This window comes from Ananas comosus, linkage group 16 (assembly GCF_001540865.1).
Source record: "Ananas comosus cultivar F153 linkage group 16, ASM154086v1, whole genome shotgun sequence".
Classification (NCBI taxonomy): domain Eukaryota; kingdom Viridiplantae; phylum Streptophyta; class Magnoliopsida; order Poales; family Bromeliaceae; genus Ananas; species Ananas comosus.
The window spans coordinates 1228272-1282362 of NC_033636.1; the positions used below are offsets into that span (position 1 = coordinate 1228272).

Below are 54091 nucleotides of genomic sequence, written 5' to 3' on the forward strand. Positions count from 1 at the left end.
GGCTGCCGTCGCCGCCTCGGCCAGCTCGCGGCCGCCCCAGCCTACTCGGGCCGAGCTGACCCGCCTTCTCTCCTCTCGCACCGCCGCCGCCCGGAGCCACCCGTCCCGCCTCCCGCCGACCTCAGGCGACCTACCGCCGCCGCCCCATGGTGCACTGGCCGCCGTCGCTGCCGCCATTGCTCTGGAACCCGAGCTTCAACTCGTCCGAGCTTGTCTCTTTCCACCGTCGCCGCCGCCGCTCCTCGCCGCCAACTGAGGTGAGCACCACACTCCCTACCTCCCCCGCACCCATTCCTGGCCCGCACGCACCACGCCGTGCCGCCGAAAGCCGGCCGGAGCAAGCTTGCTCTGGCCAAGCCCAAAATAGGGCTATTCCTTGGCAGTTTGCTGTTCCGAGCTTCCCGAGCCTCCCTGATCTCTACGGAAGGGAGCACGGTGATCGTGGCAAATTTATGATCATCGTGCTCACCTTAGTTTTTGTCGTGGAGACTCTTTTCCGCTATTTCGGCGGTGTCGCTCTGTTAGAGCCTTTTTGGCTGCTGTTTCAGGATTATGCACATTTTTACGGCGATCCGAGGCTGTTCCGATGCCTTTGGAGGTGAGCACGGTGATCATGGATCAGTGCTGATCACAGTGCTCACCTTATTTTGGATCAGCGGATGTCGTATCATTCTGTTTGGTGCATTTTTCCCCGACTGCACGCTATTGGCAGAATTTTTGCGTTGCTCCCGCGCTTCCTACAGTGAGCTGTTGTGCTCCAGACCGTGAGCACGGCCTCCGGCATGTCGAGACCTGTCAGTACGCTTCTCGGCGGAACTTAGAAGTCCTCGGTTTGTGAGAACGAGTCATAGAAGTCGCCCGATTTACATAAAATGATGAATTTTATGTAAACATAGGGACTTTTATGCATTTGTACACCTTATGGCTACTGTGGGCAGTGCGTTGGTGTGTGTGGTGACCTTCAGACTGATTGTCCATGATCTGATAGCTTTTGCAGAAATCGAAAAGTCGATTTCGACGCGTTTTTCGGCGAAATTCGCCGAAAGAACGCGATTTTAGTTCGGATTTCTTCCGACGTGGTTTCGTTATCCTGTAAATTATTGCTGAGCCTTGTTGGCTTGTCACCATCATTATTTTGTGGGTTCGGTGATGATGGGTGAGCAACGGTGGGTTCCGATGTCGAAATAGACACTTTCGGGAACCAGGATTCGTACAATTACCTGGTGATAATTGTGTAGTGGTGTTATCTTGTGTTTACTGCCAAAACATACAAATCGGAGTGTTTTGGGGTAGCAGGTGACTCGTGACACGAGTCGGTGAGTTTCGGGACACTTAGTCGGTCCCGACGGCTTCCTGGTGTGGTTTTTGGGACTTTCGGTGAGTTACGGTGATCGATTTTGGAAAACCGATTACGGGGATCTTGTGTGGGGGGTTTGTGAATCTCGTGCTGGTTTGGATACTGACCTGGTGGATCTTCTTAGGTCCGGTAGACGCTGTGCGTACCCAGTGTTCCGACACAACAGTGACAGGTGGGTGCTTCGAGCTGGTAGTCGGTGAGATCGTTTCACCCTTCCTCTGTTCTTTCATATTAGTATCGTAGTCTCTACATGTCTTTGCTCTGATTATCATTCGTATATCTTACTTTGTTGGTTGCATTTTGTTAGTTGTTGATGGACATGTAGAGCAGGTTGCATATATATATATATATATATATATATATATACTGTATATCTGTGGACCTTGGGTCCCGGCAACACATCGACTTCTTTGTCGCGTGTTTCGATCTGGTTGATCGTGGTTCGGCGTTGTACACCCTTACACCTGGCTTCGGCCAAGGCACCGGTCTCTTTTTGTCGATTTTCGTTTTGAGTATATCAGCATGATTTAGTCACAGCACTGTGTATTCTAGACACCAGGTTTGTTTGGCCACCAACCAAGGGGTGTACGTATCCGGATAGGTCGTCGGTGACGCATGAGTAAGTTGGCAGTGTCTGCTCTGTGATAGGTAACGCTTGAGGTCTGCGGACTAATATAGCAGCATCAGATTGGGTTTGGTTTGGACTATTTACCCTTGAGGCATCCGATCAGTTGAGTTTTTTGTTACAGTAGTAGTTTCGTTCTTACTCAGTTATTATCCTGTTTCTATTACTACTGTAGTTGCTCTTATATCACATCATGCTCATATCTGTAGTTCTGTTTCATATCAGCATATATATTTGTTTATCTATCTTCTTTGGTTTCCGGTGATTACGGTTTGCCTTCATGGCTCTGTCGTACCGACTGGGAAACCATGGTTGCGATTTCTCACCCCCCATTCCCCCCAGGTGATATGGACGAGGAGTTAGATTTTGGGCTCGACGGGAGGACGATCTAGCTAGTCGGCAGTTGTGACCGTCACCCTGGTTATATTTCTTCCCGCATTTAGTAGTTGTTAATAATAAATAGTTTAGTTAGATGTTTGAATGTTTGTGATTTCCGTTATGCATGATTAGAGACGTTGTGGATCACTGGTTTTGGTTTTATGGATATTAAGTTCTCGGATTTGTGTATTTATACATATTTACGCATCGTGGTTTTCTACCCCTCGAGGTAGTCGGTTTTCAAAATAAAGTTTTCGTGTGGGAAACAGTTTTAAAAAGGTTTTCGAATGATTTGCATGAATGAATGAATTAGAGTTTAAAAACAAAAGCTTCCGTGTGGGGAGCACTTTTAAATAGGATGTTTGTTGTATTGTGCATTACATTATCCAGCGCCTAAGGAGTGCTTAGAGGCATGCATCATCTCTAAGGATCGTTAGTTATATGGAAATACATATCATGAATTGGTTGTTGATTGGTAAATGTAGGTTGTGGTTGAGATCCTGTTGTATAGTTGGTATGCCGTGCAAATACAAAGGAGACTCTGTCCGAGTGGATAGAGGAACTTTGTATTTGTGGCGGATCTGTACGTCACGTGGGCCAGGTTTAAAAAAAAAAAAAATTTGGCACATCTTCCGCAACTCTGTTTCAAAATGGTAATGAATTTTTAAAAAGGCTTTTAAAATCGGCCCCGGGGTGTGACAGATTAAGATGGTATCAGAGCGTGAAACAACTACAACTGCATTTACAAGTTTTCTAACTGAACCACTGGTTAGGTTGACCCATAGGAAGACCTAAGGTATATAGGCACGTGAGTGCGGTTTTGGGTTTGAGTCCCGGTGAGTTTGTATGTCGAGTCGTTTGGTTTGCTTGACGGTGTTTTCTGTTGCAGATGGCTCGTGGTAGGCCCCCTCGTCCGGGTCGTGGTGGTGGACGCGTCGGTGCGGAAACGCCCGGCAGTACTCGTGCTCCTCCGAGTGGGGGTGTTGGGGAGCAGTTGGGCGCGGAGCCGCTGAGTGGTACTCGGACTCAGCAGCTCGAGGCCCAGGTAGCTGATTTGAGGGGTCAGCTGGCGACCCTCTCTGGTTTGTTTCAGCAGTTCTTGCAGCAGCAGGCTGCGGCTACTGCTACCCCGGTCCCACCTTCGGCACAGGACACTCCGGTGAACGCGGATCCTCCCGCAACGCACGCGCCTGCCGTAGCTCCAGCCGTGACTACCACGACGACGACGGCCACCACGACAGTTTTCGCTGGGGGTACTGATACCCCTGCAACGGAAGGCGCCCGCATTAGGGCAAGGCTGGTGGAGTTTCGAAAGTTCGATCCGCTGAAGTTCGCAGAAAAGAGCGACGACGCCTGGGTGATCGAGCATTGGGTTACTCATATGGAGAAACTGTTTTGTGATCTACACATCGAGGAGCTGGATCGCGTCCCTCTAGCTGCTCACTGTCTTGAGAGGGATGCGTATTCGTGGTGGATCAGCTACTTCGAGCGCAAACTTGGGAGCATCTATCCAAGCTAGGAGGAGTTCCGGAGACTCCTTTACGAGCAGTACTTCAAGGATACCACTAAGCAGAATCTGGAGCGCGAGCTAGAGCGTCTCAAGCAAGGCAGTCGTACCGTAGCAGAGTATGAGTGAGACTTCTCTCGTATTATTGCACTGATTCCATTCGTAGTTCGTGATGAGTATCACAAGGCAAGGCTGTTCGCGAGAGGGCTAAGGCCCAGTATTCAACTTCTTATCGCGTCCCATGGCGCTTTGACGTTCGACGAGAGTCTGGATCGGGCACTAATGGTGCAGAACGATATGGATGAGGCTCAAATCAAACAAGATGCATTCGAGAAGACTGAGGATAGGAAGCAAGCACAGGAGAGTTTTGTTGGTGGTCAATCGAGCAATGGGCGACCACCCAAGCATCACAAAACGCAGTCCGGATTGAGCAGTTCCCCCGCTACATCTCAAAGGCAGAGCACCCCACCTTGTGTCTTCTATGGCAAGGCTCATAGAGTTTATGAGTGCCCAAAGCGCCACAATCGTTGTTACAAGTGTGGCCAACGCGGACATCTTAAGGCAGATTGCACCAATAGAGCAGGATCAGAGTCTGCAGCAGCGTCTACTCCAGCAGCTCTATGGCAGGATCGTGGCAGTACGGCGCACCCTTCGCCTGGACGTCTATCGTTATCCCGTCAAGTGAAGGAGGTACACCAGACAACTGACGGACGCGCTTACATGATGACACGTCAGGAAGATGATCAGTCGGCTGACGTGGTCGCAGGTATAATTTTGTTTATCGTAGTAAACAGCATGCTTTTCGTTTTAATGCATCTCCTCCTGGCATTGCATGCATGTATTGTTCTAGTTCGTTGTGTATAGCTAAACTTTCTTTAAGGGGGGGATGATGTAAGGACCGAGATTTTGGAAGTGTAGCTAAACTCTCTGTTGACGATGTTTTTGTGTGTAATTTAATTACAAAGCACTCGTCAAGTTTTGGGAGAAAACGAGTTAGAACGGAGATTCTACGCGATTTCCAAATTTCACTTAAAGTGAATAGTAACTTGTTTTTTCGGAGAGGTCAATGCGTAGAGGTGGCTTCTAGCTCGTACCGGACTCCGTTCATAGCAGTCCAATAGCTCGTTTCGACCGGTTTAGCTGTTCTGGAACTAATGGCGCTGACGAATTTTGAGTTTGACGCACGAATTTCGAGAAAATCCGAAAATACGTGTTTTATATGTATTTGTGCGTAGTTCTTCTGTTGGAGAGATGGATCGGATTTCGTCGTGAATCTGCGACGGATTGAGGCGAAACGAAATCGTAGCTTTATTGTCTCTATTGTGCTGATCGCACTGGTGTGATCCGTTTGCAAATCTGACGGGCGGATCTGCGGAGATTACGCGTTGATCGAGGAGAGGTCGGTGATGGCAAAACGGTATTTTTGCAAAAGTTGCGATATTTTATGTATCGTTTTGCGTGAAACCGGACGTGGAAGTGTGTTCGCGCATTTTACACACGCTGAGAAGGACTCAGTATTAAATACTAAGGATTGGGGGGCTAACTCGCAAAGTTGCACCTTGGTATATATATAGCTCCTAGGGTTTTTGATCCCCTAACCCTAACCCTAGCCCTAGCCGCACCTTGCCACCTTCTACTCCCTCTCTTGAGTGCACGGCGTGCGCCCCAGTCGCCGGCGCACGCTGCCGGTCGCCGGAGAAAGAGGTTCCATCTCCCTGTAGCTCCCTCTCCATCTCTCTCTCTCCATCTCTCTCTTTTCTTCTCGGTTTGGAGCCTTGGTCGAGGCTGCATTGCCTTCCTGCACCTTGCCGGCGTCGCCTCGACACCGTCAGTGTTTACCCCACCGGCCGCCGCCTCCCCCGAGCGCTACCGCCGTCGCCCCAGCACCCTGCTGCCAGCTAGGGCAGTTTTGGCCGAGCTGAACTCCATCTGCTAGCCACGCGCCGCCGCCGCCTGAGACCACCCCGGCCACCTTCCCCGGAGCTTAGGCGACCACCCCCGGCCGGTCGCCGCCGCCCCTGCAGGCTGCCGTCGCCGCCTCGGCCAGCTCGCGGCCGCCCCAGCCTACTCGGGCTTAGCGGACCCGCCTTCTCTCCTCTCGCGCCGTCGCCGCCCGGAGCCACCCATGCCGCCTCCCGCCGACCTCAGGCGACCCACCGCCGCCGCCCCGTGGTGCCCGGGCTGCTGCCGTGGCCACCATTGCTCTGGAACACGAGCTTCAACTCGTCCGCGCTTGTCTCTTTCCGCCATCGCCGCCGCCGCTCCTCGCCGCCAACTGAGGTGAGCACCACACTCCCTACCTCCCCCGCAGCCATTCCTGGCCCGCACGCACCACGCCGTGCCACCGGAAGCCGGCCGGAGCAAGCTTGCTCCGGCCAAGCCCGAAATAGGGCTATTCCTTGGCGGTTTGCTGTTCTGAGCTTCCCAAGCCTCCCTGATCTCTACAGAAGGGAGCATGGTGATCGTGGCAATTTTCTGATCATCGTGCTCACCTTAGTTTCTATCGGGGAGACTCCTTTCCGCTGTTTCGGCGGTGTCGCTCCATTAGAGCCTTTTTGGCTGCTATTTCAGGATTATGCACATTTTTACGGCGATCCGAGGCTGTTCCGATGCCTCTGCAGGTGAGCACGGTGATCATGGATCAGTGTTGATTTCGGTTCGGATTTCTTCCGAAATTCGCCGAAAGAACGCGGTTTCGGTTTGGATTTCTTCCGACGTGGTTTGGTTATCCTGTAAATTATCGCTGAGCCTTGTTGGCTGGTCGCCATCATTATTTTGTGGGTTCGGTGATGATGGGTGAGCGACGATCGGTTCCGGTGTCGAAATAGACACTTTCGGGAACCCGAATTCGTATATTATCCGGCAATAATTGTGTAGTGGTGTTATCTTGTGTTTGCTGCCAAAACATTCAAATCGGAGTGTTTTGGGGCAGCAGGTGACTCGTGACACGAATCGGTGAGTTTCGGGACACTTAGTGGGTCCCGATGGCATCCCGTTGTGTTTTTCGGGACTTCCGGTGAGTTACGGTGATCGGTTTTGGGAAACCGATTACGGGGATCTTGTGTGGGGGGTTTGTGAGTCTCGTGCTTTGGCTTAGTGATTTGGATACTGACCTGATGGATCTTCTTAGGTCCGGTAGACTCTGTGCGTACCCAGTGTTCCAACGCGACAGTGACAGGTGGGTGTTTCGAGCTGGTAGTCGGTGAGATCGTTTCACCCTTCCTCTATTCTTTCATATCAGTATCGTAGTCTCTACATGTCTTTGCTTTGATTATCATTTGTATATCTTACTTTGTTAGTTGCATTTTTTTAGTTGTTGATAGACATGTAGAGCAGGTTGCATATATATAAATATATATATATATATACTGTATATCTGTGGACCTTGGATCCAGGCAACACACTGACTCCTTTGTCGTGTGTTTCGATCTGGTTGATCGTGGTTCGACGTTGTACGCCCTTGCACCTGGCTTCGGCCAAGGCACCGGTCTCTTTTTGCCGGTTTTCGTTTTGATCATATCAGCATGATTTAGTCATAGCACTGTGTATTCTAGACACCTTGTTGGTTTGGCCACCAACCAAGGGGTGTACGTATCCGGATAGGTCGTCGGTGACGCATGAATAAGTTGGCAGTGTCTGCTCTGTGACAGGTAACGCTTGAGGTCTGCGGACCAATATGGCAGCATAAGATTGGGTTTGGTTTGGACTATTTACCCTTGAGGCATCCGATCAGTTGAGTTTTTTGTTCCAGTAGTAGTTTCGTTCTTGCTCAGTTATTATCCTGTTTCTATTACTACTGTAGTTGCTCTTATATCACATCATACTTATAACTGTAGTTCTGTTTTATATCAGCATATATATTTGTTTATCAATCTCCTTTGGTTTCCGGTGATTACGGTTTGCCTTCGTGGCTCTGTCGTACCCACTGAGAAACCATGGTTGCGGTTTCTCACCCCCCATTCCCCCCAGGTGACATGGACGAGGAGTTAGATTTTGGGCTCGACGGGAGGACGATCTAGCTAGTCGGCAGTAACGACCGTCACCCTGGTTATATTTCTTCCCGTATTTAGTAGTTGTTAATAATAAATAGTTCAGTTAGATGTTTGAATGTTTGTGATTTTTGTTATGCATGATTAGAGACTTTGTGGATCACTGATTTTGGTTTTATGGATATTCAGTTATCAGATTTGTGTATTTATACATATTTACGCATTGTGGTTTTCTGCCCCTCGAGGTAGTTGATTTTCAAAATAGAGTTTCCGTGTGGGAAACAGTTTTAAAAATATTTTCGAATGGTTTTCATGAATGAATGAATTAGAGTTTAAAAACAAAAGCTTCCGTGTGGGGAGCACTTTTAAATAGGATGTTTGTTGTATTGTGCATTGCATCATCCAGCGCCTAAGGAGTGCTTAGAGGTATGCATCATTTCTAAGGATCGTTAGCTGTATGAAAATGCATATTATGAATTGGTTGTTGATTGGTAAATGTAGGTTGTGGTTGAGATCCTGTTGTATAGTTGGTACGCCGTGCAAATACAAAGGAGACTCTGTCCGAGTGTATAGAGGAACTTTGTATTTGTGGCGGATCTGTACGTCACGTGGGCCAGATTGAAAAAAAAAAAAAATTTGGTACATCTTCCGTAACTCTGTTTCAAAATGGTAATGAATTTTAAAAAGACTTTTAAAATCGGCCCCGGGGCGTGACAGTACAAATTATAATTGACAATACTAGGGCTGAAAGAAGAATTATAGAGCAATAATTTTGTCATATATATATTTTTTTTGAGGAAAAGGTAGCACGCTAGCTACTTCATTCATTGGAACGGTGAATTAAACTACATGGGTGAGGCAGCAAGGCCTCAAAAGGGGCGAAAAAAATAAAAATAAACATAAAAAATTAAAAAAATTAAAAAAGTTAACCATAATTAACCAGAGGAGGACTGCTCCCACGAGTTTGTCAACAGCGTGATCTTATACACCACTAGGTTTGGATTCGGTGGGACCGTTCGAAAGATTACTCCATTCCGTGCTTCCCAAATGGCCCACCATCCCACAACTAGTGCAGATAGCCAGGTCCTCGTCGATTGTCCACCCGGCCTAGCCAACTGTCTGTTCCAGAGAGAATGGACGTCAATTGTCCACCTGGCCTAGATCTCATATTTTATACACAATTTAAATATTACTTTAAAAAATATTTGTACTATTAGGAACACGGAGATTTCCAACGTGTCACAAATGCGACGTGGAAGTGTCACGAACGCAACGCGGATGCTAATTTCCAACGCGTCACGAATGGGACGCGAAAGCGTCATGAACGCGACACGGACGCGGCTTGGACGCCACATCATAAAATTAATTAAAAAAATAAACAGAATAAAAAAAAAAAGAACATCATATTTTGGAAAAAAAATAATTAAAAAAATATTTAGCCCTAATAAAAAAAATTATCTATCTCATCTCTATGCTCATTTTTTCTCCAACAAAATATCTAAGAGGCCGTTTGATTAGATGTAATTACAAATACAGTGTAGTTAGAGATTGTTGATACCAAAATTGAGCCGACCTAACCCACGTATGAGCCAATAAGGACACGTGGTACACCAGGAGTCGGCAATAAAGCGCCTGAAGGACAAGAAGGCGGGAACGTTTGAAGCTTGGGGTGTAACTTCCATGAGGAGTTAGCATAACTTCCATGAGGAGTTAGTATAACTTCTACGATCATGATTACAACCACTCCCCCCAACTACTTTCAACCAACTAATAATGTGGGCTATAAATAGTAACTTTGAAGCCTGCAATAGGGGTCTTGGCCCCTGCACACAAAAGACCACATTTATTTTCCTACATCTTTCTTTTCTGCATTTACCGCTTTTTCATTAGGAGTAGTGTTCCCTGTAATTTAGCACACTCGGAGTCTGTCTGCCCTACGGGCATCACTCCCCTGTTCCTGTAATTCTCTGTCTTCCTTTTTAATAGAAAGCTGTTTTATCGGCCTTTCTTGTCGATCAGATCTCGAGTTGTTCAGTCGTTCGGTTCGTCTCTCAGCCGAGATACAGGCTTCCCCTCGATATTCGGCTCATCCTGCCGAAGCGAATTTACTGTAGAGGTTTTCGAACCCGGCTGATTCGATCCCTCATTGGCCGAATCGCTTGATCCGTCGTGGGCGCAAACTTCGAGGGTCAAATCAACGGCCGCGTATCATCCCGACGCCCTTCCCGAGGAGTGTATTCTGACCTAGTCAAGGGTTGTAGAATATACTTGGAGTCTGTCTGCCTTACGGGCATCACTCCCCTATTCTCATACTCGGAGTCTGTCTGCCTTGCGGGCATCACTCCCTTATTTGTGTACTTTTTCCCTGCGCATTTCAATAGAAAGTCATCTTCGGCTCTTCCTGCCGATCAGATCACAAGTTTGTTTGACCATTCGGCTCGTTTCTTAGTCGAATTCCGGGCTTCCCCTCTCCATTCGGCTCATTCTGTCGAAGCGAATTTACTGTAGAGGTTTTCGAACCCGGCTGATTCAATCCCTCATTGGCCGAATCGCTTGATCCGTCGTGGGCGCAAACTTCGAGGGTCAAAGCAACGGCCGCATATCATCCCGACGCCCTTCCTGAGGAGTGTATTCTGACCTAGTCAAGTGTCGGGACTTTCGGCCACCAACAAATTTTGGCACCCCCGGTGGGACCCATTTTTAGGTAAATTTATATTCTATATAAATTATGGCTGATGATAACGCCATGAATCTACGTAATAGGGTTGTTCCTAGAAATTCTGAAAGTGATAAACCTAGTGATTCAGACAATGCTGGCGAATGTCAAGCAGTTTTGCTAGTTGAAGGAGAAACTAGTGGACAGTCGGCTCATCAAGAGCCGAGTCTGACTCAGGCACTCTGCCAGATGAGCCGAGTCTTGCAAATTTTAGATCAAAATATCCATCAAAGTACCGCTCGACTAGACGCGGTGCTGGCCGCTATCACGGCCTATAATGAAAATATTGGTCGAATCAGACAATTATTTACCCGAAACGAGCAACTTTATGGGGGGCAACAAGGGCCCCTAAATGTGCTGGTGCAACAAAATCCCATCACGCCGGCGGTCTCACAGGCGCAACTGCAAATGGCACCTTTCCAGGTTGCTTACAGGCCGGCGAATATAAACGCCGGCCCTCAGTCAGAGATTCCATCGGGTTTACCTCCTTTACTAGCTTATCAGCCCCAAAATGTAGGGATTAGGGCTGGGGGGCAGGCCCATAATGATATGCAAGGAGCGAACCCTGCAATACAGAATTCTGGAGTTCCTCAAGGGCCAAATTCGGCTCAAGCACAAGCTCCGCTGTATGCTTAGATTGAGGAAGTCATTCGGAATACCTTCGGAGTAGGGGCCAGGCCGGCTATGCGGCCTGTTTTTCGATCCCCGTATCCAGCAAACATAGATACAGAGCATCCATATCCGGCAAACTGGAAAATGCCAAAGTTTGACAAGTTCTCGGGCGATGAGACCGAGAATACGGTCGAGCATATAGCTCGGTTCACGGCCCAATGTAGAGAAGCGGCCGCTGACTCATTTTTGAAACTTCGATTATTTAACACGTCGTTAACTAAAATGGCGTTTACTTGGTACACAAGTTTATCAGCCAATTCCGTCCAAGATTGGGACGAATTGGAAAGAAAATTTCATGAGCGATTCTATAGATCAGAGCCACAATTATCGGTCGCCGACTTGGCTTTATACCGACAAATGTCAGGTGAAACGGTCGAAGAGTATTTGGATCGTTTCAAAATAGCCAAAACCTGGTGTTTTATGAAAATGCCGGAATCAAAGTTCGCCAAAATGGCGTTAAATGGTCTGCATTTTAAGATAAAAGACCATTTTGAAGATAAGTATTTTTCTAACCTATTTGATCTAGGTGTTCGAGTTGCCCAATACGAGCAATTTTAGGACAATCGGCTGCAATGGAGCCGATATAAAAATCAAAGCAAAGGTAAGGAGAAATCCTTGCTAAAAGAACAGTCGGTTCATGAAGAGCCGAGCCAATAGAGTGAAAGTGAAGAATCGGCTGATGAAGCCGAGATATAGCCACTTTCTTTAAGAAGAATTTCTTGATAGGAAAACACTCGGTTCAAGAAGAGCCGAACTAATTGAATAAAAGTAAAGAATCGGCTGATGAAGCCGAGATGAATAAGCGTCGTTTTCCTAAAGCCGACCAAGACTAGCGAAACTAAAGCTTGGGTCTCGGCTGTGCTTTTGAACAGTCGATTTGGCACCAATAGTCATCCGAATGTTCATTCGAAAGACTATTGGGAGGGCATTGTTGATACCAAAATTAAGCCGACCTAACCCACGTATGAGCTAATAAGGACACGTGGTACACCAGGAGTCGGCAATAAGGCGCCTAAAGGACAAGAAGGCGGGAACGGTTGAAGCTTGGGGCGTAACTTCCATGAGGAGTTAGCATAACTTCCATGAGGAGTTAGTATAACTTCCACGATCATAGTTACAACCACTCCCCCCAACTACTTTCAACCAACTAATAATGTGGGCTATAAATAGTAACTTTGAAGCCTGCAATAGGGGTCTTCGCCCCTGCGCACAAAAGACCACCTTTATTTTCTCTGCATTTTATCGCTTTTCTAGGAGTAGTCTAAATGTAATCTTTTTCTTTTCCGCATTTATTGCTTTCTCTAGGAGTAGTTCCTGTAACTTAGATCTTTGGAGTCTGTCTGCCCTATGGGCATCACTCCTCTGTTCCTGTAATTCTCTGTCTTCTTTTTTAATAGAAAGTTGTTTTATCGGTCTTTCTTGCCGATCAGATCTCGAGTTGTTCAGTCGTTCGGCTCGTCTCTCAGCCGAGATACAGGCTTCCCCTCTATATTCAGCTCATCCTGCCGAAGCGAATTTACTGTAGAGGTTTTCGAACCCGGCTGATTCGATCCTTCATTGGCTGAATCGCTTGATCCGTCGTGGGCGCAAACTTCGAGGGTCAAATCAACGGCCGCGTATCATCCCGATGCCCTTCTCGAGGAGTGTATTCTGACCTAGTCAAGGGTCGGGACTTTCGGCCACCAACAGAGATGTATACAGTTAGAAATACAGCAGTTGCAACTACATGCATCCTGTTTGGTTGGTTGTAGTAGAAAGTAGTGCAACTACAAATAATTTGTTTGGTTGCATGTAGTCCAGAAATGATTTTGAAAATTGTATCATTTTAGGCACGGCGTTTACTTGGCTCTCTGTTATTTCTCTCGCTGAAGCTTCCTTCTCTCTGCCTTGCGACTATTCTGTTTTCAACAAGTGGTCAGTTAGGATAAATACAGATCCAGTCCACGCAGTACTGTGGGTTAGGATAAATTTAGATCGAGTCCCACAAAGAATTTGGTGGAATGCAAATATGGATATGAAAATTTAGCATTCAATATATATTCGTATCCGAATTCATAATAGAAAAAAAATATATAAATATGGATACACCCTATGAAATAAGAATCAATGTTTGTTATCTCCATCAATTCTAAATTCTACCAACAAATAAATGTTAGATGACAATGTGGACTATTTTGGTATATTTATAAAACTTTAGGGACATTTAAAAGGCAAGATACATAGTAAAATATTTGAAATTATTTAACATGATGAAAATATTTTCTTATTTGAATATGTTGATCAATAGAGGAATTCTGATTAATTAAATGACTTACACAGGTTTCATATTTAGATCTAAATCATTATATTAAAAACTTATAATTTTTAAATTTGAGCCAAACAAGTTTGACATGAAATTTTTAAATTTGAAGGGCATTTATAAAAATTATAACATGTCAGTGACCCTTGAAATTTTTAGGGGCAATTGCCTATATACCCCTGAAAAGTTTCCGATTTTCTTATATACCTCTTTTAGAAGGCTAATATTGAAAATACCCTTCTTTTGTTCCAAGTCTTTCTAATATACCCCTGGAGTTAAGCTCCGTTAGTGAGCTGCCGTTATCTCTGTAAAATTACCATTTTGCCCATTCTAATATACTCTTCTACCGTAACTAACTTTTCTTATATACCCTTTATATAGTAAATATTTTTCTTATTTGCCCTTCAAATATAAATTAATTAATTAAACACATAGAGATCGATCGCAGTTAAACCAACCTTGGTAGCTGGAGGCATAGTTAGTTAATTCGGATTTGGCAAAAATTCGGTACGGATATAATTCGGATAAAATTCGTCTTTTAATTTTTAAATTCGTTGAAAAATACGGCTAAAAAACGGATTCGGCAGTTATTCGGATACGTGATTTATACGGGTATTATACGTTCACCAATTAAAAATTCGGGATCAAATATAATTTTTATATATAATTTTTAAAAATTCGGTATTATACTATATATATTATTTTTATAATATTTAATAATAGATTAAATATATTTAAAATTATAATAAACTTATATTAATAATATATAAGAGTTATATATTTAAAAATATTAATAAATAATTACAAATTTATAAATAAAATATTATATAATAATATTTCTATATAAAAATAAAATACTATATGAATAAATCTATTAGTTATTATTATTATTATTATCATCAGAAAACACGACAGTTAATTTACAGGAACATAGTTATTAAATAATTAAGCGCTAATTACTTAATAATTGTCATTAGTGACAGGGTGATATGTACGGCTAATAGGGGTGGTTTAGACTTTAGATCGAGCACCTGGGGGACGACAACGTGGCGCACGTGCGAGGAGACCTAGCCCTCGTCCCCGTCCTCGTGCGCGTGGCCGTGGGCGTGGCTGTGGTGGTGGTGGCTGTGGCCGTGCGCCGCCGTGTGCCCGCGCATCCTGACGATGTGCACCGCGTCGCCGCCCTAGGCGGAGCCCTCGTCCTCGTCCTCGTCCACAGGTGGCTCCGGCGCCGCCGTGGTGATGGAGGGCCCCTCGTCGTCCTCTGCCGTGACGTCGGTCTCGGCGGAGGCGGCGGCGCGGTGCTTGTGCTCGCAGAACTGGGTGGCGAGGAAGTCGAGGACGAGGGTGGCGAGGGCGGCGGCCATGGCGACGAAGCCGGAGAAGGGGAAGCGGCGCCAGGGGAATCGCCACGCCCACCATCCCCGCCACTAGGATCGCCGCCATCGCCGCCAGCTTCAGCCGCCGCGTCGTCGCGGCACCCCTCCTCCTCCTCCGCCGCGCCGCCGCAGCTCCGTGCCCGTGGTTTGGGAGGTGGCGTGCGTCATCCTCGCCCGTGGTCTGGGAGGAGATGAGGTGAGGTAGAGGCGGAGGAGCCGGCGAGATGGAGGCGGAGGAGCCGGCGATCAAGTTGGGACTTGGGAGAGAAAGAGGATAATTTAAGGAATTAGCATAATAAGTTAGGGGTAAAATAGGTATTTTATATAGGTTTTAACTCTAGTATACATTTAATCCATATTTAACCCGAGTTAAGCTAACAGGGGATAACTGCTGGGGTATTTTGAAATAACGGTGGAACATATGAGGGGCATTTTAGAAAGAAAAAAAAAAGTAGGGGGTAGATCGGATATTTCCAGACGCATGAGAGCTATATAGGCAATTATCCCAAATTTTTATAAGGGCAATTGTGATAAGGATAAAACTTGTATATAATTTGTTAGTTAAAATTTTAATGGAAAAGTATTTTAAATGTTATTTTTGAAAATTTTTCATACATAGAGCAAGTAAACAAGATGCACAGTAAATGTTACCTTATCATGCTCCTTTTTCCATATTGCTAAAGGCTGATCTATTAACTTAATCCTTTTTCTTTTGGAAATTACATTTGGCCTCTCTCTTCTATAAATGCAAGTAAACAAAATAGAATCAAAAGCTATATAATTTAAGAATTTTATTTACTGCCCAAGAAATAAAGAAAATTCTGAACTTAAAGACTTAAAAATTATTTAATTATGACCATCAGCATATATTGCTAAAATACTAATAGCCATAAAGTGACAGATATCGAAAATGAATTCTTCATTTAAGGAATAATAACATATCCACGCACAAATTAATGCATGCGACTAATATGTCCTGATTCCATTAGGAAACTTAATTGCGTGCATAAACTCGTTCATTGCTTAGGGAAGATGACATATGTGAATCCCTACCACTCTCTTTTGGTCAGTTGATAAACTTAGGACATGTAATTTTGAATATGATGTCGGTTAGAAGCGTGATTTGCTCTAATACCACTTGTTGGAAGGAGAGAAGTGTTGCAGCGAATTAAACTAAAAATTTTATTAAATATTATAGGACGAAATTTCGGTGGTGGATTTAGATTGGTTTATTCAACCTAGTTTACCAAAGTTCCATGGAAGAAACTTTAAACGATAAAAAATCGTCATTCGATATTTTTTAGAATGTCGAGATTTATGGAATGTTGTGGAGAATAAAAATTATAAAAAAAAAAATTGATAAAGAAATTTTAGAATGACAGACAAGGAAGTTCTATTACAACGTCAATCTAACGAATAATTGAATTGAGAAATAAAGGTAATGTGAAACAACCGTTGTACTCTAAAAGCTTAAGCTGTTAGAGAACGGTGTTTAAACATTTTTATATTTAACACTCCCCTTCACGTCTGGGCTCGAGACTTTTTAATCGGCCCATGACGTGGGCTTGAATTAAATGGGAGGAAATTAATATGCTAGGAGCCTGGCATGACTCGAACTCAGGACCTCCTGCTCTGATACCATGTGAAACAACCGTTGTACTCTAAAAACTTAAGCTGTTAGAGAACGGTGTTTAAACATTTTTATATTTAACATAAATAAAAGTCTACTTTTCACTGAGCTTGAGACAGAGGCTCTTACATTGTATATACAAGAAAAATTAAGCATGAATAGGTTCAAGGTAATAGTAGTGACCAGAAAGTGGCTAAAATCACATACAGCAGCACTCCAGACAGTATCGAACTATAGTGTAAATGATTCATTTTCTTTCACACAGAAAGGACGAAGTTCTGGTATATACATAAAAATTTATTCGGGTGGCACTTATAAATAGTAGTAACTTTTAAAAGGAGGTTGCAAACTCAAATCAAAGATAATGGTCTGGAATATATGCTCTCGACTTCAAAATCAAAGGAGGTTGAATTCTTTTCTATGAACTTCATGAAACTTTGTCCTTCACTTGCGTCTCTTTCATTGCTAGTTGTCGTTGAATATTATGTAGCTATATCCATATCCATATCCATGTATGTTTAACTAATAATTTCCTCCTAGTTACGGATCATTCCTAGAGCAATTGGGCTGAAAATTGTCACAAGGAAAATTAATCTTCTTTGAAATTAATGAGAAACGAAATGAAATCCTCTCAAATCAAATAAATATAATATAATAGGAATCAGTTGTTCTAATTCCAGATGAGCATGAAAATCTTACATATTTTCCGATCCAGAGATCAACAATTTTACGCCGGTCTGATCGCTTGCGCGCGCGTTACAAGCAGAGCATCCCTTGAGGCAAATTAACTAATTCCTAGGATGGTAGTAAGGGAAGATGGTGTAGAAGGTTTGCAGGAAGGTGAAGATAAGAACGACGACAGCTGCGATCAAAGAAAGGATGGCCCACGGGTTGCTGAAATAGTCCCTGACCAACTTCGCCCTCCACTTGGGCCAACTGGAATCGCAGTACTTCCGCACGTCCCGGAACAACCCGGCGAGGTAGTGCTTCTCGTGATCCATGGTGGCGCACTCGGAGAGAGCTGGTTGAAGAACACCGCCAGCTCCTCGTCGCTCGCCAGCTTGTTCTCCAGGAATCCTCTCCGGTGGAGTATCGCCACGTCTGCCGGCGTGTCGATGAGGCAGTCCATGAACATCGCGTAGCTCGTCATGTACGCCTCCTCCTCCTTGCACCCGCTGCACTGCTCGAAGGCCACGAGGTTCGTGAACCGGGACAAGGTGGAGTTCTCCACCGAGAGGAATGGGATCTCGAGCACGCCGTCGTGAAATGCTACGTCTAGGAAGGAACTATGCATGTTGTTTTTCTTCGTCTCGCCCTTCTTCTTAAACGTCACTCCGGCCTCCTCGAGCTCGGTCGCGGACGGGATCGTATTCGGCGATCTTTTCTTATACGCCGGTGCTTGCGATCCCCAAATCTTTATTCGGAGATGAGAGAGTAGCGAGGCGAAGATCTTACTCGGCTTTAACCATTTGAGAACAGTGCCGCAGATGGTGCTCTCCGTCGGGTCAGTTTGCGGTGTGGGGACGTAGCAGCGGTAGTAGAGATGCAATAAGTGGTGGAAATCTTCGGCTTTGCCGGGCAAGATACGGCCGGGATCACGAATGCCTTCCGCCTCTTCGTTGGAGCTCACTATTTCGTCCTCGGGCCTCTCGACGTTTCTGCTCGCGAGGTAGTTCACGAGAAGCTCCATCAGAGAAGGTATCTCCTCGTCATCCATGCTGAACGTGACGAGCGCGAACAGCTTCTCGAGCACGAAGAGGGGGATCTGGTTCTCGAGCAGGAGCAGATCGCCGCGCACGAGCGGCAAGCTCCATCCGGCGGTGCAGACGCTGTCGACGTCCCCTTGGCTCCACTTGATGAGGAACTCGAGGATGAAGCACCCGTCGAGGAGCAGCATCTCCACGAACTTCGCGGTGCTTAGCTCGACGCGCTCGAAGTAGCACCGCCGCGCCGCCGGCTCCAGCGCCGTGACCTCGTCTATGTAGCGCTTGATGTAGTTGTGGGGGTTGCGGGAGAGGAAGTCATGCAGGTAGCGCCACTTGTGCTGCTCCATTGCGCGGAGATCGGGGCGGTCGCCGCGGCCGTAGGGGCCGATGGAGACCACCCGGGGCTCGTAGAGGTGCGTGTTGCGTTGCCGGAAGTGGGCCGGGACGCGGAAGATGGTGAAGCTCTCCGGCTCCATCGGGACGCGGTGTAAGGCGTTGATGTTCGACGTGACGGAGCTCAGCACGGCATCGCCGATGTCTATGGCGACCGTCTCTCCCTGATCCTGTGCCATCGCCGGCGGCCACATATTCTGCTGAGAACAATTGTTAATGTCGCCAAATCTCCAATACTCCGACGACATCCATTTCAGATTTTTATGGGCCGTGTAGTCAACGATCGGTCTCCGGATGCAACCTCCCGCGCTATATTACCTGTTCCAGAACCAGTCGGCACAAAGGGGCAATAATAAAGTTGTTCTAGGAAACTACTGTTTTTTCAAAAAAAAAAAAAAAAAAACTTGTCGGTGAAAACGCGCACAATTTATTTAAGAGTAATGCTTCTATATTTTTTTTTTTTCATTATCAATCATTCACGCGTATTCAACGGCTCAGATTTAATTTTTTTTAAATTGCGACCTGCAATAGTAGATCATTTTGGAAGAGGTATCGATTACCAGGTACCAAAAAAAAAAAGATATTTTTGTCTTTTACTGTATGGATAATTTAGTCATTTTACCTCTACTATATTTTCAAAATTTTTATTTCCTCTTTGTTTTCTTTTTCTCTCTCTATCTTTCCTTTCATAATTTGGGATTTCATATAAAAAAATTTTCAAATTATTTGACAATATGATCTTTTAATTTTTTTTTCTCTTTGTTTATTTGTTTAATTTTTCAAATAGTTTAATTTTAAGAAACTATGCATTAAAATTTCATTTCATACCTATTGCTTTCTAAATCTTTTTTTAATAAAATAAGAATGAAATTTAGATTATTTTGTGATTTAATTTGTTAATTAATTTTTTTCTAATTCGGTAATATTATATTCAAATTTATATTTTAAAATTTTAAGTTTCATATAAATACTTTGAAATATGATAAACAGAAATAATTGTTTTGGATTTCGGTCTTTTGGTTTAGGTTTGGTTTTGGGTTTCAAAAAATTGATCAGTTTTGAATTTGGATATAAAATTTTGAAATCCGTCAAGTTCGGAAATAAGTTTTGCGATGGTTAGTCGGATTCGAATTCAAATTTCTAACCTTTTTTTTTTCTCACCAGTAATCCTAATCTTTTTAATTTTTATGTTTAAAATTATATGTAAAATATTTATTAGCTCTAAATTAGAAAAATTCTTAATTTTTTTTAAACATATTAAATATGTTGAATTTAAATATTTGCCCACATTTAATTTTTTAAAATTAGTATACAAAATTAATGACTAAGATGAATTCATAAATTTATTAAACGTATTAAATATGTTAAATTTAAATATTTACCAACATTACAATTTTTTTAAATAGTAATACAAAATTTCTCTAGTTTAAATTTCACTTTTAAATTTTAAATATTTAATATTTAAAATTTAAATTCATCGTATTTAGAAATAGAACTGTTTCTAAAATTCCTATAATTTAAATTTAGAAACACTAAAACATTTAAAGTAGATGCCTAAATTAATGCATAATTAATGCATAAATTTGGTTAATCAATTAATTTTCTAAATTAGTGCAAATTAACGTATAAATTTACGATTTCAATTAAAAGTTTCTTTAAATGTTGTATTGTTTAATATACCAAACTAACCTTGAATAAAATAATCATTTTACTTGCTAAATATTAAAATTATATTTTTACCCTCTATTAATCAACGGTTAAGATCTTTTTTATTATTTTTTAAAAAAAGTACCGAATTATTTCTCTTTATTTAAAGTTTGGAACAATCAACTATTATAAATCGGTTAATTAAATTTTTAAAATTTTAATTTATTATATAATTTTTTAATTTGTTTGATTTTAGTGATTCAACAGTATTTGAACTTAAAATTTAGTATTATAGGTTGTTTTTTTTTTTTTTTGGAACAGTTTTGTATCTCCATCTCTCCTCAACTTTTCTCGTCTCCGGCCCAAGCTGTATGAGGCAGAAACTCGTACCACATACGGTTCAGATGCCGAGTCCAAACTAATTATTTATTTTAATAAAATTATAGCTGGGAGAATTCAAGTTTTGAATTTAAAATCAAAATTTTGAATATGATTTTAAATTCAAATTTTAGTTTCAAAACTTTCATTTTAAATGTAAATTGAAATATCAAAATCAAAATTAAAATTTGAAGTTTGAATTCAAAATTTAAATTCAATTTAAAATTTGAATTTCAATTCAAAACTTTAATTCAGCCTTAATTCAAATTCAAATTTCTAATTTCTCATTAGTTTAAAATTTTAATTTTAATATTAATTTTGAATTCAAATTTAAATTTAAAATTTTGAATTTTTATTTTTAGGGACTAAAGTGAAAAACATGCAAAGTTTAGGGACCAAAATTAACCTGCAAAAGGATGCCAAATAGGCACTAACGTGGCGATTCCATTAATTTTAACAATTTTTTTAACGGCTTGGACGTAATTGCAATAAAATCAAGAGATTAGGGACAAGTGAAAATTGGTGAAAAGGTTGGAGACCACTGGTGTAATTAACCCGCATTTAAAACTTCAAAAAATCTAATTTTATGATTTTTTGATATTATTTATCTTACGATCAAAAGATCTCAAAATTAACAATTTTTAACGGCCGATATGAGATATTTGCTGGTTTAACGGTGTAAAAAAATCGAAATCGGTTAAATTTTTGATAAAAAATTCTATTCACTATTTATATAAAAATCAATATTTCTAATGTTAAATTGAAGAATCCAATCATCCATTTTTAAGACATCGTTCGATTTTGACCGTTCATTTTATGCCCGCTTGATTGATTTTATTATGACTTCGAAAAATTACGAAATTTATTATTTAGAAGTTTCAAATACTTTAAATCATATTTAACCTAGTGGATCGTCGAATTAGAAGCTCTATCTTCGAAAACAACTTATGAGTTCGAAGGGCTCTATACTCATAAGAGTATAGTAGCCTCTCTCTCTCTCTCTCTCTGTGTGTATATATATATATATATATATATATATATATATATATATATATAATCTATATTTGAATCTTAATTTATTTTCACCCTACCTTCTACTCCCCTATTGTGGTATCCCTGATGTTTAGTAGGAGAGGTTTGTCGACAGATCTGGAGAGTGTCGGGACAAGTGCGAGTCTCGTTGGCGCGAAATAGAAGCAAAACGGACTCAGCGGGGACGCGAGAGCAGGAGTTAGCATTGGAATCTACAAATAGCAGATTTTCTGCTTGATGTACCGGTACAGTATCAGGGGTGTACCGGTACACATTTTGTACCAGTACAGCATCGGAGGTGTACCGGTACACGTCGCCCGATTGGCGAGCAGCTGCTCTCGGGTTGCCATCTATATCAGTATAGGTGCTCGTGTACCGGTACACGGGGGTAGGTGAGGGGCAGATTTGTCTTTTCATGCTTCGTTCGTATCGCTCACTCCCCCCTTACTACTTAGAGCGTAGAGGAGAGTTGAGAGGGAGAGTTTTACAGTTTTTCTTCTCCTCTCTCTTTCTATACTTGATCTGTTCGTGGAGGAGCTCGGGTGGAGTTGATTCGTCGCCGACGTCGCGCCGCGGAGTCGTTCGAGCACACGAGCGTTGTGGTGGCTACGTTGGGAGGCCGAGCGAGGGTGCGATTCTGCCGTTCTCGACGTCACGCCGGATGGGGATTAGCTATCGAGGTGGGTTAATCGTCGGTTTGTCTTCTAAGTATATAGTTGGTCAACATGTGTTGTTGTGTTGATAGATTTTGCTCGGTTCATGAATTTTGGCATATTCCATGTAAAATCTGAATTGGAGCTTCCTCGTTGCATGTATCTACTAGCACATATTGGACTGGAATTTGACTTAGGAGAAAACAACGATTATGAATTGTCATATGCTTAAACTACCTGATTTACCTCTAGGAGCCGTTGTTATTTTGTATCGCTGCAGTATCAGTGTGGTGGGTACCCCAGGTAGTTTAGATTTCACTTACCCTAGTGCTGGGATGCCGAGTGTATTTTTACAGTAGTGTTCAGACTGTTCCGGACTGTTGGGGGCCGTAGGGGTTGACGGTGGACCCCTATCGCCGTTTTGGCATCAGATTGTGCCGAGGGCACGTGACCTGTTGGTTGTTAGACCAGTTGGACCCTGTTACTTGACTTTGGCTTGTGAGAGCCTAATTGAGCTCGACAGAGATACGCTGCATACTCGGTTGGGTAGCTCCCACGAGTGCCACTCCGGAGACGGGCGTTGTGCTTTCGCGTTGGTGTCGTTCGTGCAGGTTGGACTTGCTCTCCACGGATTGCTTAGTGTGGAGGTAGCTGTATAGTCGCAACCGGGCGGGACGGGTGTGTTCACAGTCCTAGGGACGGGTATCCTTACAGTCCCAATTGGATTGGGTCAGAATTGACATTTTCTACAGTTGGTTAGTATAGAGCATGATAGTGTAGTGACTTGTAGCTGTAGATTTCCTTCCAGTATTCTTCTACTATCTTTGCTCCCTTCTGTAGACTTAGTGGGTGGACCGATGATGTTGAGGGCGGCACCTACTGAGGACTACTTGTTTTTACAGTAGTTCTCACGCCTAGTTGTTACCCTTCTTTTGCAGAGCCTTCGGTGCTGACTGCTACCCCCTCTGAGATTGGTCGTGGCAAGGGCGTCGCGAGTTAGAGCCCTACCAGACGAGCCAGAGCTAGTTGAGTACCAGCTTCAGGTAGTTGTAGTTTTTTAGTTCTTATACATACTGTCATTACTGTTTCTCGCGAGGCGAGCTTTTGTATACAGATGTTGTATGTATAGTGAACTTTTACTTGATACCAGATTATGTTTTGTTCCTTACAGCTCTATACTACTGGTTGTAGTATTGTATTTTCACAGGTACAGCTATCGCTTCGTATACAGAAAAAATTCTTTTGTATACGGCGGATTTGTCGGCGTGCCCGGGGAACGTGATATCCGGGGCGTGACACCTATCCTATGTTAGTTCCTACACATCCACTCTCCTACCCCTATGTTAGGCCAATTATACCTATGTTAGGCCAATTATACGATTAGCGACTATATTCGTCCTATGATAAGAAATACTTTACTTCAAAAGGAAAGGGCACGTATAGAAAATTTATTAGAACGATTAAAGAACATAGAGTGAGAAAGATATAAACATTATTTGTGATGGCCGGAATGATTCTTAATGTAGTTTTATATTTTTAAAGACAATTAATAATGAATGTGTGAAGAAAAATAAATATAGTATTGTAAATTTAATTAAAGAGGTATTTTTGAAAATTGGTCCACCGAAAGTAGTAGAAATTATAATTGACAGCATGCATGTAGGGTAGCGAGAAGAATTATAGAACAATAATTTTCTCACGTTTTATCTCATGTGTTGTATACATTTTAAATATTACTTCAAAAACTATTTGTCTTGTTAGGAATACAAAGAATAATTTTCAACGCGTCAGGAATGCGACGCGGACGCGGCATGAATGTTGAGTGACGCAGGTCTATGCCGCGTCCCTAAACCCTAATTAAAACTTTGAAACAAAATTAATTCCGATAGAAGAAAATATGGTATTGCCGCATCATAAACCTATATTTAAATTTCGAAGTCTAAATATCATTGACTTTGTGAGGACTGAGATTTTGGCAGTGTAGCTAAACTCTCTGTTGACGATATTTTTATGTGTAATTTAATTACATAAGCACTCGTCAAGTTTCAGAAGAAAACGAGTTAGAATGAAGAAGTTATGCGATAAATACTATTCACTTAAGTGAATAGTAACTCCGATTTTTCGGAGAAGCCACGAAGTAGAGTTGGCTTCTGGCGCGTATCGGACTCCTTTCATAGCAGTCCAATAGCTCGTTTCGAACGGTTCAGCTATTCTGGAACCATTCGCGTTGACGGATTTTGGGTTTGAAGCACGAATTTCGAGAAAATCGGAAAATACATGTTTTATATGTATTTGTGTGTTACTTGTCTGTTGGAGAGAGTGAACGGGTTTCGTCGCGAATCCGTGACCGATCGTGGCGAAATGAAATGGTAGGTTTATTGTCTCCATTGTGCTGATCGCACTGGTACGATCCGTTCGCAAATCTGACGGACGGATCGCTAGATGTCACACGTTGATCAAGGAGGGGTCTTTAGTGGCAAAACGGTATTTTTGCGAAAACCTCGATATTTTATGTACCGAATCACGCGAGATCAGACGTGGAGGTGCGTACACGTGATTTACTCGCGCTGTGATGGGCTGGGTTGCAAATAACCAGTTCCGGAGGACTTTGGTGCAAAGTGGCATACGGTATATAATATGCCTCTAGGGTTTCTATGCACGAAACCCTAGATCCGGCCGACCTAGTCCCCCAGCTATGCCCTAGGTAGCATCAGCAGGTCTCAGCCCTAGCCATGCGCATGCCCCGGCCGCCGGCAAGCTGCTTCGGCCATCGGAAAACCACCCTCTCCACCTTCATCTCCACTATTCTTCATCCTTCCTGGCCGTGGATCACCCAGAGGTCATCCACTCTCCGCGCGCCGCCATCGCCGCCCTGGCAGGCTGCAGCCAGATCTGGCTAAACCTGGCCGTGGAGCTTCAGCTCCGTCTTGGTACCGTCGCTGCCACCATGGGACGGCCGAGCTGCCATCCCTGGAGCCCCGGCGACCTCCGCCGGAGGCCCATACCGTCTGCGCGCGTCGCCGGCGCCGACCATGCTCTCGGCAGCCAACCAGGTCCTACCTTGGCCGAGCTCAGCCCAGCTCGAGGCTCGCGGGCTGTCGCCAGCTGGATCCGGCCGCGCTGCCTCCCTGTGATCACCGGCGACCTCCCGCGTGCCATCGCCGCCATCCCTGCAGGCCGCCGCCGTCGCGCCCCTTACTCTCTGCGGCCACCCTTGGCCAGATCGGGCCGAGCTGAGCTCATCTCGTGGCCTGTGTACTACTGCCTCCATGCACCGGCCGCACTGCCTCCCTCCGGCCTCCGACGATGCCTTGCCGTCCCCCGGAGCTCCCCCAGCCGTCGCCGTGGCTGCCGCTGCCCTCCAAGCCCGAGCTAGGCTCGTGTGGGCTCGGGATGCTCCAGCTCCATCACCGCCGCCTTCCGTCGTCGGCTCGCCCGAGCGCCGGCCTCCCCTGGCCGGCCGCACCTGATTCCAGATGGTACCCCCGTCGTCGGAGCTCCTGGTCGACCGGACTCGGCCGTGCTCTCCACGAGTTCGCGCGGCTAGGGCATCAATGCCCGATGCCGCCGCCGCCCTCTGTCGCAGGCTGATGCTCGCCCCGGCCTTCCTCTGTCGCCAGCAACCCCTCCCTGCCAGCCTTCCCGCCGTTCGGCCGCCGCCGGCCAGCCCTAGCTCTCATCTGGTCGGTAAGCAAAGTTTTTGCTGTTCTGCGCATTATTTCGATTTGGGATCAATGTTCCGGCGACTCGAGGCTGTTCTGATGCCTCCGGAGGTGAGCACGGTGATCGTCGGTCAGTTCTGATCACAGTGCTCACCTCATTTAGGGTTAAAGAGCCCCGGATGAGTGTATTAGAAGCATTTTTAGTTTCAGCGAGCAATTTCGCTGAAGTTCGCATCGCTCACACGCTTGCCACAGCCTCCGGCATGCCGAGACCTGACAGCGGGTGTCCTGGCTTGATTGATTGAACATCGGTTTGCACTGTCGAGCCATAAAACCTCGAAAATTGCATGAAATAATGCGATTTCATGTAATCGGAAGGGTTTTTATGAAATTGTTTATATTGTGATCACTGTGGGCAGCGTGTGCGGGCTGCGGGCAACATCTGGACTGATTGTCCAAGGCCCGAGACCTTTACGGTGATCGAAAATGCTTTTCCCGTACGTTTGTCGGCAAAATCCGCCGACGGAACACGGGTTTAGTTCGGAATTCGTCCGACGGTGCTTTGTGATGATTTGCTATGTCGCTGAGCCTTGTTGGCTGGTCACTCGCATCATTTCGAGGGTTCGGAAATGACGGGTGAGTGACGGTGGGTTCTGGTGTCGAAATAGACACTTTCGGAAACCCGGATCCGAACGATTATCCAACGATAATTGTTTGGAGGCAAGATTTTGTGTTTGCTGCCAGGACACACAAATAGTAGTGTTTGATGGCAGCGGGTGACTCGTGGCACAAGTCGGTGCATTTTGGGACTGTTCGTGGGTCCCGGTGGAGTCCCGATGCCATTTTCGGGACTTCCGACGTGTTACGGTAGTCGGTTTTGGGGAAACCGATTCTTGTGGGTTTATTTGTGGGGTTATGCTTTTAGGGTTTCTTAGTTGTGGGTTAGATACTAACCCGGTGGACCTTCCTTAGGTCCGGTTGACTTTCTTTTGCAGTCAGGAGACAGGCGCGACATTCGTACAGGTGGGTACTTCGATCCGACGTCGGTACAGTGGTGCACGCTCGGTGATGGTTTCTTACCCTTGTTCTTTTGTTATTATCCATGCATATACTATATGTTGAGCTTTGCACCTCTATTGTTTACATTACACTCTACTCAGATGTTCCCATGCTCAGTATCAGGTGTAGGAGTAGAGTAGTCTATCTATTTGTGATACCTATGACCTGGTTGGTCGATTCTCGTACTTCGTATTAGTGACCTGGTTGGTCGATTCTTGTACTTCGTATCAGTGACCTGGTTGGTCGATTCTCGTACTTCGTATTAGTGACCTGGTTGGTCAATTCTCGTACTTTGTATCAGTGACCTGGTTGGTCGGTTCATGTATGTCGTATCTGTGACCCATTGGTCGGTTCTTGCATCTACACTTTTGTTGACCCTTAAGCAGTATTTGCATTGATCGCCCGATACTCGTCGCATTTCACGAACACTAGCGGTCTGATCCACCGCAAGGGGTGTTCTTTTCCGAAAAAGTGGTTGCAAGTGTCAACCCGCGAGCCCTAGAGGGGTTATATGCATGGTTGAGTGGCAGTGGTATTGTCAGGAGGTTTGCGGTGCGGACCTCCACGGCACAGGCTTGAGGTTTGCGGTGCGGACCAACAGAGCAGCAAATTCCAGATTAGGTATATTTGGTCTATACTTCCGGTTGACGCATATGTCTATAGTAACAGTCGTTGCATGCATACTTACAGTTCTTGCCTTACAGTTGTCTTACTACTATAGTATATATCCATGTATGCTTTTTGTTTTAGTTACAGTAGCGGTAGCCGTTATTCTGTTATAGTTCTACTTTCTTTCAATTTATTGCTACTGTATTCAGTATATATACTCATTACCTTGTTTATCTCTTCCTGATCCGGTGAGAACTCCTCGCCTTCATCGGCTTGCGGTACCCACTGGGATGGGAGACATGTTTACATGTTCTCACCTCCCCCATCATTTTTCAGGTATTGCGGGCGGTGAGGTTGAGACGAGACGTGAGACACGTGGATAGCTATCGATAGAGCTTCTGACCCGGTTTGTATAGTTTAGTTACTACTTTCGTTATTTCTGTTGATATGACTTAGACATCTATATGGTTCAGTATTTCATTATGTATAATTATTCAAGATTTCAGTTGGTTTTCCGAATGAGATAAAGATTTCTGGATTTTTGTAAAAAGGAAAGGTTTTCTACCCCTCGAGGTAGCGTGTTTTAAAAAGAAAAGGTTTTCGTGTGGGAAACAGCTTTCAAAAGAGTTTTCTCGTGGTTTTCTTGAATTAGTATTTCAAAATAAGTTTCTGGGTAGGAAACGTTTCAACTGATAGTTGTGGATTTATATTCAGATCTATGTTTATGAATCTGTAGTGAATGGTGTATGGATATTGAATGTATGATTACTTGTATATTCATTTAGTTGTGGTTGTATCCTGTTTTACATCTTGTACTTATGCAACGCCTTACAAATACAGGGAAGACTCTGTCCGTGTGAACAGTGGAATCCCTGTATTTGTGACGGATCTGGCATATCCTGAGGTCAGGTTTTCAAAAAAAAAAAATTTCTAGTCACTTCCGCTATATTTTCAAACTGAAAGGGACCCCGGGGCGTGATGGACTTACTCAAATCAAACAAAATGAATGATTGAGTAATAAAATCAAACTTTTGAAAGTTTGGTTAACCAGATCAAAAGTCTATAGTTCAAATAAGTTCTCTACGTTTTTACATTAATTTTTTAGGTAAAAATATGCGGCACTTATCTTAACTATATTGATTCAACAAACCATCTAAAATTTTAATTTTACTATCTAATATTTCTATTTGTTTGATTTGAATTAGTTAATGGCATTTTGATTTCAAAATGTGATATATTGAACCTTAGCAAATTGGCAAGGTTACAGTATAAGTTTATGTTTGATTGAGTTGGAGACGTTTTGCGTAAACTAGATGTAAAAACGGACTTTAAAACTCAAGATTTATATTGTAGAGGACTAAAGTGGAAAACCTAGTTATATAGGGGCTTGTGCGCAATTGTGTTTACTTAAACGGTAGAGTCCACGTGCTCTTCCATCCTCATTCTCTCTTTTTGTTATTTTTTTTATTATTGCCAAGTGGTGAGCTGTTGTGAGCTAATTAATTAGCAGGGTAGCATTGGTTTCGTTCTTGCGAGCGAGCGAGCGAGGCGAGCGAGCGTGCCAGTCAAGTGCGTGCGTCGTGGTAGCGCCGTTGGAGGCCGGGCGAGCGCGGAATTTCTTCTCCTATCGACTTCTCGCTGACGTGGATTAGCTTTTGAGGTGGGTTAATGATATGCTTACCGGATTTTTCAGATTTTGCCTCCTAAACCTATATGTAACAGCATGTATTTTTCACTGGGTATAGCATGTTTAGTAGCTCGATTCGTTAATTTACTTTGTTCGTAAATCTGAATTGGAGCTTAAAATATTCACTAAATTATATATGTTGGACTTGGAATTGACTTAGGAGAAAACTGTAGGTTCAACATTGTCATTTGCTAAAACTACCAGATTTAGCTCTAGAAGCCATAGTTTGGTTGTATCGCCGTAGTTTGTGGGCGGTGGATATCCAGAATAGTGTAGAATAATTTTACGCTCGTGCTGGGATGCCGAGCTTATTTTTACAATATTGTTCAGACTGTTCCAAATTGTCGGGTGCCGTTGGGGGTTGACGGTGGACCCAGATTATTGTTCTTGCATCAGATTGTGCTGAGGGCACGTGTGTTTTGGTTGTTAGATTAGTTAGACCCTGTTTACTTGACTATAGCCTGCGAGAGCCTGATTGAGTTCGACAGAGACACACTTGCATACTCGGTTGGGTAGCGCCCGCGAGTGCCATTCCGGAGTTGGGCTTTGTGCTTTTGCGTTGGTGTCGTTTATTCCTGGTTGGACTTGCTCTCCACAGACTGCTTAGTGTGGAGGTAACGGTATAGCTTCGACAGGCGGGACAGGTATGTTCACAGTCCCTGGGACGGATATGTTTACAGTCCCTAGTGATATTGGGTCAGGATTTCCATTGTTCTACAGATTGTTGGTGTTAGACCGAGATGTATAGGTGCATATAGCTGTAGATTTATTCCAGCTTTCTTACTGTACTTGTTTATATCTGTAGACTTAGTGGGTGAGCCGTTGAGGTCGGTAGCGGTACCCACTGAGGACTACTTCTTTTTGTAGTAGTTCTCACGCCCAGTTGTTGGAATCTTTTGCAGAGCCTTGTTCTTCGGCTACTGCTGCTGCTGAGTCTGATCGTGGAAAGGGTGTTACGAGTTAGAGCCCTTCCTAACGAGTTGCTGAGCTGGAGGAGGACCAGCTACAGGTAGTTGTAGTTTTTGAGTTCATATACATACTTTTGTTTTAACTCGCTAGAGCGAGTATGTTGGTTCACCTGGATGTTTGTATGTATAGTGAATTTCTGTTTTATATATCTCATTTCTTTTAGCAGCTCTATACTACTGGTGGTAGTATTGTATGATTATAGGTATAGCTATCGCTTCGTATACAGGAAAAATTTCTTTGTATACGGCGGATTTGTCAGCGTGTCCGGGGAAACGAGTAATCCGGGGCGTGACACAAAATTTGAATGCATTATTTATCTTTATAAGTTTACTTGGTATGTTTCATATAATTCTTACAGCTATAAATTTATTAAAGTAATAATTAACTTAAATTTTGAAGTCAAAAACTATTGATTGATTCAAACTAAGCAAATTGAAAGATTAAATAATAAATTTTAAATTTTAAAAATTAAATAGTCGATTTAAAATAATTTTTAATTTAGATAAATTTTGTTTGTTTTTACCATTTTTTTATGCATATATGCATATATTTCATAAGAAGATAACAATGGAACTGGTGCAGTGTTGTCAACGTAAATAAAGCAAGTGAATCAGGAGTGCCGTTGATTGTGAGAAGTGGGCCGTAGATGGTTCAATGACGTTTCTGGTTAAGATCTTACAGATGTTGGTTGGGTGAATAGGAGCTCTCAACAGGTCCTTTTGAATGTGGTCCATTTTTAGAATACTTAAAAAGAGTCGGATTTTTTCGAGGTTTCAACTTTTCCACCTGTTCTAGTCTTAAATAGTTCAGTTCTGATAATAGACAAGGCATCTATTTCTTAACTATTGTTGGTTTCATGACCATTGATTCAAGAACCTCATGTTAACACATTTGAGTTGAATTTTTCCATTCCGAAGGAATAGGATTATATCTTATTCACTTCTTTTCTTTTTCCTCGAGTGTCTGCCGCGAATGAATCGGCCCCACCGTAGGTGTTTCTAAGATGAGTAGTCATTCATGGTACAGATTAAATTTGTTTAAATTTTATTTTGAAATCAGGATTATAGGTTCATGGCTTCCAACAGACTCAAGAATCTACTGTTAATTACCCTACACTTTTAGTGTTAAGGAACCATCGATTAAGAGACCAAATTTAATGCTGATAATAGAAAGAGACCGTAGTATAAAGATGAACTTGAATTGATATAAGTTTCAAGTACATGGCTTAAGCAAGGGCATACCCCCACTGTACATTAATAAAATGCTCAGTTTATGGACTTGGCAGTCATTTACTCGGTTTGAGTTGAGTTACTCAGTTTAACGACATGACTGTCGGCTTGATTTGAGTAGCTCAGTTTAGCGACGTGGCAGTCGGCTTGACTTGAGTAGCTCAGTTAACGACGTGGCAGTCGGCTTGAGGCTGAGGCACTCAGTTTAGTGATATAGCGGTCGGTTAAAGTAAGTTGAGGTTGAGGTGTTTAGTTTAACGACTTGGCGGTCGGCTTGAGGTTGAGGTGCTCAGATTAACGACATAGCGGTCGGCTTGAAATTGAGGTGCTCAGTTTAATGACATGACGGTCGAATTTAGTTTTGTTGCTCAGTTTATCGACATGGTGGTCGGATTGAGTTTGAGGTGTTCAGTTTAATGACATGGCGATCGGTTTAAGTTTTGGTGCTCAGTTTATCGACATGGCGGTCGGATTGAATTTGAGGTGCTCAGTTTAATGACATGGCGGTCGATTTGAGTTTCAGTGCTCAGTTTACCGACATGGAGGTCAGGTATTCAGTTTAACGATTTGATGGTCAAATATTCAGTTTAACGACTTGATAGTCATATCTGAATTTGATTTGCTCAGCTTAGCGACTTGGTGGTCGACTATAATTGAGATGCTCAGTTTAGCGACATAGTGGTCGGTTTGAGTTGTGGTGCTCAGTTTAATGACATAACGGTCGACTTTAGATTGAGGTACTCAGTTTAATGACATGGCAGTCGATTTTATATTGAGTTGCTCAGTTTAATGACATGGTGGTCGGTTTAAGTTTTGGTACTCAGTTTAGTGACATGGCAGTCAGCTTGAAGTTGAGTTGCTCAGTTTAACGACATGGCGGTTGGTTTGAAGTTGAGATACTCAGTTTAGCGACATGACGGTCGGCTTGAAATTGAGATGCTCAGTTTAGTGACATGGCAGTCAATTGAAGTTGAGATGCTCAGTTTAGCGACATGGCGGTCGATCGAAGTTGAGATGCTTAGTTTAGCGACATGGCGGTTGGTTTGAGTTAAGTTGCTCAGTTTAACGACGTGGTGGTCGGCTTGAGTTTAGTTTAACGACTTAGCTGTCGTTTGAATTTGAGTTGTTTACTTTAACGACTTTGCGGTCGTATGAGTTTAGTTTAACGACTTTGCGGTCGTTTGAATTTGGAATTAGTTTAACGACATTACGGTCGTTTGAATTTGGGATTAGTTTAACGACTTTACGGTTGTTTGATTTGACTAGTTTAGCGACTTTGCAGTCATTTGAATTTGGATTTAGTTTAACGACTTTACGGTCGTTTGGATTTTATTTGTGGACTTTGGGTTTTGGGTTTGATTTGTGGACTTCGGATTTTGGTTTTTTATTTGTGGACTTTGGGTTTTAGGTTTAGTTGTGGACTTTGAGTTTTGGGTTGGCTTGAACCTTTTGTATTTGATTTGAGTTGAGCCGCCTTAGGTTTTCACTTAGTTTGCTCCTTCCGAATTTGGTTTGGGTCGACCGTTATGCCTTGGTTCAGGACCTGTTGAGACTTGGTTTAGGTCGAACCCTTATGATGTAGTCCAAGATCCCTTTGAATTTAATTTGGGTCAAGCCCTTATGGTTTGGCTCAACTTGGATCTTTAGTTTGATTCGAATCGGACCTTTATGATTTGGTTCGAGACTGGTCTACATTTGGTTCGGGCTGAGCTCTTGTGGTTTGCCTTTGCTTGAAACCTTTTTGCATTTGGTTTGAGCCGAATCACCTATTGCTCTCTCCAGGTTCACTTTAGAGTGAATCAGTTTATACTTGATTCGGCTTGCTGCGATCCTCACATGGTTCGATTTGAGTTGAGCTTGCCCTTTGATTTTGATTTAGGATCAAACTGGTTCATGGTTCGACTATGAGTTCTGTTGGCTTAGTTTGAATCTCATATAGTTCAGTTTGAATTGAATCGGCTTGTATTTCGGTTTGGCTTGGTTTGGACCTTCTATAGTTTTGTTTGGTCTGAACCGACTTCGAATCAAGTTGAAGTAGTTCGACTACAATTGGCTCGGCTCGAATCTCCCATACATCTGTTTGAGTTGAATCCAACTTATGTTTTGGTTTGGTTTAGCTTGATCTTCATGTGGTTCGGTTCAGATCGGATCCACTTCGGTTCGAGTTGAATCTTCTATGGTTCGGTTCAAATCAGATCCACTTCAGTTCAAGTAAAATTCTTTGCGGTTCGGTTAAGATCAGATCCACTTTTGTTCAAGTTGAATCCTTTATGATTTGGTTCAGACCGGATCCGGTTCGACTCAATTCAGATCGGATCCGCTTCGGTTCAAGTCAAATCCCTTATGATTTGGTTCAAACGGGATCCGGTTTGGTTCAATTCGGATTGGATCCACTTCGGTTCAAGTCGAATCCCTTGTGATTTGGTTCAAACGGGATTCGGTTCGGTTCAGTTTGAATCGGGTCCACTTCGGTTTAAGTCGAATCCTTTACGATTCGGTTCAGATCGGATCCATTTGGGCTCAAGTTGGCCTTTATGGTTCGATTCAGATCGAACCCATTTTAGTTCGAGTAGAATCCTTTATGGTTCGGATCGAATCGGATCTACTTCGGTTCAAGTCAAATCCTTTGTGGTTCGGTTTGGGTCGGATCCACTTCGGTTCAAGTTGAATCCTTCGTAGTTTAGTTTGGGTCGGATCCACTTCGGTTCAAGTTGAATCCTTTGTAGTTTAGTTTGCGTCGGATCCACTTCGGTTCAAGTTGAATCCTTTGTAGTTTAGTTTGGCGTCGGATCCACTTCGGTTCAAGTCGAATCCTTTATAGTTCGGTTCTGATCGAATCCGCTTCGGCTCGAGTTGAATCCTTTATGGTTCGGCTCGGGTTGGATCCACTTTGGCTCGAGTTGAATCCTTTATGGTTCAGTTCGGGTTGGATCCACTTCGGCTCGAGCTGAATCCTTTATGGTTCGGTTCAGGTCGAATCCCTTATGATTTGGTTCGGACCGGATCCGATTCGGTTCAGTTCGGATCGGATCCGTTTAGGTTCAAGTCGAATTCCTTATGATTTGGTTCGGACCGGATTCACTTCGGTTCAAGTCGAATCCTTTATGGTTCGAATCCTTTATGGTTCGATTTAGGCTAAACGGACTTGTAATTGGTTCGACTTGGCTTGGCTCGAACCTCCTGTGCTTTTGTTTGAGTTGACCCGTTGACCCGGCATATGCTTTGGTTCGGTTTGACTTGGAACCCTTTTGTGGTTCAATTCTGTCACGCCCCGGGGTTCTTTTTAGTTTCAAAATACAGCGGAAATGTCTGAAATTTTTTTTTTTGAAAACCTGACCCCAGGGTATGCCATATCCGCTACAAATATAGGGGGTCCACTGTTCACACGGACAGAGTCTCCCCTGTATTTGCACGGCGTCGCACAAGTACAAGATATTTAACAGGAATACAACCACCACTAAATGAATATACAAATAATCATACATTCATACATTCACCATTCACATTAATATTCACATTCGATATTTAATCATAAATCCACATTTATTAGTTAAAACGTTTCCTACCAGGAAACTGATTTTGAAATACTAAGATACAAAATCCACAGAAAAACCTTTTAAAACTGTTTCCCACACGGAAACTCTTATCTTTTGAAAACACGCTACCACGAGGGGTAGAAAACCATTTCTACTTTATAGAAATCTAAAAGCGTTATTATATTCATAAAACTAACTGAAATCGCAATTATTCACATGTGATAATAAAATTGAACTATAATAATAATCTAAGTCATTTATTTGGAGAACTGAGATAGAAGTTTAACAAATGACGGGACGATGGCTCTAACGATCACTAGACGCGCTCCTCACGAACCGTCCCATTCGGACCTGCGACATTACCTGTAATGGGGGCGGGGGGTGAGAACATGTAAACATGTCTCCCCTCCCAGTGGGTACCGCAAGTCGACGAGGGCGAGGGTACGCACCAGCAAAGGAGGATAAGCAACAATATGGGTAAATGAAATACAGTAGCAACGATAATAAATGAACATGTATATACATATAAAATAACAACTACCGCTACTGTATGTATACATCAACGAACAACGAGTCCAAAGTACCTAATCTGGAATAATCGTATTGGTACGCAACACCTCAGGCCCATGCCACAACTGTTCTGAACAGAAACAAGCCATATTGGTCTGCAACACCTCAGGCTGAAAGCATATAAACAGAAACAAGCCATATTGGTCCGCAACACCTCAGACTGAAAGCATATAACCTCTCTTGGGCTCACGGGCTGGCACACCCAACCACTTTTTTGGAAAAGAATACCCTTTTGCGGTGGATTAGACCGCTGGTGTTCGTGAAATGTGTACGAGCAGTGGCGATCGATGTTGATATGCTCAATAGCCAAGCATCGGCAACTAGTCGACAATCCAACCCCTCGGGGTAAACCGACTGTAAGGTTATCCAATAATCCAACCTACCAATAAGGTCACTGATACGAAGTACGAGAACCGACCAACCAGGTCGCAGATACAAAGTACGAGAACCGACCAACCGGGTCACGGATATCACCAAACTCCTCTACTCTAAACATGACACGGGATATGCAAAATACTAAGTAGAGCATCAAGGAACATAGTGAGATACTAGGCTCAACAGATATCACATGTAGATAGAACTACTCTACTCCTACTCAGGATACTAATCATGCAAACAGTGAGTAGAGTATAATAGAAACAACGGGGTGCAAAGCTCAATATATAATGCGATAATAGCAAAAGGAGAACAGAGGTAGAAGAATATCACCGAGCGTGCACCACTGTACCGACTTACCCACCTGTATGTGTCTGGCAAGGATATCTCAATTGCGGAGACGAAGCATCAGAAACAACAAAGGGTCCACTGGGTTAGAACCTAATTCACTAACACCAAATGCTAACTCACAATCCCCACTAACGAAACCACGGGAATTGGTTACCCAAAACCGATTGCCGAACACGCCGAAAGTCCCGAAAAATGCACCGGGACTCCGCCGGGACCCACGCACTGTCCCGGAACTCCCCGACTCATGATATGAGTCGCCCGCTGCCACCAAATATTATTATTTATGGAATTTGGCAGCAAATACAAGGCCTCGCATTGAAACGATTATCGTCGGCTAATCATTCCGATCCGGGTTCCCGGAAGTGTCGATTTCGACACCAAAACCCACCATCGCTCACCCGTCATTTTTGAACCCCCGAAACGACATGGGTGACCAGCCAATCAGGCTCAGTGGCACAACAATCAACCACGAGGCACCGTCGGACGCATTCCGAACCAAAAACGCGTTTCGTCGGCGGATTTCGCCGAAAAACGCTCCGAAAATCACTTTTCGATTTCCGCAAAGGATTGGGGCCTTGGACGATCAGTCCAGAGGTTATCCATTACCCGCACATGCTGTAAACAGTAACCACAATAACCATATTTGCATAAAAGCCCTCCCAAATGCATAAAATCATATTATTTTATGTGATTTCTGGGCTTTTATGGTCCGTCCACGCAACTAGAGGTCAACCAGCTAAGCTGAGACACCTGTTGAATGGTCTCAGCGTGCCGGAGGCCGTGCTCACCTATCGGAGCACTGCCGGCCACTGTGGCACATGTGCGAGCGACGCGAAAATCAGCGAAACAGCGCGCACAGCACTAAGATCGCGTCTAATACACAAACCGGGGCATCTTTAACCCTAACGGAGGTGAGCACAGTGTTCAGCACGAAGCGAGGATGATCGTGCTCACTTCCACAATCATCGGGGTGCCTTCGGATCACCAGAAAGGTGACCGAAACCCGAAACAGTGTGCTGGAAACTAAAAGACAACCTTACCTGAGCAGTGGGAGCTAGGGTTGGTCGCCGGCGGCCGGACGGCGGGCGATACGGCCGGGGAAGGGTGCGGCCGGTCGGTGGGGTCTGGGGCACCTGCTGGCTGGCAGCGGAAGGCGACCGGTGGCGTGGCGGAGGAGATCAAGCTGCGGTTTGCTCTCGAGTTCTACAGGTCAGCGGCGGCAAGGCGGCGGTCAGAGGAGCTCGGGACAACGATGACCCGTCGTCGGAGGCCGAGGGAGAGAAGGTCCGCCCCGCTGTGGGCGGCGGCGACGGGCGGTGGCTGAGATGGCTCGGGCTCGGCCAGCACCAAATCTGGGCAGCCGCAGGATGGAAGAGTCGCGGCCGGCGGCGCGCGGGAACAGCGGGGAAACGCGCCGGGGGTCGCCAGAGGCCTGAGGAGCTCAGGGTGGCCGATTTAGGGCATCCACTGCGCGCGAGTCCCGAATGCTCCAGCGGCGCGCGGGGACGACGGAGGCCGGCGGGAACGGCGCCGGTGATGGACCTCAGCCGAGGGGAACACTTCCAGGGGTTGAGACAGCTTTCCAACCTCCTTCGACAAAGAGGAAGGTGAAGGTGGCCGAGAGGGGAAAGAAAGAGGTGCTGTAGTGATTTTCCGGCGGCCGGAGCTGCTTGCCGGCGGCCGAGCGTGTGCACAGGCAGGGCAGGGCTCAGCTGGGGTGGCTAAGGTGGACTAGGTCAGCTGGGGGGCGAATTAGGGTTAGGGTTTCCATGGTGAACCCTAATACCCTATTTATACCATATATATAATTGCAGAAAAGCCCAACATAGACCTATATTTTCAGCTAGGTCCCCTGCCAGTACATGCCATTTGCACGCTTGTCCCTCGACGTTTGAGGTTTCCACGATTTACCGTTATGCCAATTTCGATCCCTTTGCAAACAATTTGTAATTCCCGAAGATCCGTCCGTCGGATTTCCGATCGGATCGGACTAGCGCGTTCAACACGACTGGGGCATCGAATCTGGCGTCTTTCGTCCGATTTGGTCTCCGATTTGCGACGAAACCAACCCTCTTTACATTCTACCATGTAACCTCATACATTTGTATATGTAAAACCAATTGAACCCCTTTTTCTCGACAATCGTGCATCAGAACTCAAATCCGTCAGTGCAATTGGGTCCAGAATAGTCGAGCCGTTGAAAACGAGCTATTGGATCAATATGTTCGGAGTCCCATACACGCCAGAAGCCTTCTCCACTTGTTGGCTCCTCCGAAAAATCGGAGTTACTATTCACTTTAAGTGAAAACTAGTGATCACGTAACTTCTCCATTCTAACTCGTTTTCTCCTGAAACTTGACGAGTGCTTATGTAATTAGATTATACACAAAAACATTATCACCAGAGGGTTTAGCTACACTGCCAAAATCTCAGTCCTTACAAGTTTAATTTGAATTGACTCGTGGTTCGGTCTATTCGATCCTCATGTGGTTTAGTTTGAGTTGAACCAACTTGTTGTTCGGTTTAGGTCGAACCGGTTCATTATTTGGTTTAGTTCAAACATTTTGAGTCTCAGTTCGATTTAAGTTGAACTAGCTTATGAGTCGATTCGGTTCATCGTTTTGGGCTTTGTTCACTGTTGCGAGTTTGGTTCAATGCTATACACGTGGTTTAACACTTGGGCTTGGTTCACCGTTATGAGTTTGGTTCACCATTTTAGACTTGGTTCACCAATTTGGTTTTAGTTTATTTTTGATCCATGATTGGTAGACCCGTTGTTGACTTGGGTTTGGTTTGGTTTGATTATATATCCAAGCCGGTTTGATTTAGGTTCGGCTCCGACTTATTTATTTTCTCCCTTTTTTATAAGTTCAAATTGAACTCATGATTATGTTGCGTTTGGTTTAAATCAAGTATTTATATAGTTGATTTGGTTTAACCAAACTGAACCCGGGTCAAGCTTATCACGAAGACCGCGATCAAGTTTAATGAACCGAACCCGGGTCAAGCCTATCACGAAGACGGCGACCCGGTTTAATTAATCGAACTCGGGTCAAGCCTATCGCGAAGTCGGCGACCCGGTTTAATTGAACCGAACTCGGGTCAAGCCTATCACGAAAACTGCGACCCGATTTAATGAACCAAATCCGGGTCAAGCCTATCACGAAGACAGCAACCCAATTTAACAAACTATATCTGGGTCAAGCTTATCACGAGAATGGCAACCTGGTTTAACGAACTGAATNTCACGAAGACGGCGATCCAAGATAAATATTTATTTTTATTTTATTTTATTTTATTATCATTATTTTTTTATCGAGATTTGAGCGTGTCGAGCCTATCACGAAGACGGCCGCACAATCAAATCGGTTGGAGGTTCATCGTCACGTCATTCGTACACTCATGTAGATCTTTCGTCGATGTTGGGGAGACAGATGTTTAGTGAATACGCACGCACGATATAGTAACAATCCAATGTCGAATTTGATCGGGTCAACCTATCACGCAGACAGTCGTATTGATCAAACCGACAAATAAATCGCTACACGTATGCACCAATCCGCCGTCGTCGGAGAAGAAGAAGAAGAAAGAGGTCATGAGATCTCCTCGTGCGCCGTTGTCATCGTCGAAGTTGTCATAGCCGCCGCCGCCATCGCTGTTCCTTCCTTCTCTCTGTTTTCTTTTTTTTTTGCTTTCCTTTTTTCTTTTTTCTTTTTTCTTTCTTTTTTTTTTTTTTGATCTGAGAGAGGGGACCCAACCCCTCTCTCTCTCTGCACGAACCAGAGAGAGGGAGAGGCGGGCCCTTCCTGTTGCCGACTTCTTTTTTTCTTTCTTCTCCTCTCCAAGAGATTTATTTTTGAATCTCGTAGTGTAATTTATAGTGATTCTAGGCCCTCTTTGTTTAGGGAAATAGTTCAAAAGAATTTGAAAAGAAGGCAACAATATTTTTCTTATCTCTTTTCTTGTTGATTCTTAGTCATCTAAGGGAAGTAGCAATTAAATAACAATTTATTTTTTTTCCCTTCTATGTCTTCAATTTGAAATTTGAATTTTTTTATCTCAAAGACAGAGGAAATGGGGTTTGGCCACTATTGGACCCATTTCACCTACAGAAAAGTTATAAGAAACATAAACCACTAGAATTCCAATCTCTAAGTTACCAAATTCATAAATAAAATCCACCCAAATTTGGCGAAATCAATCCCAATCATGGGATAGTAAACGTTCCGAAAAAAAAAAATCAATGATAATTGAATTGGAATTCATAAATTGAAGGTACTGTACATAGAAAGTGTAAATTAACACAGGGCAACCTATATTCCAGCTACCGGAATATCAAATTAAAAAACGATAAATGAAGGATCAAGAAAGGGACAGCTACATACGTATTTGCACTACAGTATTTCCAGTTTGTGCACTCGAGGTGAAGTTTGGAACCATCTATAGAAAATTTGTGTGAAAAAGAATAGCTTTTTACTTAATTAACAACAGGAAAATTCAAAAAAGAACCTCATGCTCAGATAATCAAATTCAATGTAGAATATCTAATGATTTAGTTATGAAATTATGACAGGAGCACCAATTATGAGCTTACATATCAAGCTAATAGCGTAAGTTAACACAATACATACTTAAGAGAAATGGCATGTATGTTAACACGTACAATAGATATTCAAGAGAAATGACATGTGAAAAATACAGGATAGTGATATTCGCCTCCATCAAGGGAGAATATATAGGATAGGAAACTACTGTTTTTTCAAAAAAAAAAAAAAACTTGTTGGTGAAAACACGCAGAATTTATTTAAAGTTTGGAACAATCAACTATTATAAATTGGCTAATTAAATTTTTAAAATTGTAATTTATTATATAATTTTTTAATTTATTTGATTTTAGTGATACAACAGTATTGGAACTTTAAAATTTAGTATTATAGGGTCATTTTCTTTTTCTTTTTTTTCTTTGGGAAGAGTTTTGTCTCTTCATCTCTCCTCAACTTTCCTTGTCTTTGGCCCAAGCAGTGTGAGGCAGAAACTCATACCACGTACAAATTTCGAGTCCAAACTAATTATTTATTTTAATAAATTATAGATGCGAGATCTAATATATTTAAATCTTGAAGTTAAAGTATACTGATTCAAATCAAGCAAAATTAAAGGCTGGGTAATGAAACCAAACTTTTGAAAGATTGATTAACCAAATCAAAATAGTTCATAGTTCAGATAAATTTTTATATTAATCTTTTAAGTAAAAATATACAAAAACTTATCTAAACTGTAAATTATTTTGAGTTGGTTTACCCAACATTTTAAAACTTTAATTTCACTATTTAATATTTCAACTTGTTTGATTTGAGTCAGCAAATAGTATTTTGGTTTCAAAATTTAAATGCATTATTTATCTTTATAAGTTTAGTCAGTATATACCATACAATTTTCACAACTATAAATTTAAATATTACTTTAAAAAATATTTGTACTATTAAGAACCCGGAGAATAATTTCCAACGTGTCACGAATGCGACGCGAATGTGTCACGAACGCGACACGGACACAAATTTCCAACCCGTCACGAATGCAATGCGAAAGCATCATGAACGCGACGCGGACGCGGCATGGATGCCACATCATAAAATTAATTAAAAAAATATATAGAATGAAAAAAAAAAGAACATCATATTTTGGAAAAAAAGATCTAATTAAAAAAATATTTAGCTCTAACAAAAAAAATTATCTATCTCATCTCTATGCTAATTTTTTCTCCAACAAAATATCTAAGAGGCCGTTTGGTTAGATGTAATTACAAATGCAGTGTAGTTAAAGATGCATGTAGTTAGAAATACAACAGTTACAACTATATGCATGCTGTTTGATTGAATGCACTAGAAAGCACTGCAACTACAAATAATTTGTTTGGTTACATGTACTTCAGAAATGATTTTGAAAATTGCATCAATTCAAGGTGTTTACTTGGCTCGCTGTTATGTCTCTCGCTAAAGCTTCCTTCTCTCTGCCTTGCGAGTATTCTGTTTTCAGCAAGTGGTCGGTTAGGATAAATATAGATCCAGCCCACGCAGTACCATAGGTTAGGATAAATTTAGATCGAGTGCCCCGTAGAATTTGGTGGAATGCAAATATGGATATAAAAATTTAGCATTCAATATATATTCGTATGCGAATTCATATTAGAAAAAAAAAAGAGTATGGATACACCCTATGAAATAAGAATCAATATTTTTTATCTCCATTGATTCTAAATTCTACCGACAAATAAACATTAGATGACAAAGTGGACTATTTTGGTATATTTATAAAACTTTAGGAACATTTAAAAGACAAGATGCACAGTATGAGGCAGAACTCGTACCATGTACGGTTCGGATACCGAGTCCAAACTAATTACTTATTTTAATAAATTTATAGATGCGAGAATTATATAAAATATATTAAGTAAATCTGTAAAGAGATATATTAAAATATATATTGTTGATTGATTCAAATCAAACAAAATTAAAGGTTGGGTAATAAATTGTGAAATGACCGTTAAAGTCTTGGCTCGAGACTTTGATATGATTCAAACTAAGGATCTCCTTCTTTGATACCATACGAAATAACTGTTATACTCTAAAAACGTAAGCTGTTAGAGAACGTGTTTATATATTTTTATATTTAACAAAATCAAACTTTTGAAAGATTGATTAATCAAATCAAAATGATTCACAGTTCAGACAAATTTTTTTATTAATTTTTTAATATACGGAATTTATCTAAACTGTAGATTATTTTGAGTTGGTTTACCCAACCTTTTAAAACTTTAATTTTATTATCTAATATTTCAATTTGCTTGATTTGAGTTGGCTAATAGTATTTTGATTTTAAATTTTGAATGTATTATTATCTTTATAAGTTTAGTTGGTATATGTCATACAATTTTCACAACTATAAATTTATTAACGTAAATAATTAGCTTAAATTTTGAAGTTAAAATACTGTTGATTGGCTCAAATTAAGCAAATTAAAAGATTGGATAGTAAAATTTAAACTTTAAAAGGTTAGATAGTCGATTTAAATAATATATAATTTAGATAAATTTTGTATGTTTCTTTCTTTTTTTTATGCATATATTTTATCCAAGGACAACAATGGCACGGTGCAGCGTTGTTCAACGGAAATAAAAGCAAGTAAATCACAGAGTGCCATTGATAGTGAGAAGTGGGCCTTAGATGCTTCAGTGAAGTTTCTAGTTAGGACTTTAAAGATGTGGGTTGAGTGAATACGAGCGCTCAAACAAGTCCTTTTGAACGCGGTCCATTTTCGAAGAATTTAAAAGAGTCGGATTCTCTTTGAGGTTCCAAGTTATCCACCTGTTCTAGTCTTAAAAATGGTTCAATTTTGATGGTAGATAAGGCATCTTTTTCTTCACTATAATTGGTGGTTTCATGGCCGTTGATTTAAGGAACTCGTGTTAATAGATTTAAGTTGAAATTTTCCATTTGGAACGACATGGGATTCTATTGGATTCACTTCTTTTCTTTATGGGATTCATTTCACCTATAGAAAAGTTATAAGAAACTCAAATCGAGCTATCGGATTCATAAAAAAAATCCACCCAAATCTAGCGAAATCAACCCCAAACATGGGCTAGTAAAGGTTCCAAAGAAAGAAATCAATGATAATTGAATTGGAATTTGTAGATTGAAGGTACTCAATGCAGAAAGTGTAAATTAACACATAGCAACCTACATGGCATCGAAACATCAAACTAAAAAACCAAAAAAAAAAAAAAAGGTACCCAAGGAAGGGGCAGTTACATACGTAATTGCAGTATATATTATTTCCAGTTTGTGCAGTCAAGGTGAAGTTTGGACCCATCTATAGAAAATGTTGTGAAAAAGCATCGCTTTTTACTTAACTAACAAAAGGAAAATTCAAAAAGGCTATAAAGTAAGAAATAGGTACACATTGTGATGCTCAGACAATTCAATCAAAATTCAAGAATATCTAATAACTTTATTATGAAATTATTATAGAAGCATTAATTATAGGCTTACATCATAAGCTAATAGCATATGTTAACACAATACATATTCAAACTAATGAGAAATTACATGTGAAAAATACAGGATAGTAATGTTCGCCTCCATCAAGAGACGAGATTATTGCGATTTAGATCTCATGAGTAGTGAATAGATAGATTACAACAATGCTCTTTTCAAACCAATCATTCATTGGAAACTATGAGTTTTAATACTTTCATCTTGTCAAACAGGATTTTCAATAAACTAAAATGTGGCATTTCTTTCTCTCGGTAGAGCTTCACGTCGGGATTTTGCTGTGTAAAAGGAGAAAGGTCTGAATAAATTAGAATTGAGCATTAAATACTTGAAAAGGCGATATAGTAGTGTACCTTGATATATTCATTCCATTCAGCATCTGTAGCAATTACTTTATCATGTTGACAATCCCAGCTAAACTTCGGATGATGCCTGATGCGGTTCACTATAGGATAATCACATCTATAACTATTGAAGCGCTTAAACAAATGTTTGTGCTCATACTGCAAGCTAGTTGATTCATTGAACTTGGCTGCTATGTTGCACCAAAAATCCTCTCCACCTTGTAGTATATTTTCCTCCCCTCCAATTGAAATTTGCTTCAGCAACAAATTAATCAATAATCTATCATACTCCTCGTTCCATATACCTGAAGGTCGATCTGTTATTATAATCTTTTTTCTTCCCGAAATTACCTTTGGCTTCTCTCTTCTGTAAGTAAACAAAAGAAAAACCAAAACTTGTAATTTAAGAAATTGCTGCCAAAGAAAGAAAGAATATTCTGATCTTAAAGGAAAAAATCATATATCTATAACCATCAGGAAATATTGAGAAAGCTAGTTCTAGTTGCATGAGAAATACCAATAGCCTTATGATAACACTCATCATAAATGAATTCTTCTTGCTATTGAAGTAAAGAAAAAGTATGCCACTAATATGTCATGATTCTGTTAGGAAACATGCAAAAATAACTTGTTCCTTTAGAGCCTGATCATTTGATCAGTTGAGTAAGATGGGACATGCGATTGCGAATATGAATTCAATTTGACAAATAATTGAGCTTCGAAATGAAGAGTATATAAATCTTTATCATATATATATATATATATATATATATATATATATATAGAGTCCGGCTACTATACTTTTACGAGTACGATCGTCTTCGTACTTATAAATTGTTTTTGGTGATAGAGNAAGAGCTCAATTATATATATATATATATATATATATATATATAGAGTCCGGCTACTATACTCTTATGAGTACGATCGTCTTCGTACTCATAAATTATTTTCGGTGATAGAGCTTCCGAATTGACGATCCATACCGTTAAACACTATCTAGAGCATTTAAAACTTCTAGAAATCAAATTTTATAATTTTTTGATATCATTTACCTTACGATCAAAAGCTCACAAAATTGACAATTTTTAACGGCCGGTATTAGATATTTGCTAGTTTAACGGTGAAAAAGAATCGGAATAGATTAAATTTTTGATAAAAAATTCTATTCACTACCTAAATAAAGATCAATAACTTTGATCTTAAATTGAAGGATCCGATCATCCATTTTTAGGATGTCGTTCAATTTTAACTGTTCATTTTATACCCGTTTGATGGAGTTTATAATAATTTTGAAAAATTACGAAATTTATTTTATAGAAGTTTCAAATACTCTAGATCATGTTTAACGATGTGGATCGTCAATTCGAAAATCCCAATATCGAAATTAACTTATGAGTACGAAGGGCTCTACACTCATAAGAATATAGTAGCCATACTCTCTCTCTCTCTCTCTATATATATATATATAATGGTTGGTTGAATAGTATAATCTGGCGGGTGAAAATGATTGAAGGGTAGATCTAACGGTCAAAAATTTATGAGTACAAGAGGCTCTATACTCATAAGAGTATAGTAGCCGGACTATATATATATATATATATAGAGGGGCGCAACGAGGGCCAAGAAGAGAGAGACAGAGGAGAGACGAGAGAGCAGAGAGAGAGTGAGGCTAGAATAACTATTCGGATAGTAAAACGAGCCGTTTTAGCTACCGTTTGTTTTCAAATGATAGAAACTTCCAGGAAAATTGACGAATCGGGCTCATTTGAACATCGATGCTATACCACTTGAAGTTTTAGAATCATTCAAAATCTTTTCAACATCATCTTGCTAAATGATACAAAGCCGGTTCAAATTTGTAATTTTAATGATCCGATAAGAGCGTTTCTCGTTTAAGCGCATATAAGATATTCACAAGAGTCAATTGATTTTATATAGAAAAATATCTTAAACTATCTTAAAAGCAAGATCTAATACTCTTGATCTTGTTACAAGACTCTATCATGGCATTTTTTAAAGCGAGTATCATCTTTCACGTCAGTTTATTTTCACTAGTTCACGCAGTTGATCGAATAAAAACACATATCGAAAGTCGGGCGCTCGAAATTTGATTTCTGAGGCTAAGTTTAAATGGTTTAGATCATATTCACGGAGGACCGATCGTCAACTTGTGGAAGCTCTATCATCGAAAACAAAGAGTCAAAAACGAGCTCGTTTACTACGCGATAGTATTACTATCTCAACTCATATATATCTAATACTAGTAATACCATATATAAGCCTACGCGCTAGTGATATATACGTCTCATGTATAATCAATACTAGACAGAAGGAGTTCGAACCGGGTACTGCAGCTAACGAGCGTCTTTAGTGAGTATAGAGCCCTCTTGTACTCAAAGTAGGTCTTATGACCGTATTCACGATTACCGTTTAACATCATTTTCATTCGTGTATAATTATCAAATATTTCTGGCCGAACCAAAACGCCAAAATAAGCCCATACAAGCACACCTGAAACCTCAGGTAGAGGGAGCGCCTAACTCTGGACAAACAAGCTTAGAGAGAAAAGACAGGGCATCAAGCAAACCCACATTTAACACTACAGCCGAAGTCAAACAGCGGACATACAGTTTTTCATACTAAACAAACAAGAAACTGACAACACATTTAGAGTCACGACGGAGCAAAAGAAACGAGGGACTGCTGGACCATACATCATTAAATATAAGACAGTACAGCGCCTGATCTAAGCTAGCGTATATATGAGTCCGGCTACTATAGTCTTATGAGTATAGAACCTCTTATACTTATAAGTTTTTGACCGTTAGATGTACCCTTTAATCATTTTCACCTGTTAAATTATACTATTCAACCAACCACCCACTAAACCCTAGGGGGTCCACTATCAATCTAACCGTAACCACTTTCATCCTAACCGTATATTTTTTCATCTGAACGGCTGAAAACTTATGAGTACAAAAAGCTCTATACTCATATAAGTATAGTAGCCCTATGTCACGGGATTAACGAATTTGCTCGCAAAATCGCGGAGAAAATCTTTGTGCCGTGACACCTAGCTTATATATTTATATTATAAAAAACTCAAATTCTAACCTCAGATTATGAGACTCATTTAATAAAATCCACCCAAATCAGGGAAATCAATTCAAATCATTGGCTAAAAAACTTCCAAACAAAGAAGTCAATGGAAATTGAATTGGAATTCAAGAATTAATGAAGGCCTATTCTCTATGCAGAAAGTGTAAATTAATTTAATGCAAAATAATAACCCGTAGTGTAGCCATCAAAACATCAAATTAGAAAACAAAAATTGAAGGATCGACCAAGAATGGGGTAGCTACGTACTCTCCTAACATAAAGCTGAACCTGGGCGCTGTGGCCTCAAGGTGAAGGATTGATCCATCTTGGATACCGTAGTCTGCCAGAGTGTTCTTCCGCTCCAGTTGGTGGCCATTGAAATAAAGTTTAGGCAGCGGTCCTTCGTATAACCGCCCTCTAGGAAGAATAGTGTTGAACACTTCCAGGATGGTGTTAGCGTTTTCCACCTCAAGCGCATAATTTCCATAATATTCTGACTGCACAAAGATTTTCATTTCACCATCCCCCTCGAGTCTCACGGAAGAGCTGGAATCTGCATAGCCCTTTTCCACCTTTTTTGTAGGACTAGCAAAGCTGCAAATGTAATGCACATTAGTTTATTCCTAATAAAATTTCACGAAGATCCTAAGATAGTTGTGTTGCGTACATACATGACAAACATTAAATTTACTTAGGCAAAAAGAAAAATTAAGTTAACAAATTTGATGGCTTTTGCCACATGTACAAACGATACCTGATATATAAATATATATATATTTTTTTTCTCTAGCCATCTTATCAAGCTGATATTCGGTTTCTAATGGAAATAATCAAAAAAATTGCTTCCTTTCTTTTTTTCTCTTTTCAAAAAATAAAATAAAGTTTATATTCATACTAAGTTAAAAGTTCTTCACTAAGATATAGCTAGATATAGGAATACACACAAAAAGTATTAGAAAAATTGGAAAAAAGAATCCAGTTGTGAATAAATTATCTATCCAACTAATTTAGTGATAAAAGATAAAATTAAACTTACAGACAAATGCTAAAAATCTAAAAAAAATAATCAATCCGGAAGCATCCGTCGTGCGGTATTAATCAAGAACACCAACCCAAGATACGACTGGAATTTCTCTTTCTACAAGGACGATTGTGGTGGAGGCTGACAGCGACTTTTTTAACAACTAGTAACTAAAAAAAATGTGAAAAATAGTGGAGACCGGAGGGAAGATGATAATATTTTTTATTTAATATCTTTATCCACCTCTGTAGGAACAGGGGAGGAAAATACATAAGGGATGAGAGAATCGAATGATTTCTAACGTTCGACCCACTTTCTCTCTCGTTAGGTGCAAGAAATAGAATTTGAGAATTGCCGTTGGATTTTCTTTTGCGCCAAAAAAAAAAAATATTAAATAATAAATTCAAATAAGATAAACTCAAAATTTTGAGTTTTTCTTCATAGGAAAGGAAGGGTCGACTAAATCGGCAGGTCTAACAAAAGGTACAACAAATTGTTTTACTAAATTTAGATGTCACATAACAAGGGTTTGACATATTTAGAAACCAAATAAGGGCCGGGTTCCACGCATATATGCAGCATTAAAGTATCGGAAAGGAGAGTATAAAAAGCTACTTTGAATTCAAACATGATGCTCACAGTAAAATTAACAAGAATGAACTTCCATTCTTAGGTAAGATCTTTAAATCCGGGCCTAAAATCATAACCAAAATAAAGTTACTTAATCATACTCATCAGTTTGTGCCAACACCCGCTGCGTGCACTTCAGGTGCAGCACGGAGCCGGGTTTGATTCCGCAGTCTGCCAGGGTTTTCTGCTCCTGCAACTCTAGGTCATTGAAGAAAAGCCGCGGCTTTGGCACTTGCCCTGCCCTGCGGCGGCCGAGAATCTCGACCAGCACATCCTCAATAGTGTTATGGCCGTACACTAGGAGAACGTAGTTGCCGGTATGGTCCGACTGCACCGTGATCTCCATCTCACTGGCGAATTCTGGTCCCATGACGACAGAGCCTGGCAGCTTTACTACAGATTCCGCCATCTGCAGCGTTCCTATATGTATGTATAACTAAACCAATTAAGTAACAGCAATTGCAATATCATGATGTTCACATGCAAACATTGTAAATCACTCTAATAATAATAGTTAGTACCTAATTATAGATCAATTACAGCGACTCAAGTATCACAGGCCACAGCAACTCCGAGAGAGAGAGAGGGAGAGGGAGAGAGAGACACAGGAAAAAAAATAGCGAGAAGAGGGAGGATTTACAGAGATAAGAGGACTTAGTGAGAAAGAAGAAGAATAGTTGTGACGTTCCGAGAAATTGGTCATACGGATCTCACATTTTGTGTAATTGGGCCCCACGAAGAGAGGCGTTTACTTTACTCACTGTTATTTCTCTCTCCGAAAGCTTCCTACACTACAACAGAATTAGATTATAGGGACACATATTTGGGACACTTTTAAGTAAGTATCTCATTTATGCTAAAACTTAAAAACACATCTACTAATGCCTAAATATGAAGTCCAATCTAACCAAAAATAAAAGATTACTCTACTCAACCCACCACACTGAGTCTATTTGGCCCGATTACAAACAGAAAAGAAAAAAAAAGAAAAATCAATTACCATCTTTTCTTCTCTCTTCACTCAATTCACTGAAATTCTAAACGAAGAGCCTTTACTGTCGTCCTCCTCCGCCACCGCAGCCAACGAGATAGAGTTTCGGCGGTTGCTAAATGCTTAAATAAGTATTGGTAAATTAGCAGCACTCTTTTAGGTTATAGCGACACTCTTTAACTGTCACTATATACCTAGCAACCCCACATATAGCAACACTTTTTAAAAGTATCGGTAATTTTAGCTAACAACACTTTTTTGACATGTACCTACATTTAAAAGTGTCGCTATAGACCGTTTTTGTTGTAGTGCTACCTCTTTCTAGGCGTGCTATTTTTTTTTAAAAAATAATAGCAAGCTATCTGCTTTATTTATAAAGTAGCATAAACTTGATAACAGAGGTGAAGTAGCCAAAGCCGGAAGAAAAGGAGCAAATACAACAACAAAAATAGAGAGCAGAAGAAGAGTAGAGGGGGAGAAAGAGAGGAGAGGAGGGGGAGGAGGATAAATTTACTTAGGATAAATTTAAATGGAGTCCACACGGTAGTGTAGGTTAGGAAAAATTTACATGAGTCTGAAGTAGAATTTGATGGAATGCCAAAATTTACCATCCAATATATATTTATATCGGAATTCACATTTGAAAAAAAAAAAAATAGAACTATGGATACGTACACCCTATGAAATAAGAATCAATGTTAATATAAATAGTATGAAAATAAAGTAATTTTCTATTATATTCTTTCATTTATTTTACTATAAATTTCATACTAAAATTATATTTATACCTGTTAAATATTGAATTATATTAAATAAAATATAGTTATATAAAATTTAAATCTGAGTATAGAATTTTAATTGCATTGTGTTTTATGCATGTTAATTTTAGTTCATATGTATAAATATGTATAAATATAATTATTAGTAGTGTAGAACTACTATGCTATCGGAAGCATAGGGAATCTACGCTTCCAACTTTTTGACCATTGGATAAAAAATTATACGGTTGGGATGATTGCAGTCCCCCCAAGATTGAGTAATACCTCTAGGGTTGAGTGGTCTCCACAGGATAATAGTATTAATCCAAAGATTAGAAATGATTAAAGGAGTTGATTTAAGGCCAAAAAATCGGAAGCACCAGATGCTCTATGCTTCCGATAGCATAGTAGCTCTACTCTTATTAATATATTATTATATTTAGTATATACTATTATTTGAATTATATTTAGATACAATTCTGATCTATATTTGAATCTTTATTCATTTTCACCCTACCTTCCACTCCCCTATCCTATGTTAGTTCCTACACATCCACTCTCCTACCCCTATGTTAGGCCAATTATATGATTAGCGGCTATATCATGTCCTATGCTAAGAAATACTTTACTTCAAAAGAAAAGAACACATGTAGAAAAGTTATTAGAACGATTGAAAAAAATATGGAGTGAGAAAGATATAAATATTGTTTGTGATGACAGAAATGATTCTTAATGTAGTTTATATTTTTAAAGGCAATTAATAATGAATGTGTGGAGAAAAATAAATATTGTACTGCAAATTTAATTAAAGAGATATTTTTCAAAGTTGAGCCATCGAAAGTAGTGCAAATTATAATTAACTAGGACTGCCAGAAAAATTATAAAGCAATAATTTTCTCATATTTTTTAGATCTCATATTTTATACACAATTTAAATATTCCTTTAAAAAATATTTGTATTGTCAGGAACACAGAAAGTAATTTCCAACGCGTCACGAATGCAACGTAGATGTGTCACGAACGCGACACGGACGCTAATTTCCAATGCATGAGCTAATTTCCAACGCGTGACGAATTGACGCAGATGCGGTATGGATGCGACGCGGATGCGGCATGGACGCCACATCATAAAATTAAGTAAAAAATATACATAATGAAAAAAGAAAGAAAGAACATATTTCGAAAAAAAAAATCTAATTAAAAAAATATTTAGCCCTAATAGAAAAAAGATCTATCTCATCTCTATGCTGATTTTATCTCCAACAAAACATCTAAAAGTATGGAGGTGGTAAAAGATCCTGAGAGGAGCGAGACAGAACGCTCACTTATGTGAGCAGAGCATAAGGGACTTGAAGAATACCCTCACTAACCTCCGATTGGAAAATTGACCAAACGTTTTCCACTGGAGGTGGGACCCAGGGGATAGATTCACAACCAAATCTGTATACTCGATTATTAGGTGCGGAGGTGTCGAGGATGTCACTATGTCGGCCATTTGGAGTCTGGAAATCCTTACTAAAGTTAAAATTTTCTTATGGCTAGCTCTCAGAAAAAGACTGCTTACCATGGACAATCTTCTCAAAAGAAAGTGGTCAGGATATAACATTTGCTTCTTGTGTGGGGCTGAACCCGAGACGGCAGACCATTTGTTTGGAGGATGCATGGTTAGCAAGTTCTTCTTTTCGTGCACCTTGGAGAGTGTCTCGTATACCCCCTCAATGAAGATATCAACACTGTTTGGGAGCGATTGCTAGAGAGACGTCTAAAGAGTGATGGTCGGAAGGCTCAGACACTAATGGCGGCCCCTTGGTGGATAATCTGGCGTGATAGGAATAACGCTTGCACCGAAGCGGCGGCGGAGACGCGACTGGCAAGCATCTCTTCCTCGGGCCTCTCGACGTTTCTGCTCGCGAGGTAGTTCACGAGAAGCTCCATCAGGGAAGGTGTCACGCCCCGGGGCTCAGCGGAAGCCTACCCAGTGCGTGCCCATAAGGCGTCTACAAAAATTTCGATAGATAAAATAATAATACAAGAGATCTAGTGATATCAGAGCATTGTATAACTAGTTCTATAACAGGAAAAGGACATAAAGCAGAAAGTCCACTAAATAAAAATATAAAGTAAGTACAATAGGGATCCCATAACAAGTGCTAAAAGGAGTATAAGGTGGTCTCTCTACACATGGTACAACACCTCTCTCACAAAATATAAAATGGAGGAGTAACCACCTAACGCAAAAGAACTCTCCGCGAGCTAGCTACGCGACACCCTTGCCGCGATCCCGTGCCTCCGCCGATGCCGAAGGCTCTGAAAAGGAACATAGAAACAGGGGCGTGAGAACTATTAAATAATAGTTCCCAGCGGGCAATTACTGACTTCAGTGAAATGCACCACTAGGCCCGAAACTATAGAAAAAGGGTCAGTGTACATTATAACAAAAGCGATAAATGCGCTGTAAGTAAATAAATAAACGAGTACCCAATAATCATGAAACCTCTACTTAGCATAATTTACATAAGTAAGATGCAACTACTAGCTATATGCACATGAACACCCAACATATAAAGTATGATTATGCAACTACCCAGAGTCCACAATGTAATAGTAAAGATGTCATTATTTACTATTCTAGTCCAAATCCACTTTAACAGTTATAAAGTTCACATAGCATGTTCTGTCACCAAGTCCCAATCATATAAGACCCACCCGAAGGCTGTCTGGCCTGCGCCGTGCCTAATGGCCCCGTGGTAGTCAACATCCCCACTCTAGGGATGAGCCTCCCC

General features: G+C 41.5%; 1 protein-coding gene and 1 pseudogene across 1 annotated transcript; both read right to left on the bottom strand.

Moving 5' to 3' along the window:
- On the bottom strand, positions 17167–18980 carry LOC109722511 (annotated as a pseudogene).
- LOC109721890 lies at positions 44407–50241 on the bottom strand. The gene is made up of 5 exons (XM_020249700.1): positions 50081–50241; positions 49661–49979; positions 48176–48502; positions 44816–45173; positions 44407–44740 (listed from the first exon to the last, which is right to left on the bottom strand). Exons 2-5 carry the CDS (start codon positions 49966–49968, stop codon positions 44630–44632), a joined length of 1104 nt encoding a protein of 367 aa, XP_020105289.1. The 5' UTR covers positions 49969–49979; positions 50081–50241; the 3' UTR covers positions 44407–44629.

Excerpts from the sequence above, each read along its gene's own strand:
- LOC109721890 (XM_020249700.1), bottom strand. The coding sequence starts at position 49,968 with ATGGCGGAATCTGTAGTAAAGCTGCCAGGCTCTGTCGTCATGGGACCA. Across the intron at positions 45,174-48,175 it reads TTCAGCTTTATGTTAGGAGA|AAGAGAGAAGCCAAAGGTAA; the intron begins GTACGTAGCTAC and ends GTTTACTTACAG. Across the intron at positions 44,741-44,815 it reads AATGGAATGAATATATCAAG|CAAAATCCCGACGTGAAGCT; the intron begins GTACACTACTAT and ends CCTTTTACACAG.